At 43.5% G+C, this 72,089-nt stretch overlaps 1 protein-coding gene across 2 annotated transcripts; it reads left to right on the top strand.

The window, feature by feature from the left end:
• Positions 1-28,060: 28,060 nt before the first annotated feature.
• Positions 28,061-68,283, top strand: KCNJ16 (potassium inwardly rectifying channel subfamily J member 16). Of its 2 annotated transcripts, none has more exons than XM_075279259.1 (2): positions 28,061-28,157; positions 65,905-68,283. In XM_075279259.1, exon 2 carries the CDS (start codon positions 65,960-65,962, stop codon positions 67,346-67,348), a length of 1,389 nt encoding a protein of 462 aa, XP_075135360.1. In that variant the 5' UTR covers positions 28,061-28,157; positions 65,905-65,959; the 3' UTR covers positions 67,349-68,283. The 2 variants fall into 2 exon arrangements, with proteins under 2 accessions (XP_075135360.1, XP_075135359.1); XM_075279258.1 differs by lacking the exon at positions 28,061-28,157 and adding an exon at positions 57,813-57,991.
• The last annotated feature ends 3,806 nt before the right edge of the window (positions 68,284-72,089 follow it).

The following is a 72,089-nucleotide window of genomic DNA, read 5'->3' as shown; positions in this document are numbered from 1 at the left end:
CTATCTGCAGGACTGGGGTGATATGCTGGTACTGGTGACAGTAACCTATCTATCTGCAGGGCTGGGGTGGGACTAGCCCTAATGATTTCAGCTCTGTTCTCTCCTTCTGCCTTCCTGCACTTATTGCAGCTCTCACCGGTGATAGCGTGCGTACAAGTCTACAGTTTTTCTTGGAAGCCGGCTCTCCTCGTTCTATGTATTGAAAGAAAAGCAGGTGGCAATACAGTGACTCAGTGTAAGAAATTATCCCAGGAATTTTACTTGTTGAACATGATCCAGCACTTTCATAATAAAGAAAAAAAATACAATAAATGTTACTCACGTGTTATGGGCTTAGATCTGGAGAGATGCTCCGTGGCTCAGTGGTTAGCAGTGTTGCCTTGCAGCACCGGGGACCTGAATTCTCGGGGACTCATGCGGAAAGCACAAGGACCCCATTATAATCTATGAGGTCTGTGTGCTTTCACTGCACACCCTTTGCCAATGTGTTTGGTAGTCTGTTTGGGGGGGTGGTCCCCATTTGGACTCCCTGAACCAATGACCGACACGAGGCCTAACTCCCCTACTCCACAATGCTCCCTTTGAGTCTCCATGAGAAAAGCACATTACAAATATTCGTCATTGTCATTTGAAACTCGTAAGGCTCAACAGTCCATTGCATTTGGTGGAAATTAAAGGGGTTTTCCAGCTTCCAAAAAATATCTGCAAATTCTCCCAGTTCCCTTGTGCACCATTTGCTTGGCTTTATTTTACGTTGCTATTGGTCATTTTCTGGTTCCTCCACTGCTATCCCTTACCATGATCCCACCGGACGCCTCTGGGTCCCACATCCTATTTACTGCTATGGCTGTCCTAATGAAATAAATGACCGCTGACCCTCAGATTCTTAAAGGGGCAGCACACCAACATATTTGCTTCTCAGACTACATCCATTCATCAGAAGCTTTATAAGAACCATTTCATCAAATTACTGGCCTTGAACAATTTGATCCATTAGGTAGGCAAGGGTAAGTTCACACAGAGATTTTTGGTCAGGATTTTGAGGCCGTAGTCGCCTCAAAATTCGGACCAAAAAGACGGCTTCCATTGAAATCAATGGGAGCCGTTCAGGAGTTTTTTCCGGGAGCCGGCTTCCGAAAAAAGAAGCGAGGCGCTCATTCTTCAGGCCGTTTTGCTTCGTGAGTCGGCCTGAAGACACACCCTCCTCCCGACTAGGCCCATTCATTGGGCCTAATCTGGAGCGGAGTGCGCGGCTGAATACTGGGGCAGTGCACTGGCTTTCAGTCTTTTGGACTAGAACCTTCAAGTTCCGGTTCAAAAGCTCCATCTGAACTTTCCCTGAGGGCTTCTTTTGTTCTGTAGTTTTGGTATTTTGCCATTTGACCCCGTCTCCTTGTCTGTTGGCCTGACCTTCCATCTGTCTACTTTTATGATAGTATAGAGATGAGCGAGTACTATTCAAAACGGTAGTCCCCAGGTCACTACCCTTGTCAGGGGTCAAGGCTGGTGGAGTACGTTCACAACAACACAGAGGTGATTGGGTGGTAGAGTTCTACCATAAAGATGAGTGAGTACTATTCGAAACGGTAGCACGCTCCCATAGGAATGAATGGACGCAGTCATTACGCAGCTGGGGCCGGCGTCCTGCCGCTTAACCCCCTGCGCGCTGGCCGCCCCCATTCATTCCTATGGGAGTGTGCTATTCCAAACTATCGTTTCGATTAATACTCGCTCATCTCTATGGTAGAACTCTACCACCCAATCACCTCTGTGTTCTTGTGAACGTACTCCACCAGCCTTGACCCCTGACAAGGGTAGTGACCTGGGGATGCCAATAAAGGCGAATACCAAGGAACGCAAATCTGCAGCAACTTATCGGTTCAACATCATCTGCAATAGGGTGCATGAACATAGCAACCCGTAAGGGATGGAACGTCCAACAGACCAGAATGGGGTCTCCTACTCACAGGCTCTACCAATGCTATCTTTTGACATGTCTTTGTACATAAATTCAGGATGGAATTCACTTGTAATGATTACATTGAATACCACGTTGACAGACGGCCATATTTTTGTGAAGAGCTCCAGCCCAGAAAGAAAATGTCACATCCCACGTACGTCCATCAACGTGTATGAAGAACTTGGCTTAGGTACAACATACACAGTCTATACTAACCTCGTAGACCACCCGAGCGATTTAATGGATTATTCTAGGACCCGTAACGAAAACGCATTATAATCAAAGACGCGTACAAAGAGCTAATAATTAACCATTTCCCTGAAACAACATTTTGACACTGGCAGCGGCGATGGCCAAGGCAGCGAGACACGATATTACGTCAAATGTACGCTCTGTCTCTCTCTCATTTCCTATGTTCTCTCTCTCTACCTAATGCTTTCCTATACGTTCCTACAAGTTATCGCAAAGAAAACATTATCCCGTGTGCTGTATATAAACACCCAAGAGAAATGCGGATAATTGCCAGAAAGTCAAGGAAGAATAACAGGCAAACCGTAAGAACAGTTACATGTTTTCTTAAAAGTTCTAGCTAGAGATGAGTTACATCGACACGTCTGCTTACAAAAATTCGGCAAAGCAGAAGCTGCAAATGGGACCAATGAAATAAAAAAAAATTACTCACCTCTCCTTGTTCCTCCTTCTCCGGTGGTGGCTGGTTATAGATACTCCGGCTGATGTCAGCAGTGTTGATGACATCACTACTATTGTAGCCAATCACAAGGCCTGTGACCAGAAATAGGCCACGGAGAGGTGATACAATCAGAAGTGAAAGTATAATATTTTGGGGTCCCCAGGGGAGGTGATAAAAATCAAAAACATTTATACTCACCTTCTGTTATATGATTGGGATCTCCTTGCGGTGTCCGGACTCCAGCAGCGACATCAGCACACCGAGTGTCAAGTCTGCCCTTTTAGTTCGTCCGAGACAAATAGCAAGTCTTTGATTTTTCGGATTGTTATGAACCAATTGGCCCATCTTTGTTCGGTTTTAGTTAGGGTTGAGCGATCAGGATCAGGAAAGATTGTATCCCGATTGGCGAACGAACAAAATTTCACGATCGCGATCGTCTGGAAAATCATCAGAAATCGGATTTTGAAATCTCAAGATTGGCTCAACCCTAAAAGTGACTTTTCCCATAGAGAAGCATTGACTAGGGTTGAGCGATTGGGATCGGATCCCGATTGGCGATCGAGCAAATTTCACGATTGCAATCGAGATCGGCTGGAAAATGATTGAAAATCGGATTTTAAAAAATCGATCCTGAAATTTCAATATCGGCTGAGCATGCACAGTCGGCTTTGCCCTAGACCTAGAAGTTTGAAGCCAAAGTATTGTAAGCGGCCATTTTCTTTTGGCCGGCGGCCATGCGCCGTCGGCTTTGCCCTAGAATTTTGAAGCCAACCCCCCCGAAAGAAGACGCATGAAGACTCCGTTCCTGAAGAAGATGGAGGCGGCGCTGGAGAGATCTCTCGCAGCATTGGGGCCCGCCCCCAGTGTTGCGAGATAAGTCATTTGCATGCCGGCGAAAAACGGGATTTTAACCGAATGGCGGGGCGGAGAAGACATCTAAAGGTAGGAGAAGGTTTTTAATGGTAGAATCCCTTTAATGATAAGAAATAGAGATGAGCGAACACTAAAATGTCCGAGGTTCGAAATCCGATTCGAACAGCTGCTCACTGTTCGAGTGTTCGAACGGATTTCGAACCCCATTATAGTCTATGGGGGAAATGTTCATTTCAGGGGTACGCAGAATTCGATAAAATTATACTTACCAAGTCCATTAGTGACGGTCGGGCTGGATTCTCCTTCAAGTCTTCTCCCGGCGCAGCGTCCCTGCGTCTTCTTCCGGCTGGAATTCACTCTGCCAGGCATCGGGGCCTAGGCAGAGCCGACTGCGCATGCGTGGTCATGCTCAGACATGCGCAGTTGGCTCTGCCCGGCCCGACGTCTGAGCAGAGCTGACTGCGCATGCGAGAGCATGTCCGTGCATGCGCAGTCGGCTCTGCCTAGGCCGGATGCCTAGGCAGAGTGAATTCCAGCCGGAAGACGCAGCGGGGACTCTGCACGGAGAAGACTTCTAAAGGTAAGAGAAGAACCAGCATTGACTGGAAGAATGTAGAGCATTCTGCCAATCAATGCTGGTTCTGCATCGAACCTTAACCCCTTAGCAACCCTTGACGTAACTGTACGTCATGGGTCGCATGGGGATGTATGGAGCGAGCTCACACGCTGAGCTCGCTCCATACACGGCAGATGCCGGCTGTATAATACAGCCAGGACCTGCCACTAACAGCAGCGGTCGGTGCCCGAGCCGATCGCTGCTGTTAACCCTTTACACACTGCGGTCAAACGTGACCGCAGTGTGTAAACGGCGCCGGCGGCATGGGCGCCGCCATGTTTTGACAATCGCCGCCCTCCTGAACGTCACAAGAGGGCGGTGATCGGTTGCTCTGACAGCCGGAAGCCTATTGAAGGCTTCCAGGCTTGTCTCTGCACTAGATCTATTAGACGATGCCAGAGGCAGCCTCTAATAGAAGTGCTGGGATTTTCCTATTCACTGCAATACTGTAGTATTGCAGTGAATAGTATGAGCGATCAGACTCCCTAGGTTTCAAGGTACCTAAGGGGTCTGATCATAAATGTAACAGAAGAAAAAAAAAAAGTTTTTAAAAGTATTAAAAAAATAAAAAAAATATAAAAGTTCAAATCACCCCCCTTTCCCTAGATCAGCTATAAAAGTAATTAAAGAACATTAAACATAAACATATTAGGTATCCCTGCGCTCCAAAATGCCTGAACTATTAGAATATTAAAACATTTATCCCGTACTGCGAACGGCGTAGCGGCAAAAAAAATAAAAACAGCCAAAAAGCGTTTTTTTCAACACTTTGCCTCCTATAAAAAATTGAATAAAAAGTGATCAAACCATCGGATCTTTCCCTAAATGGTATCAATAGAAACGTCATCTTGTCCCGCATAAAAAGACACCACAACCAGCTCCATACATGGAAATATGAAAAAGTTACAGGTGTTAGAACATGATGACACAATTTTTTTTTTCTATTTTGCAAAGTTTATCATTTTTTTAAAAGTATCAAAAAATTTCAAATACTATATAAATTTGGTATCACCGCGTTTGTACTGACACGTAGAACACAGGTAACATGTCATTTGTACCAAACAGTGAATGCTGTAAAAATTAAACCCATAAGAAAATGGCGCAAATGCATTTTTTCTCCAATTGCGCCTCATTCTGAATTTTTTTCCAGCTTCCCAGTACATTGCACAGCATATTGAATGGTGCCATTACAAAGTACAATTTGTCCCGCAAACAATAAGCTATCATGTGACTCTGTGAACTGAAAAATGAAAAAGTTATGGCTCTTGAAATGTGAGGAGGGAAAAACGAAAATGCGAAACCAAATAATGGCCTGGTCCTTAAGGGGTTAAACTTCGAACAGCGAGTAGTATTCAATCGAACACCTACTCGATCAAACACTACTCGCTCATCTCTAATAAGAAACTTCCTCACTGGGCTACCAAAGACTACAAAAATCCCAATACCTCCTGCACCACCAAGGGCCGTAGGATACATCGCAGTGACTTTAACCCAAACATTAATCTTTCTTTTTTTTTCCAAAATTCTGTTTACCTTCTGCATAATATTCAGATTTTTATAATTTTTGCAGATTTGTTATATTCTGGTAAATACGGGTGCGTTGTCCATTTCAGCTTCTTCTACCCAACACCACACAATTGTAGTGGGAACAGTAAGTAATGTAACCTCATTGTGTCTCATACCGCTATACCATGATTCATCCCACACTACAGTATTAGTGATTTGTACGGAATGCTTCATCTGACAGGCGTTCCTACGTTCCTTTCATAGTTTTATCTGACAGCAAGCTTGGCATGACTGTCACATATTTTCGCTCTGTCTGATAAGCCTCACTGACTCAGTTATGTTCTCTTATATAATCATCATCATTTATGCCCGGTTTTTTTTCTTATAAACAATTCTTGCCAGCTGAGAAAGCGAAGACTTGTGTTTCCGTAATATACAGCAATGATGGAAGTAAGGTAAGCAAAAGAAACTCTACTTGTCCACCCCCAAAAATAGCCGACACCAGGATATAAACGGAAAACGCGACAGCCTGTGCAGCTTCTTTTATGCTTGGTGAAGACTAGGGTTGAGTGATCGGGATCGGAAAAGATCGTATTCCAATTGGCGATCAAATAAATTTCACGATCGCGATCGGAATGCCGATCTCGGGATCGAGGTCGGAGGTTAGCTCAAGATCGGCTGAACCCTATTCATATATATATCATTAATAGGGTTGAGCGATCGGCAAAGATCAAGCAAATTTCACGATTGCGATCGGCTGGAAAATGATCGAAAATCGGATTTTAAAAACGATCCTGAAATTTCAAGATCGGCTCAACCCTAGTGAAGACACCAGACACCCGTGCGAGCCAGTACAAAGCAGCACAACTGTACTATTAAACCCTTGTTGTCTAATATGTAGCTCGGGGGAGGGACTACACAGGTTCACTCCACCCATGAATAAAGAAAATAGCCACCAACTTATTGGGGTTGTTAGTGTCTGACTTTTGGGATGCATTCATTTATATGCTGGTGTAGGCAATTTTTGGGAACAAAAGCAATGTCTTTTCTTACTTCTCCTTCACCACTTCGGTCACTGCTATATATTAAGGCTGTGTAAGTCTTCGCTTTCTCAAGATAAAATGGGCCCCTTCTTGTATTCTGGGTAAAAACAATACGCACCCATTCCATCCAGGATTGAAAGGCATGGCTCAACCTTTATTACAGAGCGGCACAAATGTACCACTGGCCTCTTGTTTGCTAATATTTAGCTCAGGGGAAGGACCTTCATAGTTTCATCCCACCCAAGAGGAACAAGAACATTTTAACTTTTCTTCTATCTGTTTGCTTCTCATAAAAAAAATACCAAGTGAGGTAACAAAGACTTGTGGCACATATATATATATATATATATATATATATATATATATATATATATATATTAATGTAGATTGTGGGCTCACAATGTACATTTTCCCTATCAGTATGTCCTTGGAGTATGGGAAGAAATCCATGCAAGCGCGGAGAGAACACACAAACCCCTTGCAGATGTCTTGTCCTTGGCAAGATTTGAACCCAGGACTCCAGTGCTGCAAGGTTACAGTGCTAGCCACTGAGTCACCGTGTTGCCCCTTTCTGGCACTCTAATATGCTCCACGTTTTCTGGTCCTGCCCAGTGTTATCTTCGTTTTGGGACGGCGGTAAAAGGATCACCTTGCAGTTAACTGACACTCCTCACCACTTGGGCCCAGCATTGTTCCTTCTCAATCATTGTGAGTCTTTGGTGAAGGTTTATAAGCACTCCGTGCTTCGATTCTTGGCCCTCGCTTCCTGTGTTTGCATTCCGCAAAGCGAATCGAAACTCCTCCTCTGTACATTTAGATGTCAAGGGTCAACGAGATCATGCATATGGAAAATCTCACCTCCTTCCCACGTGGCACGACTGAAGTCTACACTAAGACCTGGTTCTACTGGTTCCAGTTCCAACGCTCTGGGGAATACCGGATGCTCCTGGGCTCTGGACCTCCTCCATAGACATGTGAAGTGTACCTCGCTCATGGTTGTTACGGGAGGGTGCAATCTTGCTCCTACTATGTTTGTCGACTTAGGCCTTGTGGCCCCTCGGTTGGTTTGCCTTTCCTCTGTTCCCTACCACACCTTTGCCCCTTTCCTCCCTCCCCGTCCCTTTTTTTTTTGTTGTTGTTGTTTCTTCTCTCTCTCCTTCTTCCTTCTTATGCCCTCCTTCCTTCACTCTCTCTTCCTCTTCCACCCCTTTGCACCCATTTCCCGGTGGTCGAATGCAATCGTTATTTTGCATTGGTTGTTGTATTGTTCGTACTCGTGTCTTACTTTGGTGTTCGCTGTGTTTTTATTGGTCTACTTTGGACCTTGTTGTGTCTTAAAATCTTGCAATAAAAATTTTGAATTGAAAAAAAAAAAATTCTGCTGCTTTCCTCATGGGTGGGGTCATACCGTGCGGGTCCCTTCCTTTAGTTAAACCTTAGCTAACAAGGTTGCAACAGTAAAGTTATGCTGCTCTCTAACAAAGGCAGAGCCATGCCTTCCAGAACTGCGTAACATGGGTGGGGAGTGTCTTCACCCGATGTAAGAAGAGGGGGCCAAGAGTCGAATAGTACTAACAAAGGAGCTGGGCCTCCCAGTACCGGGTCAACTGGGTGTCTAATGTCTTTACCTTGCACAAAAGAAGTGGGTTCATGTACTCAAGAAGAGTGTCCTTGGAATTGCAAGAACATGATAGGTGGTTTCCTCTTCACAGCTTACAAGGGATAAAACTGAAGGTCAGGTACATAAAAAAACCACACAAGGTGAAGTCACGACACTTTCTTTTGATTTTATAGGCAATGTTTATGCCGAGTACAGATATAACAGCACCTCAGAGGAATGTAACTTCTCTACTAACCCTGCAACTTGTAAACTATCTCACTTTTAATCTTTGCAATGTCCCTAGGCAGTGCAAGGACATAGAAGGGGGACGCAGTCACAAAGGTCCTGGGGATTGGCTATTGGGGGAGCTGAGGTAGCAGTTGCATATGGACTCTGGTATCTGTGGGGACCTGAAGGCTCCTCGGTCACAAGATGCCAGTTTTATCATTTGCACATGATTTTGGAGTCCTGTGACAGATTTTGCATTAAGTCCCAGAAGCTTAAGGGTATGTTCACACTGAGTTTTTTGGACCAGATCTGGCTCCAAAAAAGGCTCCCATTGACTTCAATGGGAGCCGCTATTTTTTTTTTTTTTTTTTCCGCTAGCTAAATCCTGCAATTATCACTCTGGCCACTAAGCCTAATCCTAGACAGACACCTGCCAATTCTATAGGTGTTTTCTTTGCAGCAGTCACAGACAGGATTACAATAGAAGATAGCGCCTTACATAAATAACACCATTACATCACACCTGACAATAGATGATGTCACAGCTTAACTCCTCCCCCATGTCTCGATGGTCCCATGGAAGTTCCTCATGGCAGCCCTGACTAGTTACACACTGACATTGATGTGGATATATTACTGCCTATCCAGTAAGCCCCATCAGGGGTCTCTAAGCTCCTGCTTTATGGCCGTCCCATAGACTGAGTTGTAAAGTCATTATGCAGAATTACAGCTGCTCCCAAGTTATTCCTGAGGTCAAAGTCTTTGCAGTTTGATGGAGCGTGCAGAGCGTACCTGCTGGAGGCATGTGTAATAATTACATATACCTCACTGCTGTTTACACGGCGCAGACCTGTACATGGAACACGTCTATGGTTATCAACAGACCATTGTCATGTGCAAATGTTACAAACAGATTCCTCAAAGTCAGAAAATGTCATTTATGGACCTGTGAATTTCTGCCATGGAGCATGAGCTTCCCGTGTGTCTCTCTGATGTCAAAAAATGGCATTTACTGTAGATGTAGCAGTGCTGAATCTGTTAGGATCATGTCATAGGTTTGTCTGGAGACCAGGGGAGTACAGGGTGGGAGTGACAGCCCCTTAAAGGGGTTATCCAGGTTCTTATACTTACGGCCTCTCATTAGAATAGGTCATTAGTACTAAAAGTAGGAGGGTCCGTCAACTGAGACCCCCGCAGAACTACTCTTTAGGAACAATACGGCTCCTGGTGATGGTATACAGAGATGTTGTCTACTGATTGTGGCGCATGCGCACTGCATGTAGTGTGGATGAGGTCAGTACATCGTTCTCACTGCTCATGCACCCAAACTGCATGAATGGTGCAATGCAGCGAAATGCAGTGGAGTGCCCCAGCGCAGTCACCTCATCGGACCCCGCGGATCGTAAACCTTTCAGGTAGGGAATAGGTGACAACTTAGTAGTCCCAAAAAAAGCCTCCCCAAACATACCTATTTAGATCAAGTTTTTCCATCCCCTTCCACACATCAGTTTAATAGATGCAAATGAATGGCCAATCCATTTACTTACTTATCAAATTTATTAACCATTGGTGGCCTGGATTTGGAGTCCCCCCAAAAAATTAAAGTGGAAAAACCCACTACAGGCTGATCCAACTTTGATGTAATGTCCTTAAAACATGTCAGTATGAGGCTGAGTAGTGTGTGTGGCCTCCCCGGGTCTGTATGACCTCCCTACAACACCTGGACATGCTCCTGATGAGGCTGAGTAGTGTGTGTGGCCTCCCCGGGTCTGTATGACCTCCCTACAACACCTGGACATGCTCCTGATGAGGCTGAGTAGTGTGTGAGGCCTCCCCGGGCCTGTATGACCTCCCTACAACACCTGGGCATGCTCCTGATGAGGCTGAGTAGTGTGTGAGGCCTCCCCGGGTCTGTATGACCTCCCTACAACACCTGGGCATGCTCCTGATGAGGCTGAGTAGTGTGTGTGACCTCCACGGGCCTGTATGACCTCCCTACAACACCTGGACATGCTCCTGATGAGGCTGAGTAGTGTGTGTGACCTCCACGGGCCTGTATGACCTCCCTACAACACCTGGGCATGCTCCTGATGAGGCTGAGTAGTGTGTGTGACCTCCACGGGCCTGTATGACCTCCCTACAACACGTGGGCATACTCCTGATGAGGCTGAGTAGTGTGTGCGGCCTCCCCGGGCCTGTATGACCTCCCTACAACACCTGGACATGCTCCTGATGAGGCTGAGTAGTGTGTGTGGCCTCCACGTGTCTGTATGACCTCCCTACAACACGTGGGCATACTCCTGATGAGGCTGAGTAGTGTGTGTGACCTCCACGGGACAGTATGACCTCCCTACAACACCTGGGCATGCTCCTGATGAGGCTGAGTAGTGTGTGTGGCCTCCACGGGCCTGTATGACCTCCCTACAACACCTGGACATGCTCCTGATGAGGCTGAGTAGTGTGTGCGGCCTCCCCGGGCCTGTATGACCTCCCTACAATGTCTGGGCATGCTCCTGATGAGGCTGAGTAGTGTGTGCGGCCTCCACGGGTCTGTATGACCTCCCTACAACACCTGGACATGCTCCTGATGAGGCTGAGTAGTGTGTGACCTCCACGGGCCTGTATGACCTCCCTACAACACCTGGACATGCTCCTGATGAGGCTGAGTAGTGTGTGTGACCTCCACGGGCCTGTATGACCTCCCTACAACACCTGGGCATGCTCCTGATGAGGCTGAGTAGTGTGTGTGACCTCCACGGGCCTGTATGACCTCCCTACAACACGTGGGCATACTCCTGATGAGGCTGAGTAGTGTGTGCGGCCTCCCCGGGCCTGTATGACCTCCCTACAACACCTGGACATGCTCCTGATGAGGCTGAGTAGTGTGTGTGGCCTCCACGTGTCTGTATGACCTCCCTACAACACGTGGGCATACTCCTGATGAGGCTGAGTAGTGTGTGTGACCTCCACGGGACAGTATGACCTCCCTACAACACCTGGGCATGCTCCTGATGAGGCTGAGTAGTGTGTGTGGCCTCCACGGGCCTGTATGACCTCCCTACAACACCTGGACATGCTCCTGATGAGGCTGAGTAGTGTGTGCGGCCTCCCCGGGCCTGTATGACCTCCCTACAATGTCTGGGCATGCTCCTGATGAGGCTGAGTAGTGTGTGCGGCCTCCACGGGTCTGTATGACCTCCCTACAACACCTGGACATGCTCCTGATGAGGCTGAGTAGTGTGTGACCTCCACGGGCCTGTATGACCTCCCTACAACACCTGGACATGCTCCTGATGAGGCTGAGTAGTGTGTGTGACCTCCACGGGCCTGTATGACCTCCCTACAACACCTGGGCATGCTCCTGATGAGGCTGAGTAGTGTGTGTGACCTCCACGTATCTGTATGACCTCCCTACAACACCTGGGCATGCTCCTGATGAGGCTGAGTAGTGTGTGTGACCTCCACGTGTCTGTATGACCTCCCTACAACACCTGGACATGCTCCTGATGGGGCTGAGTAGTGTGTGTGGCCTCCACGTGTCTGTTTGACCTCCCTACAACACCTGGACATGCTCCTGATGAGGCTGAGTAGTGTGTGTGACCTCCACAGGCCTGTATGACCTCCCTACAACACCTGGACATGCTCCTGATGAGGCTGAGTAGTGTGTGCGACCTCCACGTGTCTGTATGACCTCCCTACAACACCTGGACATGCTCCTGATGAGGCTGAGTAGTGTGTGTGACCTCCACGTGTCTGTATGACCTCCCTACAACACCTGAACATGCTCCTGATGAGGCTGAGTAGTGTGTGTGACCTCCACGTGTCTGTATGACCTCCCTTTAACACCTGGACATGCTCCTGATGAGGCTGAGTAGTGTGTGTGACCTCCACGTGTCTGTATGACCTCCCTACAACACCTGGACATGCTCCTGATGAGGCTGAGTAGTGTGTGTGACCTCCCCGGGCCTGTATGACCTCCCTACAACACCTGGGCATGCTCCTGATGAGGCTGAGTAGTGTGTGTGACCTCCACGTGTCTGTATGACCTCCCTACAACACCTGGACATGCTCCTGATGAGGCTGAGTAGTGTGTGTGACCTCCACGTGTCTGTATGACCTCCCTACAACACCTGGACATGCTCCTGATGAGGCTGAGTAGTGTGTGTGACCTCCACGTGTCTGTATGACCTCCCTACAACACCTGGACATGCTTCTGATGAGGCTGAGTAGTGTGTGTGACCTCCACGGGCCTGTATGACCTCCCTACAACACCTGGGCATGCTCCTGATGGGGCTGAGTAGTGTGTGTGACCTCCACGGGCCTGTATGACCTCCCTACAACACCTGGACATGCTCCTGATGAGGCTGAGTAGTGTGTGTGGCCTCCCAGGGCCTGTATGACCTCCCTACAACACCTGGACATGCTCCTGATGGGGCTGAGTAGTGTGTGTGACCTCCCCGGGGCCTGTATGACCTCCCTACAACACCTGGACATGCTCCTGATGAGGCTGAGTAGTGTGTGTGACCTCCACGTGTCTGTATGACCTCCCTACAACACCTGGACATGCTCCTGATGAGGCTGAGTAGTGTGTGCGGCCTCCCCGGGCCTGTATGACCTCCCTACAACACCTGGACATGCTCCTGATGAGGCTGAGTAGTGTGTGTGACCTCCACGTGTCTGTATGACCTCCCTACAACACCTGGACATGCTTCTGATGAGGCTGAGTAGTGTGTGTGACCTCCACGGGCCTGTATGACCTCCCTACAACACCTGGACATGCTCCTGATGAGGCTGAGTAGTGTGTGTGGCCTCCCAGGGCCTGTATGACCTCCCTACAACACCTGGACATGCTCCTGATGGGGCTGAGTAGTGTGTGTGACCTCCCCGGGGCCTGTATGACCTCCCTACAACACCTGGACATGCTCCTCATGAGGCTGAGTAGTGTGTGTGACCTCCACGTGTCTGTATGACCTCCCTACAACACCTGGGCATGCTCCTGATGAGGCTGAGTAGTGTGTGTGACCTCCACGTGTCTGTATGACCTCCCTACAACACCTGGGCATGCTCCTGATGAGGCTGAGTAGTGTGTGTGACCTCCACGTGTCTGTATGACCTCCCTACAACACCTGGACATGCTTCTGATGAGGCTGAGTAGTGTGTGTGACCCCCACGTGTCTGTATGACCTCCCTACAATGCCTGGGCATACTCCTGATGAGGCTGAGTAGTGTGTGTGACCTCCACGTGTCTGTATGACCTCCCTACAATGCCTGGACATACTCCTGATGAGGCTGAGTAGTGTGTGCGGCCTCCCAGGGCCTGTATGACCTCCCTACAACACCTGGGCATGCTCCTGATGAGTCTGAGTAGTGTGTGTGACCTCCACGGGCCTGTATGACCTCCCTACAACACCTGGACATGCTCCTGATGAGGCTGAGTAGTGTGTGTAACCTCCACGGGCCTGTATGACCTCCCTACAACACCTGGGCATGCTCCTGATGAGGTTGTGGATGGTCTCCTGAGGGATCTGCTCCTAGTCCTGGACTAAAGCATCTGCCAACACCTGGACAGTCTGTGGATGGAGCGAGACATGATGTCCCAGATGTGATTAATCAGATTCAGGTCTGGGGAATGGGCGGGCCAGTCCATAGCTTCAATGCCTTCATCTTGCAAGAACTGCTGACACACTCCAGCCACATGAGGTTTGATATTGTCCTGCATTAGAAGGAACCCAGGGCCAACAGCACCAGCCTATGGTCTCACAAGGGTCTGAGGATCTGATCTCAGTACCTAATGACAGTCAGGCTACCTCTGGCGAGCATATGGAGGGCTGTGAGGCCCTCCAAAGAAGTGCCACCCCACACCATTACTGAGCCACTGCCAAACTGGTCATACTGAAGGATGTTACAGGCAGCAGATTGCTCTCCACGGTGTCTCCAGACTGTCATGTGCTCAGTGTGAACCTGCTTTCATCTGTGAAGAGTACAGGGCGCCAGTGGCCAATCCTGTGTTCTGTGGCAAATACTAAGCGTCCTGCACGGTGTTGGGCTGTGAGCACAACCCCCATCTGTGGACGTCGGGCCCTCATACCATCCTCATGGAGTCGGTTTCTAACTGTTTGTGCAGACACATACACATTTGTGGCCTGCTGGAGGTCATTTTGCAGGGCTCTGGCAGTGCTCCTCCTGTTCCTCCTTGCACAAAGGTGGAGGTAGCGGTCCTGCTGCTGAGTTATTACCCTCCTATGGCCCCCTCCAGTCTCCTGGTGTACTGGCCTGTCTCCTGGTAGCGCCTGCAGCCTCTGGACACTGCACTGAGAGACACAGCAAACCTCCTTGCCACAGCTCGCATTGATGTGTCCTGGATGAGCTGCAGTAGCTGAGCCACTTGTGTGGGGTGTAGAGTCCGTCTCCTGCTACCACGTGTGTGAAAGCACAACATTCAAAAGTGACCAAAACATCAGCCAGAAAGCATTGGTACTGAGATGTGGTCTGTGGTCCCCGCCTGCAGACCCCTCCTTTATTGAGTGTGTCTCCATAATTGCCAATGATTTTCATCTGTTGTCTATTCCATTTGCACAACAGCAGGTGAACTGGTGTAAAGTCTGATAAATTTGCCCCTCAGTTATGTATGTGATCCTACACAAGATTGTGCAAAAACCTCCAGGACAATATGAGCTCTGCTCCATCGTTCTATGTATTAGTGCTAGCTTACAAGTAGCTCTGTGACCTTGTGAAGGGAACAGCATATCATTGCTGGAATATTCTGGCTTCACCTAGTATGTAATGGTTGCTACAACACACACATTGTGATTTTAACCTGTTTAGGGCACTTGTAACTCACAGGCTAAGCAAACGATACGCCCTGAAGGAGAGGAAAACATGTTGATAGCACGCAGAGCGAGCCTGGGGACATCTGTAGTATAACTTACACGAGACATAGGGTTAACCCTGAAACATTCTCCCAATTTGAGTCAGTGATAAGAAAAAGGACCTGCTAAAGACAGGTCAGTGATCCCTGCACCACCAGGACTGTGTCACCGTCCACACCGATAACATATCCCATGAGGTCACACAATTTCATGTGGCTTGCAAAGAAGCAGCGTCACAGGAACAGCCAGGAATGGGGGCATTTGAAGGCTCCTTTAAGGGGGTTGTCCACTTTACACAGTAGGGTCCCCTAAAAATAGATTAATCACAACGTGTCCCCCAGCTGGCACCCTCAACCCTGTATTGGTGGTGTCTAGGGTTGAGCAATCAGGATCGGGAAAGATCGGATTCCGATCGGTGATCGAGCAAATTTCACGATCGCGATCGTGGATCGGCTGGAAAATGATCGCATTTTAAAAACGATCCTGAAATCTCAAGATCAGCTCAACCCTAAAAGTGACTTTTCCCATAGAGAAGCATTGACTGGGGTTGAGCGATCGGATCCCGATTGGCGATCGAGCAAATTTCACAATCCCGATCGGCTGGAAAATGATCGAAAATCGGATTTTAAAAACGATCCTGAAATGTCAAGATCGGCTCAGCCCCAGTGGTGTCCATATAGGAGCAGCACCCTGACCAATATGACCTGTGGATAGGTCATCAGTATCGATAACCTTCATATCCTGGACATCCCCTTTAAGCCTCAATTTCTTCCCTTCCTTCAGGCTCAGTGCACACTCTTTACAGAATCCACCTTGTCTTATTGTAGCCAATCAATATGACATTAACACTTATGCAACGAGCCCATCGCGCGCAGCACAAGTGTGCCAATCCATTACATCCTAAATCCGCTGCTCCTGTCACTATCTGAAGTCATTCTAATAATGAGGGTGTTATATAAAAGGCCGAGGAATATGGAAGTGGGCTAAGGGGTCAGATATAAGTGTTGTCTCCGCGTCTGCCGTCTCCCTTTATTCATGGTCCATTATCATAATAAGGAGATGTTTTTTTCTCCCCATCTTGAAAGCTCAACATCGATTTCTGATCCAACCCAACGCGTTCTCCTGCTCCAGTTCCATGCAAATGTATTAGGGAGTAAAACTATTCACATCGAAAAGTCTTATTATCAGGATGTATACTTGTGCTGCTGACATATAGACAGTGCAATGCAAAAGTTTTAGGCAGGAGGTGGAAATAAATTTGGCAAAATGAGAATATTTTCCGATATAGAAGGGTTAATAGTTTATTTTGGTTAATGAATAATATGAAGTGAAAGACAAAAGACAGACTGGAGGATGATGAGATCAGGGCTATATCTGTGGGGGCTGGATCGTCACTTCCAGGACTCCTCCTCCAAAGTGCAAAGGTCACACCAAATATTGATGGGATTTACATTTCAATGTAATGACTCCCTTTGACTTCAGTGGGAGTCACTCGCTTCTTTTTTCCACTAGCTAGTAGTGGAAAAAAGAAGCAAGCTGCCCTATCTTGCCGCGGATTCTGCGGCGCGAGACTCCGGCTCAAAAAACTGCAACAAAATAACCTGTGTTTCTGCAATGTGCGGCCTCAGCCTTATGGTGCAGCATTTTGTCCCCACCTGCCTAAAACATTTGCACTGCAAGTCACAGAATAGTGTGTTAACTGGACAGAACTGTAGCAAACTGTCAGCTACTGGGGGTAAAGAAAGACGTACTCACAGACTTTAAGCTGAGATCTTGAAAATTGCGAAAAACTGGAAAAATAAAGAATATTCAAAAGAGACAGAGCTTAGCATAATATCAGGATTACCGACACTTTCCATCAGGACTCGTCAGTACGTACAGGTAATACTCACCTGGTATCTTCCTAAGATCTTGAGAAAGAAAGAAAGAAAGAAAGAAAGAAAGAAAGAAAGAAAGAAAGAAAGAAAGAAAGAAAGAAAGAAAGAAAGAAAGAAAGAAAGAAAGAAAGAAAGAGAGGGAAGGAGGGAAGAAGGAAGGAGAGAAGAAAGAAAGGAAGGGAAGGAGGTAGGAAAGGAAGGAAGGAAGGAAGGAAGAGAGAGAGAGAGAGAAAGGAAGGAAGGAAGAAGGGAAGAAAGGAAGGAAGAAGGGAAGGAAGGAAGGAAGGAAGAAGGGAAGGAAGGAAGGAAGGAAGGAAGGAAGGAAGAAAGGAAGGAAGGAAGAAGGGAAGGAAGGAAGAAGGGAAGGAAGGAAGAAGGGAAGGAAGGAAGGAAGGAGGGAAGGAAGGAAGAGAAGGAGGGAAGGAAGGAAGAGAAGGAAGGAAGCAAAGAAGGGAAGGAAGGAAGGGGAAGGAAGGAAGGAAGGAAGGAAGGAAGGAAGGAAGGAAGGAAGGAAGGAAGGAAGGAAGGAAAAAATGTAAGAAATTATGTTTTTGTAAATTATTTACAAAATTATTTTGCTTTATTTAATACAAGACACAGTAACATTAAAATCTTGTTTCTGGACAAGGCCAGTCTGTTCCCGGAAGGAAGGAAGAAAAAGAAAGGAAGGAAGGAAGGAAGGGAAGGAAGGAAGGAAGGAAGGAAGGAAGGAAGGAAGAAAGAAAGAAAGGAAGGAAGGAAGCAGGGAAGGAAGGAAGGAAGGAAGGAAGGAAGAAAAGGAAGAAAGGAAGGAAGGAAAGGAAGGGAGGGAAGGAAGGAAAGGAAGGAAGGAAGGAAGGAAGGAAGGAAGGAAGAGAAGGAAGAAAGATAAAGGAAAGAAGAAAGAAAGGAAGGAAGGAAGAAAAAGAAAGGAAGGGAAGGAAGGAAGGAAGGAAGGAAGGAAGGAAGGGAAGGAAGGAAGGAAGGAAGGAAAGAAGGGAAGGAAGAGAAGGAAAGAAGTGTAAGGAAGGAAGAAAGAAAGAAAGAAAGAAAGAAAGAAAGAAAGAAAGAAAGAAAGAAAGAAAGAAGGAAAGAAAGACAGGAAAAAATGTAAGAAATGATGTTTTTGTAAATTATTTAGGCCTTTGCTTTATTTAATACAAGACACAGGTAATACTCACCTGGTATCTTCCTAAGATCTTGAGAAAGAAAGAAAGAAAGAAAGAAAGAAAGAAAGAAAGAAAGAAAGAAAGAAAGAAAGAAAGAAAGAAAGAAAGAAAGAAAGAAAGAGAGAGGGAAGAAGGAAGGAGAGAAGAAAGAAAGGAAGGGAAGGAGGTAGGAAAGGAAGGAAGGAAGGAAGAGAGAGAGAGAGAGAAAGGAAGGAAGGAAGAAGGGAAGAAAGGAAGGAAGAAGGGAAGGAAGGAAGGAAGAAGGGAAGGAAGGAAGGAAGGAAGGAAGGAAGGAAGAAGGGAAGGAAGGAAGAAGGGAAGGAAGGAAGAAGGGAAGGAAGGAAGGAAGGAGGGAAGGAAGGAAGAGAAGGAGGGAAGGAAGGAAGAGAAGGAAGGAAGCAAAGAAGGGAAGGAAGGAAGGGGAAGGAAGGAAGGAAGGAAGGAAGGAAGGAAGGAAGGAAGGAAGGAAGGAAGGAAGGAAGGAAAAAATGTAAGAAATTATGTTTTTGTAAATTATTTACAAAATTATTTTGCTTTATTTAATACAAGACACAGTAACATTAAAATCTTGTTTCTGGACAAGGCCAGTCTGTTCCCGGAAGGAAGGAAGAAAAAGAAAGGAAGGAAGGAAGGAAGGGAAGGAAGGAAGGAAGGAAGAAAGAAAGAAAGAAAGAAAGAAAGAAAGGAAGGAAGGAAGCAGGGAAGGAAGGAAGGAAGGAAGAAAAGGAAGAAAGGAAGGAAGGAAAGGAAGGGAGGGAAGGAAGGAAAGAAAGGAAGGAAGGAAGGAAGGAAGGAAGGAAGGAAGGAAGGAAGGAAAAGAAGGAAGAAAGATAAAGGAAAGAAGAAAGAAAGGAAGGAAGGAAGAAAAAGAAAGGAAGGGAAGGAAGGAAGGAAGGGAAGGAAGGAAGGAAGGAAGGAAGGAAGGGAAGGAAGGAAGGAAGGAAAGAAGGGAAGGAAGAGAAGGAAAGAAGTGTAAGGAAGGAAGAAAGAAAGAAAGAAAGAAAGAAAGAAAGAAAGAAAGAAAGAAAGAAAGAAGGAAAGAAAGACAGGAAAAAATGTAAGAAATGATGTTTTTGTAAATTATTTAGGCCTTTGTTTTATTTAATACAAGACACAGTAACATTACAATCTTATTTCTGGACAAGGCCAGTCTGTTCCCGGGTTCCTTCCGCCTTTACCACCCATCCCGCTTTCCATCTCGGTGCAGCTACCATCCTGTCTTTATAGCTTTTCGAGAAGAGTGTCAAGTGAAGGTCAGTGGGCACCAAGGTTGGAAATTTTCTCGGCTCTACTTTCGAGCTGCCTTAATTCAGTATATTCCTTGGTCCTGGCACAAGGATATCATTTTTCATTTTGCTTCTAACAGGAAGACTTGGTCTACCACAATAAAATCAAGCCTCTTATTTGCTGAATTCCCTCATCGCATTCCAGCTTTTAGAAAGCAGACAGGTTCACCAACCCAAGGAGGAAAACTTGAGCGCAAGGTTACCGGGATAGACAAAACAAGGAGATGCTGAGACCAACTGGAGGTCTGACAATTACCTGATAGGAGAGAAGAGGGGAAGCGAGAGCGCCCTAAATGAATGGAAAATTCTCATGCTGGCCTCACTAATGTTAATTTCATTTATAAGGGCTCACTTTCCCAAGGTAGGAAAATTAATAGCTGCCAAGACTAATAAAGCTGGTAGGGATTTTTTTTTTCTTCCTGCAGAGACAAGATGGATGGAAACCGTAAGCGCGGTTGTACAAAGGGGTATCAGGTTAGCCGAAGAACATGCTCTTAACCCTTCAGTAGCTGGGCAGGTCCTCAATAAAATGGGTGAAAGATCCCTTGAATAAACATTTTTGACTTGTTTAAAAGATTAGTGTGAGGGCTCAGTATAAAGCTAAGAAATATATGTCCTAAGTCACTTGGTTATGTGTAAGAGAAGAAAGAACAACCAGGTTTGTATTGTTCGTCTTGTGATAGATTGGAACCCCTATAAACTCCTGATAGCAGGTCCATTCACTACAAGAACTGGCTACTGAAATCAAAGGAAAGAAGCTTGTGTATGGAGCACCTGACACGTAATAAGTGCACCGTACCACACAATGGGAGGAAATAAGGGAAAAAGCTGAAGCTTTATTAAATTATAAGTGTAATAAGCAGATGGGACAGACCTAAATGTGGTTCTGCATTACAAAGGATACATATGTTATATGACAACCATCTGTCACAGTCAGCAAGCTTATATTTTATGTACGTAAGTTACTCGTAAAATCCAGTTACAAGATAAGAAGTTACTACAACAAATTATTTCACACTCAACTCCTATCACGTAACTATTCTATTTATAAGTACAACGCAATATAACTACTATAATACTACTCCTATGTACAAGAATATAACTACTATAATACTACTCCTATATACAAGAATATAACTACTATAATACTACTCCTATGTACAAGAATATAACTACTATAATACTACTCCTATGTACAAGAATATAACTACTATAATACTACCTCCTATGTACAAGAATATAACTACTATAATACTACTCCTATATACAAGAATATAACTACTATAATACTACTCCTATGTACAAGAATATAACTACTATAATACTACCTCCTATGTACAAGAATATAACTACTCTAATACTACCTCCTATGTACAGGAATATAACTACTATAATACTGCTCCTATGTATAAGAATATAACTACTATAATACTACTATGTACAAGAATATAACTACTATAATACTACTCCTATGTACAAGAATATAACTACTATAATACTACTCCTATGTACAGGAATATAACTACTATAATACTACCTCCTATGTACAAGAATATAACTACTATAATACTGCTCCTATGTACAAGAATATAACTACTATAATACTACCTCCTATGTACAAGAATACAACTACTATAACACTGCTCCTATATACAAGTATATAACTACTATAATACTGCCCCTATATGAGTATATAACCATTATACTGCCTCCGCACAGCACAGTATACATATATTTATCTCTAGTGAATGATCTTTCTGTTTCTCATACAATAAATCATTCATCTCTCGGGTATATTTCTATATTTCCCATGCTGTAAGATGCCGTCGTGCTTTGCTCAGCAGAACTTGTCTCCCACTGATATTACGGGTAGATTCGGGGGCACCCGTTTCCTTAGAGAACACTGGAGAATGTGACACAAGAGATCTGTGCGTCATTAACCCATTGTGACTGAGAAGCCTCCTGAGAAGTAATACGTAGGCCCGTGCGTAATATACACAATATACACTTAATGGCAAAAATAATCAGCAGTAAGCAGACGGCCTTTCCTTTCGTGCTCATTTTTTGTAAGGTTGTTATAAGTTCTGTTCTACCTCTTATCTGTTTTCAGGAAAGCTGGGTGAAGACCAGTATGGCCACTTATGTCCCATGATGACTGAGTTTTGGTAGAAATACTACATTTGTAATATGGAGGGGACTGAACTTTTTCCATTTTCGGCCTCAGAATGTCTTTGCCCCTATCTCTGACCTGGTTCCTGTTCTTCAGCCCCCGCTGTTCTTACGTCCGTCTTCAGTCGCTGCATTATTCTAATTTTACGTCTGTGTGAAGTGCCCTACAAACATCTTATGTAAAATCTCATTGAAGCCGGCCTCTCCGGGACTTACATAACGGGCGCCCTACTTTTTTAGTCATTTTTATTGATTTGGAGTGTTCTGTCGTTCTATTTGTTAATACGTCCCAGGTGGCCCCAAACATGGCATTAATGAATTACTCATCCAGCAAGGTTCATCCTGAGCTTCCTGGTTCATGAATACATGGTTAGATTAGATGAATGTGCTCGTTATGTGATCCGCATGCTCCGGCGTTTCAGCAGCTCTCAAGCTGGCCTGCCGCTGAACTATTTTCTTGCACTGTGCCTGTGATTGTTCTGGCATCTCAGTACCTCGTTGGAGCATTATATAATGAGCGTGTTCTTGGCGTTGATGATCCGCCTTCTTCGGCGTTTCGGCGGCTTTCAAGCTGGCCTGCCGCTGAACTCATTCCTCTCACTGTGCCCGTGATTGTTCTGGCATCTCAGCAGCTCGCTGGGACGCCATATGAGTGTGTTGTTGGAGTCGATGATCCCCCTCAGCTCCACTTGAGAAGAACTCTGTAACTTCTGGCTCCTTCATAGCTCTAATTGTTTGCGACAAATTAGATTTTCTTTTCCCAGCATGTTTAAATTTAGCAGACTGCCAATTTGGATTAAAGGGGTTTGCCTATATCTTTTGTCAGGACTGGAGCAGATCAGATAATATGCAGATGTGTATACACACAGTGTGTGTTTACACAGAGAGATAACAGCCCTGGCTGCAGGAGCAGTGTAATATAGTATGTGAACATAAATTCATAATAGTCATGAAGCCATGTCATTTACCCGGATAAAAAGTAGCCTATATTTTAATTGAGGTTACAATCTATCTATGTGCCACATTTCATTCAAATCCGTTCAGCCGTTTTTGTGTGATTGACACATTATTATTATTGTATTATTATTAGTAGGAGGAGGATCACAGACAGCTCATCACTATCCATTACCCTTGCGTCTTGAATAACCCCTTTAACTGTTGACAAAGCCTACCCATTAATAGAAAACCATTCCAGGTGACAACCTCATGAAGCTGAGTGGGAGACTGCCACGAGGGTGCCAAGCAAAAGAGGGTGACGAAGAATTGAAAGTAAAGCATATATTCTGGTTTATGTAGCACTCCTTTGTTTCCTACTTAAAGGGATTCTATCATTAGAATTCTTTTTTGAACCAAGATCCTGTCGGAATACCCTTAAGAAAGGCTATTCTTCTTCTAAGTTTATTATTCTGATTCCTGCGTCCATTCCAGTGTTATTTCAGTTTTTTAGCTGTATGCAAATGAGTCTTCAGAAAGCAGAGGGGGCGTTACCCTTTGCTCAAAAAGTACAGGGGACACCACCTGAAGACCCTCCAGCAACGCCTCTGTCTTCATCTCCCACCGCGTCTCCAGCCGACAGAGCCAACTGCGCATGTCAGTTCGGCCATTTTCCTGTGGCTGAACAGACACTTGCATAAGAGGCCACAGGAAAATGGCCAAACGGACATGTTCAGTCGGATCTTTCGGCTGAAGACATAGCCGGTGACGCGGTGAAGAGGCGCTCGGGAGAAGAAGACAGTAGTATCGTGGAAGAGTCTTTGGGCAGCACAGGGGGCGCCTCCTGTGCTTTCTGAAAACTCATTTGCATATGGTGAAAAAACTAAATAACACCGGAACGGATGGACTGTTCAGAATAACAAAGGTAGGAGAAGACTAGCCTTTCTTAAGGGTATTCCTATGTGGCCTTCAAAAAGGAATTCTAATGATATAATCCCTTTAAGTCCCCAAGTGTTCCTTTATAATTTTTATGTCTTCAATATGTTGAAACATCAGAACTACTACATTCTATACATAATGTGTAACTCAGTGCATACAGCACAACGCACAGAACTGCTATACAAATAAAGGGGGGCTGCCATGTTGTGTGGGACTGGTGTATATACTGGGAGTAGCGTTGAGCCGATCTTGAGGTTTCAGGATCAGTTTTAAAATCCGATTTCCAATCATTTTCCAGCCAATCCCGATCGTGAAATTTGCTCGATCGCCATTCGGAATCTGATCTTTCCCAAACCCGATTGCTCAATCCTAGTCAATGCTTCTCTATGGGAAAAGTCATCTATAGGGTTGAGCCGATCTTGAGATTTCAGGATCGATTTTAAGATCCGATTTCTGATCATTTTCCAGCTGATCCCTATTGTGAAATTTGCTCGATCGCCAATCGCAATCCGATCTTTCCCAATCCCGATCCCTCAATCCTAGTCAATGCTTCTCTATGGGAAAAGTCACTTATACGGTGGAGTTGATCTTGAGATTTCAAAATCTGATTTCCGATCATTTTCTAGCAGATCCCGATATTTGCTCGATCACTGATCAGAATCCGATTTTTCCCGATCCCGATCGCTCAATCCTAGTCAATGCTTCTCTATGGGAAAAGTCATCTGTAGGGTTGAGCCGATCTTGAGATTTCAAAATCCCATTTCCCATCATCTTCCAGCCAATCGTGATCGTGAAATTTGCTCGATCGCCGATCGGGATCCGATCTTTCCCGATCCTGATCTCTCAACCCTAATTGGGAGGTTGCCCTTACTATATAGGGCCTGTAAATGTTATACTGTGCGGGGACGGGGAAATCTTGCTATGGGGCTACATCATTCCTAGTTACACCCATGGTTCAATAAATCTGTTGCCAGGGACTTTCTTTCCCTACAGCAAACAGACACTGCAAAACACAATGTGAACATCGTCCGAATGCCACAAACAGAAAAAACACATCCCCAAGCGTTCAGGCGGATCCCAGTCTCGGGATTATCAGGGTCAGATCATTCTTGTAGAGTAAATATTTAACCCAAATTCCTGATGGTTAACTATAGGAAGGAGGAAACGCCATAGCTGAGGTTTAGTATCTGTAAGCGAGTGCCGGGCTACCAGGGCTGCGCCAGAACCCACAAGAACACCAGGTACGGGACACACTTCATCAATTATAGTTTTTTTTTTTTTTGAGTTTTCGTTCCCAAAATAGCTAATCCTAAGTAACGTTCATAGCCAAAGGTGCAACCCAGTCATATAGGACTATGTGTGTAGGCAGCTGCTTAGTTCTGCCATCGACACCCAGAAAAAGTCGTGCGGCCTAAAAGGGGTTGCATTGCTTTGGTGGGTCAGGTTTTACTTGGTTATAGAAGTGTCTCACCCAGTTTATCTAATATATCACTACCGAATCCCTGCAAACCAAGCGTCAGGGCCCTAAGACCATCCTGTCCGGTGACCTTACATTGTATAGGATTCTTATATAACATGCAGCATTACTACTAGTAAGCACCCGCTCCTGGATGCACTTGTGGTGCCCTGCAGTACATGTTTTTCTTGGGCCCGCACAAGGACCTGATGACTTGGGAGATTTCTCCGGAATGTGCAGTAAACACGTCAAGCACATATCCATCAATCATCTCTCTCTGTCCTGTAGATTTCCTATGGATTGCAGTCAGTAGTTCCTGCACAGGTGCATTGTCTGTTACAAGTGACTGTCATGGGGCTGATGCCTTAGTATACGGTGTATTGTGGCCACCACAAACGGGAGTGTTACGATGATGGAGGACGGTTTGTGGGTGTAGTAGTGCTTGGTCTCCCCTAGGCCAGACTTAGTGGTCCACCTTGTACAGATCCATAGGATGCATTAAAAATCCCTGCAGATTGGCTGCCGCTACGGCCTAGCATTACAGTAGTTTTACTTCAACACTATATGGTGGTATTTACTGTACTTTAATACTGTATGAAGGTATTTGCTTAAACACAGGATGAATGCATTTACTTCAATAGTGTGTTGGGGTTTTACTTGAACACTGTATGTTCATTACCCCATGAACACTGTATGACGGTAATCCTTGAGCACTTTCATGGCGGCATTATTGTATGGCAATATTACTTAAACACTGTATGGCGGTATTTACCTAAAAAATATATGGTGATTTTTTTTCTTAAACACTTTGCACACTGTGTGGCGGTATCACTTGAGCATTACATGATGGTATACTTGAACACTATATGGCGATATTAGTTAAACACTATAAGGTGGAATTACCTGAGCATGGTATAGTGTCATTATTTGAACACTGTATGGTGGTATTACTTGAACATTGTATGATGGTATCACTTTAGCAATGTATGGAAGTGTTACTGGAACATTGGATGGTGGCATGAATTGAAGATTATATGGTGGTATTACTTATGGTGCTATGATATAAGCATTGTATAGTGGTATTACCGTTACACTCTATGGCAGCATTACCTAAACATTGTATGACTGTATTACTTGGTGGTCTTATGGTTGTATTGCTTGAGAACTATGTGGTGGTATTACTCTTACCCTGTATGGCAGCATAATTTCAATACTGTATGGCTGTTTTACTTGGTCTTACTATGGTGGTATTACTTGAGCACTGTATGGTGGTATTGCTTTAGTACTATATGACGGTATTCTTGAACAATTACTTCAGCAATGTACGATGGTATTCTTGCACACTGTATGGTTGTAATACTTGAACACTGTTTGTTGGTATGAAACACTATATGGCGGTATAACAATCACTGTATATTGATATTAGTTGAAATCTGATATTCGTGCATGGTCCTATTAGTTGAACACTGTATGGTAGTATTACCTAAGCAGTGTATGGTGGTATTACTTGGAACACTGTACAGAACAGTTACATGTACCGTGTAGGTCAGTGCACCATATGGCGGTATGCCAACAGAGGCCACTGGACAGGATCGAGGCAATCTTCAGTTTAAAGGGGTGACTGTGGCACATTTCGCTTCGAGAGGGTTTGTCACTATCACATGTTGTGCTGTGTCCTTCAGACCTGTACAAAGGACACACGTGTAAAGCTAAGGAAGGAAGTATAGCTGAAGTATCACGGACAAGTCTTATTCTCAGAAAATGTGACTGTCCTGATGTCCAAAATCTATAAGGGCTATAAACCTTCTCGGTCACTGCACTGCAGACATTAGAGGCTTTCATAGCATTGGGAAAGTCATTGGGATAGAGGTTGAACAACTCGTCTCAAACATTCAGGTTGGATCGGATTATCTAGACTCCTGGAGGCAGCAATGACGCTTCCTTAGGTTACTCAACTACTGCCCCCTCCACCTCCTATTCAGGCACTCATTAGAGCCTCACGTGGACCATCAGGAATTTGGTAACTTCCCTTGACTGAACAGCATGGGAATTCACTGATTTTGGTGGAACCTGTATGGGGAGATGGCAGGAATAGCAAGATAAGAACTCGAATGTCTCATGTCAACCTCCAGTTGGAGCCTTGGCTGTCACAGCGGCCAGAGGGGGCTCCTTATCTCTGTATAAGTACTTACACTATGTGCAATGGTTTCTATTGATCGTAGCATCACTAAGACCACACCATCCGCATACAAGAGGGGCTTGTATTCTATATAAAACTAAAACACAGACGTTCCCCCATGATTAATCCCGTATCCTATGGATATTGGATGCATAATTTACTTGGAATAACCCATTGCATTAGGCACTGACTGGTAGAGTTTTCCTTAATGCCCCATAAGGACAGTTTGAGTTACCATACCCCGCTCAGCCTTTATGATAAGTGCACCAAACTATTTCCAAGCGTCTACAACCAGATTCCTAGTCTCGCCCATCAGATCGTCCCCTGAATGATCCCATTTCCATTTCCCAAATCCTGAATTTCTTGCATTACTTTCACTCTCTCGCCATCTTTTTCTTTTGTTTACTTCTTAAGTAGTGAACAAAGTCCCATTGACTTGGACAAACAAGTTTTACAATGCGGGGCGGGCTCAGGTGAGCACAAATATTGGCTTTTGTTTCCTTAATTCTTGGTAACTGCATTCCAGTTCACAAACACGTTGGTTGACTTTCTTGAGTGTAAAGTTGGTTGTGTAGTTTCACTTCTGTTCCCGGGACTCACTGCAGCAGCTGTATCAGACACAAGAGGATGAGAACATTCTGGATACCGGCACAATCTTATGATAATGTTGGCTCAGTGGTCTACAATCTGGGGTAGGAACAGAAGGAACCCGAACTACAGCCTACAGTAAGAAAATCTGCCCATGTGGTCATGAAATCTAGGACTTGGCCATCTGGACTAGCAGGTGGGTAACTACATGCAAGGTATCAGACACTGGTATCAAGATCATAGCAAAGGATTTTTAGGCTGTACCTATGATAGGGCTTGTATCTAGGTTTGTATCTATGATAGGGCTTGCATAGGTTTTTTGCACCAGGATGTTACTTTTCATTGACAGCAAAAAGTATCAGGCATGTTTATTATATAACTAGCCTCTGCCCGCGTCTTCGTCTGCAGGTTGTTGGCATTGATGATCTGCCTATATTCAGCAAATTGCTGCCGTCGATGGTTTGCCTGCTCCGGCATTTTGGTAGCTCTTAAGCTGTCCTGCTTGTTTCTTTTTCCTCACACTGTGCCCGTGATTGTTCCAGCATCTCAGCAGCTCACTGGGACGCCACATAATGAGAGTGTTGTTGGCGTTGATGATCCGCCTGCTCCAGCATTTTGGCAGCTGTCAAGCTGGCCTGCCACTGAACTCATTCCTCGCACCGTGCCCGTGATTGTTCCTTATTATCAGCAGCTCCCTGGGAAGCCATATAATGAGCGTTGGCGTCAATGCTCTTCCTGAGCTCCTCTTGAGGAGAACTCTGTGACTTCTGACCTCCTTCATAGCTCTTGTTGTTTTACAATTATGCAACAAATTAGATTTTCTTTTTCCGGCATGTTTAAAAGTAGCGAATTGCCAATTTGGATTCTAGGTGTTTTCCCATCCAGTGTGTCAGCACTGCCTGGAGCAGATCAGATAATATGCAGATGCTTGTACACAATGGACTGAGGGTTAGCTGAGTGTTTACATAGAGAGATAACAGACCTGGCTTTATCAGAACCTGAGATAAGCTGATGCAGGAGCAGTATAATATAGTATGTGAACATAAATTCATAACATTCGTGAAGCCATGTCATTTAATGGGATAAAATGTAGCCTATGTTTTAATCGAGGTTACAAACTATGTGCCAAATTTCATTCAAATCCGTTCTATTAGTAGGATAGGAATTAGTAGGATAGGATAGGATGACTTTGCTCCTCAACCTCAATACTAACCTGCACCAGGGACCACCAAACATCAGGTGGCATTTAAAGAACTGTCCTCCTGTGTTGGCGACGGGCAAAGGACCACATATAGCTATGGCACTGCTGCCAATAAACATTTAGTTCCCCAGTACTAGAGTGACCATCTTATCTCTGAGCAGAAGGAGATAAAAGCATCGCTCCTTATACCTTCGTTCATGCAGATCCAATGGAGTATGCCACTAACCTGACAAAAACAACATGAGCTCTGCCTGGGATCAGACGTCCAGCAGAGCCCTCCTACACCTCTATGGCTGACCTCTATACACAACTGTGCTGTGTGCGTGTGTTTTTACAAGGCTTTACAATAAGCTGGCCATAAACATAAAGATTATTGTTAAGGCTGTGTGCACAGGGTAGAGCTATGAGAGTACACGTCCATACAGGGGCGCCACATGCTTCAATGGCTGCTGTATTACAACATGGAGACTGTATAAATTGTAAGGCCTCATGCACACGACCGAGTATGAAGGCTGAGGTTCTTTCAAGAGACGGTCAGATGGCGATCCCAATTACAATGAATAGAGGGGCCCGCACCGTCCAGCCCGCTGCAGAGGTGCAAAACCTTATTGACTTCATTTGCCATATAAACACTGTCAGCAGCTGCACCACAACGCCCAGGGCTCCTAATAATTGTGGCGTATTGCAGGAGGTCCCGTGTGCCAGAATGGAAACCTACGCCGGTCATAAGTTTCGGCTACAGCCCACGCCGCTTATCCCCTGCCCCAGCCCACCTTCATTTCCATCCACTCCGTAGACATTTTTGGCTAAAAAAAAAAGTGCCTTTAATAAATTCCCACTGATATTTCCCACAATACAGCTTTTGCTAGGGTGTTGTATTGTGGGATATATCTATATCTTTATTTGCAGCCCCTTCCACACACACAAAAAATTCTGTTCCAGAGCTGCGATACGTATAACCTAATCTGACGCTGCGAATATGATCCTTCATCTTTTTGCCAACTGATGAAATCACTTTATTCAGATGTTGCAGCCAGTTGACTGAAACACAGGAAAAGTTCAGGCAGATAATTTTTCGCCCGGCGCACAAGCTCTTTTTCATGTATGTGGCTCTTGATATTTCCATTCCGTTGGATTGGCTCCAGGCCGGATGGTGTGGGCGCACTCTGATAATGTTTAGGTTATAAAACAGTATCGCTACTGTACATGAAAGGGTGCACGGATGGTCTGGACTTGCTTCGCTTTAGCTCGATACGTTAACTTCTCCAACACTGACAAGTCCGCCGCACAACAAAGACCTCGTCCTCGAAACGCAGATAAGATTTTGTGCAACCTCATTTTTTTTAATGGCTTGTGACAACGTTGGAATAGAGACAGATCCCTGCGCTCGGCAGCAGATAGAAGGATCTTTGGAAGCGAACTATTAGCCAAAATACAGAGAGCTGTTACTGGTTGCAGGTTAGGGTGCCCGGTCTCTGCTTTGCAGGTTTCCGTCTTCTGCTCCGAAAAACTGGACAGGAGACGGAAAGCGGCAGCCATTCATTTGAATGGGTTTGCAAAGTGTCCGTCCGTGAGTGTCTTCTGCTCTCAGCGGCGAAACCGTTTATTTTAACTGGACACAAAGTTGGACATGCAGGAGTGGGGATCAGGGTCCTCTGGTTTACTCTAATCGCGGCGTTACTGCGTTGTAAAACAGTGGCGACCCGGCAGTTATGGGTGCCATATTTAAAGTGCCGACTAGGGTTGAGCAAAAGATCAGATTCCGATCGGTGATCAAGTAAATTTCACGATCACGATTGGAATTCCGATCCTGATCTTTTCCGGCGGGATCGAGGTTGGAGGTTATCTGAATCCTATTCATGTATATATCATTAATAGGGTTGAGTGATCTGGATCGGGAAAGATCGGATCCCGATCGTCGATCGAGGAAATTTCACGATCGGGGTCGGCTGGAAAATGATCAGAAATCGGATTCTAAAAATGATCCTGAAATTTCAAGATCGGCTCAACCCTAGTACCGACTTACGTCATAGCAAGAGGTTACTATTCTGTGTAATGTACTAAAATTACCAAATTATTCGTTACCTAGTTATACCAAACTCTGCTGCATCTCACCAGTCCAGCTCTGCTACATCTATCATTGCTATGCTCTAAGTGAACTCGAGCGTTACTGTCCTGTGACTCTGTCTTAGCTTTACAAGGATCATGAGTAACTTTATGACAAGTTTACTGTTTCATGTGACACACACAACTTGGTGGAATATTAGACTTAGAATTTAGAGGCGGGGAGTGTGGGGGCTGTCACTGAGCTGGTGCAAAAACCACCTAACAATTTTGGGTGTTTTTTGCCACAATGAAGGTTCAACATGCTGCAGAACGTTCCTGTCGGAACTTTTGCACCATGTTTGCACTGTGTGTCCCCGGCCTAAGGCTGTTTGTATTGGAGACTCTGTCGAAAAGAAAAGACCCCTAATGGATCCCGTTACCAGATTAACAGATAGGCCGCCACTAGAATGAACTTAGTGTCAATGGTCTTTCCTTAGATTATCTTCATCAACTCGTACCTGTTGCCTCCTCTCAATGAAATGTTCATTTTGACATGGGTGTCTCATCCACTGGCAGAACAGTGGATGAGACGTCTTAAAATCAGCCCCAAATTCTGTCTGGAATCTGATTCACATTGTGTCTGAGACTAATCAACAAGGAAACCCATGGTGGAAAGCAGAAGCTCTACTCTGCAGAGTCCACAGGACCGGCATGAGGAGAGGAATCCGTGGCGGAAGACCACCCCCAATTCTGCTATGTGAACTTAGACCTGTGGCTTTTTTGTTGAGTTTAAGTGCTGGCTCACAAAGGGGAATTTGGGGGTGATTTTAAGGTGCATGCGTCCTCCGCCATCTTGCTGCGGATTCTGCGACCAAAGCTCACCAATTGGCACCATTGTGTCTGAGGCTGAATAGCATGCAAAGCCATGATGGAAAGTCGTGGATCTTCAATTCTACAGGTTGCACAGGGCCTGAATTTGGAAAGGAAAGAGAGGAGGAAGACCGCCTCAAATCCCTATCCAGATTCCTCCATGTAAACCTACCTTAAGGTCATATTCACATGACTGTGCGTTTTTGCATTCAATAGGGAGGGGAAGTGCAGATGAAGCAGAGTTATACGAGGTTCACACTAGCGTTCGGGTTTCTGTACTTCGGGTCTGCTTGGGGATTCCAAAGATGGAACCTTGTCTGCTTAAAAAGTGGCTCTGCGCGGAAACTCATATACCCCATAGACTATAATGGGGTCCGCCAGGTATAATCCTCCTTGTAGGACTTTCCTTCGCGATCTGGGACTGAGAGGCCCGTGCACTAGTTTGACCCAAACTTGTGCAATATGTTAAATTGCTGCAGAATTTCCCTTGTTTTCTGTGTCTTCTGTGATCAGATATCCCGCTACAGAAGTTTAACCAATGACACAAGTTCAGGGTAACTCTGCTACGTCTTATCTTAATATTTTCTATTCCTCTCCAATTCACTCCTGGCTTTGGCTGAAAAAAAAAAACCACATCAAAATCTTCACCATAACTTAATGCGCGTCTTGAGCCGTAAAGTTTATTATATGGAATTAATAAGCATTTGTGGAACTTTAACCTTTGCTCCGACCTAGACCGTGCTAAATTTTGCCCGCACAAAGGTCATCAGATACGACCTAGGTAGATACAGTATGTGCAGATGTTCCCGCTGCTGCCCTCGGAGGGGAATCCTACGTGCAGTCACAAGTCGCCGTATCGCTACCCAAATCCTTGCAGCCTGACGGAGACGAGTGCTGACCAGCTGGATCTGGATGAAGTCGCTTTGGTGTTTGTGGTTTTACTGAGGTATTTGCTTATCGGCTTCTTTATCTCTCAGTCATAGAAACAATTTGTCTTAAATGGTAAAAACATTGTCCGTGGTTGAAAAAAACTGATCCTGTAAGTAGTTGTGTCGTGTCTCTGTGGTCAGTAAATATACAGATTGCAACACTCGGCTTGGGAACGCGCTGGATATAAATCATCTCTGACGTGTCTAGTAGCTTATTCACATACATTGTAATATATATATATATATATATATATATATATATATACTGTATATCATCAAGGTAAAATTCCTTGAAGTCCTGATTTTGCAATTAATGCAAATTGTATATATGTTAGGAAAAATTACACTGCATGAAAAACAAGAAACAATCATCCTCCAGCATCTTGATACAGGTTCTCGTGGTTTTTTGTTTTTTTTTGTGAATCCTATATAGGGATTACAATGTACTTTTTTTTTTCCTATCAGTATGTCTTTGTAGAATCCACGCAAACACGGAGAGAACATAGAAACTCCTTGCAGATGTTGTTCCTGGCAGGACTCGAACCCAGGACTCCAGAGGTGCAATGCTAACCACTGAGCCAGTGTGGTGCACCAATACATGTGCTTGTGTGAGCACTCTATCTATGTAGATGAGAATCAGGGGTGATCCTTCCCCTTTCGCCGCCCGAGGCGAAGTGCAGAAAGCCGCCCCCCCGCCGGGGCGTGGCTTAGTGAAGGGGCGGGGCTAAGCGGAGGGGCGGGGCTTAGTGCCGTTCGCCGGCAGAGAGCAGGCCCGGAGACTGCCTGCGCTCTGCCTGAGCGTGCGGGGAGGCTGCTGGAGCAGCGCTGCTCCAATGGCCTCCCCAAACCACCGCTCCGTGCTAAGCCAGTCCAGGACAGAATGTCCTGGACTGGCTTAGGTTAGCAAAAATGCCGCCCTCCCTGAGGCCCTGGCATAGTGCCGCCTGAAGCGCTCGCTTCAGGTCGCCTCATGGGAGGTGCGGCACTGATGAGAATATATATATATATATTAGCAGTACCGCGACTTCGTCCGCGGCGTCCGTCCATGCGTGCACGACACACCTGCTGCGCGGCCCAGGCTTTCCCTTTCACATTGCCCTGCAGCCTCCGCGACACCGGGTCCCTTTTCTTCCCTGCCCTCATCGCTCCTTCCCCCTTTGTTTCCCCCTCCCGTGAACCAACCCAACCACACAGCCCCCCGCCATGACCTTGGCTTCCAGCATCCCAACACCCCTCCTCTGCCGTGACCTTGGCTTCCAGCGTTCCACAACCTCCACTTGTGCGCCTAGTGTGTCAGCGTGAATAGGGTGTGTACCTGTCGGTTTGCTGAAGTGCGCTCCAGTCACCCCTCCTGTTCCCAAACCCTGGGGCCCTGGCGAACTTACGGATAGACGCCGCGTGCCGACCTCCACTGATGCCAGCATGTTCTGCACGTCACATCTGCGGTGACATTGTCAGTGTGTCGGTCGCCGGCCAGCGCGGGCTGCTATAGCTCGGCACCCAGACTCAGCCGCTGAAATCAGAGTCCAGCGTGAAGGCGCTGCGGCCGGCTTCAGTCTCTTCATGTCCACCCCCTCCAGTGCTTGCACCAATCAGGGGCTAGCGCGAAGGCCTGCGATGACGTCATGCACCTATTTTTCTTTCCGAACCCCATTCTAGGTTTGTGTGAAATCTCACAGCAATCTGTTCACCCGTGTGAGAGTGATTGAGGAACAAACATCCAAACACACAAACTTTCACATTTATAATATTAGTAAGGATATATATATATATATATATATATATATATATTAGGGCTGGCCGATTAGTCAGGTATTTTACCATGATAAAAATAGTGATTATTTACACCATGTCCAGTTACAAACCTCTCCCTTTTTCTCTTCAGACCCCAGAGTATAATAATAATAAGTTTAATAAGTCACAGGGGAGGTGAGCAAACATAAGATAAAACAGTCTTACTCACCTCCCCTGGGCTCCGATGCTGCTTCTGGTCTTCTTCAGGCCTGACGTCAGGGGTGTAACATGTCTAGCTCACCACCCCTGAGCCTCTGCAATTATACTGGGGCCTGACGACACCCCAGACTATAATAGCAGATCCGCTTCATGTTTGGTCCAAAAGAAACTGCAGGCAAAATCTTATAAATATGACTACAAAAACTGATGTGCACAAAATCACATTGGTTCTCCAGACTGACGGTCAGTTACGGTTAAGCCTAACATATATATTTGCATTCCAGTACAACACTGTATTTCACCAGCCATTACAGTTTCTGCCCTGTAGGGGTCACTGTGTAAGCTTTCCTGTGTACAGACGACATAGGACATTCAGCAATCTCTGTAGCAGTCTAGTGATATTACATTACCTGCACAGGGATTTCTCCAGGGCGCAGGTCTGACATCTCCACCTCCACTGTTATTAGGTGTTAATGGCGGGGACGCGATAAGCGGCCATTATAGAGAAAGTTTATTCCGATGAGTCCATGTGATACATGTTGTCAGCAATTTGCTCTAATAACATAAGCACAGAGGTCAGAAACACATCTGTAGCATCAAATCATCGTCCGTATTGTAATGTGCCGCTGTATGACCCATCATTGTCTACAGCACATACGTAAACGTGTAGACAATTAAAAGTTAAACATTTTTGCAAACATAAATATTTACAAATTTTACAGAATTTTAAAAGTTTTTATCTATCTTAGGGCCCCTTTCACACGGAGGATACGCTGGCTGATTCTGAACGTGTAAACGTTCCGAATCAGCAGCGTTTAAAACAGGTCCCATTGCTTTCTATGAGAACCGGCATACGTGCGCTCCCCATAAAATGAATGGGAAAAAGCAGCCCATTCATTTCTATGGGGAGCGCACGTATGCCGGCTCTCATAGAAAGCAATGGGACCTGTTTTAAACGCTGCTGATTCGGAACGTTTACACGTTCAGAATCAGCCAGCGTATCCTCCGTGTGAAGGGGCCATTAGGTAGGGTTCACATTACCGTTGTTGTTCGCTAAGAAAGTCACCTATCAAAACGGACACAAACTGATGGCTACTGTCTGTTATATGTCCGTTACCCATACACCTCAATGTTAAAAAAATAATGGGCAATATCCTTATTGTGGTCAGGTTATCATCTCCTACATGTAGTGTCCTCCTGATAACCAGCCATGATGTCCTTATTGCGGTCAGGTTATCTTCTCATACATGTAGTGTCCTCCTGATAACCAGCCATGATGTCCTTATTGTGGTTGGGTTATCATCTCCTACATGTAGTGTCCTCCTGATAACCAGCCATGATGTCCTTATTGTGGTCAGGTTATCATCTCCTACATGTAGTGTCCTCCTGATAACCAGCCATGATGTCCTTATTGTGGTCAGGTTATCTTCTCATACATGTAGTGTCCCCCTGATAACCAGCCATGATGTCCTTATTGTGGTCAGGTTATCTTCTCATACCTGTAATGTCCTCCTGATAACCAGCCATGATGTCCTTATTGTGGTCAGGTTATCATCTCCTACATGTAGTGTCCTCCTGATAACCAGCCATGATGTCCTTATTGTGGTCAGGTTATCTTCTCATACATGTAGTGTCCTCCTGATAACCAGCCATGATGTCCTTATTGTGGTCAGGTTATCTTCTCATACATGTAGTGTCCCCCTGATAACCAGCCATGATGTCCTTATTGTGGTCGGGTTATCTTCTCATACATGTAGTGTCCTCCTGATAACCAGCCATGATGTCCTTATTGTGGTCGGGTTATCTTCTCATACATGTAGTGTCCTCCTGATAACCAGCCATGATGTCCTTATTGTGGTCAGGTTATCTTCTCATACATGTAGTGTTCTCCTGATAACCAGCCATGATGTCCTTATTGTGGTCAGGTTATCTTCTCATACATCTTGTGTCCCCTCCTGATAACCAGCCATGATGTCCTTATTGTGGTCAGGTTATCTTCTCATACATGTAGTGTTCTCCTGATAACCAGCCATGATGTCCTTATTGTGGTCGGGTTATCTTCTCATACATGTAGTGTCCTCCTGATAACCAGCCATGATGTCCTTATTGTGGTCTTTTTTATTTGCTGCGGTCGGTTTAGCAATGTGATGTCATTGTCTTGGTATTTCCTAATATAATGTATGATTTCCCCCGACTTTCCATTAGTTATTTTCGGGCCTTATTTTCCGTCCTGAGCAGGAGGAGCCTGCGCTGGGGCGTCCATGTAAACAGTGCGGTCTTGTTTGTGTGGTTATGTCATTACAGGGAAGCCTCAGAACTATCATGATTAAAGGCGGACGAGCAACCGGGAAGAGGCAAATTGACGAAACGCATGCACTTTTGCGTAAAACGTCTGTCACTATCGCTGCGCTGTTAGAGGGATCCTGGAGGTCATATTTAGCCTCAGGATTTCCTGTTTGCTGTTACATTAATATACACTCTCCATAAATATTTGTGATACGGCCGCACCGGGAAGAATTTTAGCAATGCGTTTGCTGCTAGGAATACACGGGGATTGCGTGTTACCTTCAGACTCGCAGCAGATGCCGATGACGTCACATTTCAGGGTTTATTTTCTCCAATGTCCCAAAGTTCACACTTGTTCTACAATACTGTGGACAACCAATTTCCTTCGCACCTCCACAATCCAGGGGTCACCACTATTGTTTGCACCACCAGGTTTACCCCTATGATGTTCACACTTAGTGGAAATACTGCAGAATATTTGTTCAGATTTGTGGTTCAGTATTAAAGGGATTTCAAGACCTTAAAGGGGTTTTGTGGCCAAAAATAATTAGGACTTATCCTAATCAGATCATTCGGGGTCTGAGACCCAACATCCCTACTGATCCGCTGTTGTGGACAGTTGATACTTAGAGAATGGAGCAGAATGAAGACAGCGCCGTTATCTGTGTAGTGGTCAGACCTGGTAATGCAGATAGTTAGGATTCACTGAAAGGGAACCTGTCAGGGCGATTTGGGACAATAACCCACCCACATGTATTACATGTGAATATTGTAGATTTGTATGGGGTGCATGTATTACATGTGAATATTGTAGATTTGTATGGGGTGCATGTATTACATGTGAATATTGTAGATTTGTATGGGGTGCATGTATTACATGTGAATATTGTAGATTTGTATGGGGTGAATGTATTACATGTGAATATTGTAGATTTGTATGAGGTGCATGTATTACATGTGAATATTGTAGATTTGAATCAGGCGCATGTATTACATGTGAATATTGTAGATTTGTATGGGGTGCATGTATTACATGTGAATATTGTAGATTTGTATGGGGTGAATGTATTACATGTGAATATTGTAGATTTGTATGGGGTGAATGTATTACATGTGAATATTGTAGATTTTATCAGGTGCATGTATTACATGTGAATATTGTAGATTTGTATGGGGTGAATGTATTACATGTGAATATTGTAGATTTGTATGGGGTGAATGTATTACATGTGAATATTGTAGATTTGTATCAGGCGCATGTATTATATGTGCATATTGTAGATTTGTATCAGGCGCATGTATTATATGTGCATATTGTAGATTTGTATCAGGCGCATGTATTATATGTGCATATTGTAGATTTGTATGGGGTGCATGTATTACATGTGAATATTATAGATTTGTGTTAGGTGTATGTATTACATGTGAATATTGTAGATTTGTATGGGGTGCATGTATTACATGTGAATATTATAGATTTGTATGGGGTGCATGTATTACATGTGAATATTGTAGATTTGTATGGGGTTCATGTATTACATGTGAATATTGTAGATTTGTATGGGGTGAATGTATTACATGTGAATATTGTAGATTTGTATCAGGTGCATGTATTACATGTGCATACCTCCCAACTTTTGAAGAACCGAAAGAGGGACAAAATGTGCGTCGCGCATAGCGCGCCGCGGCAAATTTAGCCCCGCCCACTTTTGTGTTGACTCCACCCACTCGTTAATTTTTCATGTGCCCGCACACAGTATAATCCCATACCTCCCAATCGTCCCGATTTCCGCGGGACAGTCCCGATTTGGGTGACATGTCCCGCGGTCCCGGTTGAAGGGAGGTATGTCCCGATTTCAAATCAGATCTGCGTCCAGAGGACGCAGATCTGAGTTGAACACACATGCAGCTGAAGGAAGGAGCTGACACAGATCAGCTCCTCGCTTCCCCGCTGCCCGCCTCTCTCCCTGACACACGCGGCTGAAGCTGCTCGCGTGCTTGCTTCGCCGCTGCATCTCTCTCTCGCTGACACACGCGGCTGAAGCGAGGAGCTGACCTGTGTCAGCTCCTCGCTTCGCTGCTGCCGTCGGCTCCTGGCTTGTAGACGCGATGTACACGCCAGGAGCCGGCGGCAGCAGCGAAGCGAGGAGCTGACACAGGTCAGCTCCTCGCTTCAGCCGCATGTGTCAGCGAGAGAGAGAGACGCAGCGGCGAAGCGAGCACGCGAGCAGCTTCAGCCACATGTGTCAGGGAGAGAGGCGGGCAGCGGCGAAGCGAGGAGCTGACCTGTGTCAGCTCCTTCCTTCAGCCGCATGTGTCAGCGAGAGAAGCGGCGAGGGAGCGGCGAGGGAGCGGAGGAGAAGGTAAGTTTAATGTGGAGGTGGAACGTGAATCTGGGGGCAGATGAAGGAGAGGACGGCATGACACTGGGGCAGAGATGGGGGACATGAATCTGGGGGCAGAGATGGAGAGGACATGAATCTGAGGGCAGAGATGGGGGACATGAATCTGGGGGCAGAGATGGGGGACATGAATCTGGGGGCAGAGATGGGGAACATGAATCTGGGGGCAGAGATGGAGAGGACATGAATTTGGGGGCAGAGATGGAGGGACATGAATCTGGGGGCAGAGATGGAGGGACATGAATCTGGGGGCAGAGATGTGGGACATGAATCTGGGGGCAGAGATGTGGGACATGAATCTGGGGGCAGAGATGTGGGGACATGAATCTGGGGGCAGAGATGGAGAGGACATGAATCTGGGGGCAGAGATGGAGGGACATGAATCTGGGGGCAGAGATGGAGGGACAGGAATCTGGGGGCAGAGACGTGGGACATGAATCTGGGGGCAGAGATGGAGGGGACATGAAACTGGGGGCAGAGATGGGGGGACATGAATCTAGGGGCAGAGATGGAGGGACATGAATCTGGGGGCAGAGATGGAGGGACATGAATCTGGGGGCAGAGATGGAGGGGACATGAATCTGGGGGCAGAGATGGAGGGACATGAATCTGGGGGCAGAGATGTGGGACATGAATCTGGGGGCAGAGATGGAGGGGACATGAATCTGGGGGCAGAGATGGAAGAGGGACATGAAACTGGGGGCAGATGAAGGGTATATATGAAACTGGGGGAGAGATAGAGGGGGGACATATAATTTACGGGTGACTGTAGGAGGATTATACTGTGTGCGGGCACATGAAAAATTAACGAGTGGGCGGAGTCAACACAAAAGTGGGTGGGGCTAAATTTGCCGCGGCGCGCTAGGCGCGCCGCACATTTTGTCCCTCTTTCGGTTCTTCAAAAGTTGGAAGGTATGATAATCCTCCTACAGTCACCCGTAAATTATATGTCCCCCCTCTATCTCTCCCCCAGTTTCATATACACCCTTCATCTGCCCCCAGTTTCATTTCCCTCTTCCATCTCTGCCCCCAGATTCATGGCCTCTCCATCTCTGCCCCCAGATTCATGTCCCCCCATCTCTGCCCCCAGATTCATGTCCTCTCCATCTCTGCCCCCAGTGTCATGCCGTCCTCTCCTTCATCTGCCCCCAGATTCACGTTCCACCTCCACATTAAACTTACCTTCTCCTCCGCTCCCTCGCCGCTCTCTGCCCGCCTCTCTCCCTGACACATGCGGCTGAAGCTGCTCGCGTGCTCGCTTCGCCGCTGCGTCTCTCTCTCGCTGACACATGCGGCTGAAGCGAGGAGCTGACCTGTGTCAGCTCCTCGCTTCGCTGCTGCCGCCGGCTCCTGGCTTGTACATCGCGTCTACAAGCCAGGAGCCGGCGGCAGCAGCGAAGCGAGGAGCTGACACAGGTCAGCTCCTCGCTTCAGCCGCATGTGTCAGCGAGAGAGAGACGCAGCGGCGAAGCGAGCACGCGAGCAGCTTCAGCCGCATGTGTCAGGGAGAGAGGCGGGCAGCGGCGAAGCGAGGAGCTGACCTGTGTCAGCTCCTTGCTTCAGCCGCATATGTGTTCAACTCAGATCTGCGTCCTCTGGACGCAGACCTGAGTTGAAATCGGGACATACCTCCCTCCAACCGGGACCGCGGGACATGTCACCCAAATCGTGACTGTCCCGCGGAAATCGGGACGGTTGGGAGGTATGCATGTGAATATTGTAGATTTGTATGGGGTGAATGTATTACATGTGAATATTGTAGATTTGAATCAGGCGCATGTATTACATGTGAATATTGTAGATTTGTATCGGGTGCATGTATTACATGTGAATATTGTAGATTTGTATCAGGCGCATGTATTATATGTGCATATTGTAGATTTGTATGGGGTGAATGTATTACATGTGAATATTGTAGATTTGTATCAGGTGCATGTATTACATGTGAATATTGCAGATTTCTATCGGGTGCATGCATTACATGTGAATATTGTAGATTTGTATCAGGCACATGTATTATATGTGAATAGTGTAGATTTGTATGGGGTTCATGTATTACATGTGAATATTGTAGATTTGTATGAGGTGCATGTATTACATGTGAATATTGTAGATTTGTATGGGGTGCATGTATTACATGTGAATATTGCAGATTTGTATCGGGTGCATGTATTACATGTGAATATTGTAGATTTGTATCAGGCGCATGTATTACATGTGAATATTATAGATTTGTGTTAGGTGCATGTATTACATGTGAATATTGTAGATTTGTATCAGGTGCATGTATTACATGTGAATATTGTAGATTTGTATCAGGTGCATGTATTACATGTGAATATTATAGATTTGTATCAGACACATGTATTACATGTGAATATTGTAGATTTGTATGGGGTGCATGTATTACATGTGAATATTGTAGATTTGTATCAGGCGCATGTATTACATGTGAATATTGTAGATTTGTATGGGGTGCATGTATTACATGTGAATATTGTAGATTTGTATGCGGTGAATGTATTACATGTGAATATTGTAGATTTGTATCAGGTGCATGTATTACATGTGAATATTGTAGATTTGTATTGGGTGCATGTATTAGATGTGAATATTGTAGATTTGTATTAGGAATATGTATTACATGTGAATATTGGAGATTTGTATGGGGTGCATGTATTACATGTGAATATTGTAGATTTGTATGGGGTGAATGTATTACATGTGAATATTGTAGATTTTATCAGGTGCATGTATTACATGTGAATATTGTAGATTTGTATTGGGTGAATGTATTACATGTGAATATTGTAGATTTGTATAGGGTGAATGTATTACATGTGAATATTGTAGATTTGTATCAGGTGCATGTATTACATGTGAATATTATAGATTTGTATCAGGTTCATGTATTACATGTGAATATTGTAGATTTGTATGGGGTGAATGTATTACATGTGAATATTGTAGATTTGTATCAGGCGCATGTATTACATGTGAATATTGTAGATTTGTATGGGGTTCATGTATTACATGTGAATATTGGAGATTTGTATGGGGTGCATGTATTACATGTGAATATTATAGATTTGTATCAGGAATATGTATTACATGTGAATATTGTAGATTTGTATCAGGTGCATGTATTACATGTGAATATTGTAGATTTGTATCAGCTGCATGTATTACATGTGAAAATTGGAGATTTATATCAGGTGCATGCATTACATGTGAATAGTGTAGATTTGTATCAGGTGCATGTATTACATTTGAATATTGTAGATTTGTATCGGGTGCATGTATTACATGTGAATAGTGTAGCTTTGTATCAGGTGCATGTATTACATGTGAATATTGTAGATTTGTATCAGGTGCATGTATTACATGTGAATAGTGTAGCTTTGTATCAGGTGCATGTATTACATGTGAATATTGCAGATTTGTATTGGGTGCATGTATTACATGTGAATATTGTAGATTTGTATCAGGTGCATGTATTATATGTGAATATTGTAGATTTGTATCAGGCACATGTATTATATGTGAATAGTGTAGATTTGTATGGGGTTCATGTATTACATGTGTATATTGAAGATTTGTATCAGGCGCATGTATTACATGTGAATATTGTAGATTTGAATCAGGCGCATGTATTATTTGTGCATATTGTAGATTTGTATGGGGTGCATGTATTACATGTGAATATTGTAGATTTTTATGGGGTGAATGTATTACATGTGAATATTGTAGATTTGTATCAGGTGCATGTATTACATGTGAATATTGTAGATTTGTATGGGGTGAATGTATTACATGTGAATATTGTAGATTTGTATCAGGTGCATGTATTACATGTGAATATTGTAGATTTGTATCAGGTGCATGTATTACATGTGAATAGTGTAGATTTGTATCAGGTGCATGTATTACATCTGAATATTGTAGATTTGTATCAGGTGCATGTATTACATGTGAATATTGTAGATTTGTATCAGGTGCATGTATTACATCTGAATATTGTAGATTTGTATCAGGTGCATGTATTACATGTGAATATTGTAGATTTGTATCAGGTGCATGTATTACATGTGAATATTGCAGATTTGTATTGGGTGCATGCATTACATGTGAATATTGTAGATTTGTATCAGGCACATGTATTATATGTGAATAGTGTAGATTTGTATGGGGTTCATGTATTACATGTGTATATTGAAGATTTGTATCAGGCGCATGTATTACATGTGAATATTGTAGATTTGAATCAGGCGCATGTATTATTTGTGCATATTGTAGATTTGTATCAGGTGCATGTATTACATGTGAATATTGTAGATTTGTATCCGGTGCATGTATTACATGTGAATATTGCAGATTTGTATCGAGTGCATGTATTATATGTGAATATTGTAGATTTGTATGGGGTGCATGTATTACATGTGAATATTGTAGATTTGTATCAGGTGCATGTATTACATGTGAATATTGTAGATTTGTATGGGGTGCATGTATTACATGTGAATATTGTAGATTTGTATCAGGTGCATGTATTACATGTGAATATTGTAGATTTGTATCAGGTGCATGTATTACATGTGAATATTGTAGATTTGTATGGGGTGCATGTATTACATGTGAATATTATAGATTTGTATCAGGAATATGTATTACATGTGAATATTGTAGATTTGTATCAGGTGCATGTATTACATGTGAATATTGTAGATTTGTATGGCGTGAATGTATTACATGTGAATATTGTAGATTTGTATCAGGTGCATGTATTACATGTAAGTATTGTAGATTTGTATGGGGTGCATGTATTACATGTGAATATTATAGATTTGTATCAGGAATATGTATTACATGTGAATATTGTAGATTTGTATCAGGTGCATGTATTACATGTGAATATTGTAGATTTGTATCAGGTGCATGTATTACATGTGAATATTGTAGATTTGTATCAGGTGCATGTATTACATGTGAATATTGTAGATTTGTATCAGGTGCATGTATTACATGTGAATATTGTAGATTTGTATCAGGTGCATGTATTACATGTGAATATTGTAGATTTGTATGGGGTGCATGTATTACATGTGAATAGTGTAGATTTGTATCAGGTGCATGTATTACATGTGAATATTGTAGATTTGTATCAGGTGCATGTATTACATGTGAATATTGTAGATTTGTATCAGGTGCATGTATTACATGTGAATATTGTAGATTTGTATCAGGTGCATGTATTACATGTGAATATTGTAGATTTGTATCAGGTGCATGTATTACATGTGAATATTGTAGATTTGTATCAGGTGCATGTATTACATGTGAATATTGTAGATTTGTATCAGGTGCATGTATTACATGTGAATATTGTAGATTTGTATCGGGTGCATGTATTACATGTGAATATTGTAGATTTGTATCAGGTGCATGTATTAAATGTGAATATTGTAGATTTGTATGGGGTGCATGTATTACATGTGAATATTGTAGATTTGTATCAGGTGCATGTATTACATGTGAATATTGTAGATTTGTATCGGGTGCATGTATTACATGTGAATATTGTAGATTTGTATCAGGTGCATGTATTACATGTGAATAGTGTAGCTTTGTATCAGGTGCATGTATTACATGTGAATATTGCAGATTTGTATTGGGTGCATGCATTACATGTGAATATTGTAGATTTTTATGGGGTGAATGTATTACATGTGAATATTGTAGATTTGTATCAGGTGCATGTATTACATGTGAATATTGTAGATTTGTATGGGGTGAATGTATTACATGTGAATATTGTAGATTTGTATCAGGTGCATGTATTACATGTGAATATTGTAGATTTGTATCAGGTGCATGTATTACATGTGAATAGTGTAGATTTGTATCAGGTGCATGTATTACATGTGAATATTGTAGATTTGTATCAGGTGCATGTATTACATGTGAATATTGTAGATTTGTATGGGGTGAATGTATTACATGTGAATATTGTAGATTTGTATCAGGTGCATGTATTACATGTGAATAGTGTAGATTTGTATCAGGTGCATGTATTACATGTGAATATTGTAGATTTGTATCAGGTGCATGTATTACATGTGAATAGTGTAGCTTTGTATCAGGTGCATGTATTACATGTGAATATTGCAGATTTGTATTGGGTGCATGCATTACATGTGAATTTTGTAGATTTTTATGGGGTGAATGTATTACATGTGAATATTGTAGATTTGTATCAGGTGCATGTATTACATGTGAATATTGTAGATTTGTATGGGGTGAATGTATTACATGTGAATATTGTAGATTTGTATCAGGTGCATGTATTACATGTGAATATTGTAGATTTGTATGGGGTGAATGTATTACATGTGAATATTGTAGATTTGTATCAGGTGCATGTATTACATGTGAATATTGTAGATTTGTATCAGGTGCATGTATTACATGTGAATATTGTAGATTTGTATCAGGTGCATGTATTACATGTGAATATTGTAGATTTGTATGGGGTGAATGTATTACATGTGAATATTGTAGATTTGTATCAGGTGCATGTATTACATGTGAATATTGTAGATTTGTATCAGGTGCATGTATTACATGTGAATATTGTAGATTTGTATCGGGTGCATGTATTACATGTGAATATTGTAGATTTGTATCAGGTGCATGTATTACATCTGAATATTGTAGATTTGTATCAGGTGCATGTATTACATGTGAATATTGTAGATTTGTATCAGGTGCATGTATTACATCTGAATATTGTAGATTTGTATCAGGTGCATGTATTACATCTGAATATTGTAGATTTGTATCAGGTGCATGTATTACATGTGAATATTGCAGATTTGTATTGGGTGCATGCATTACATGTGAATATTGTAGATTTGTATCAGGCACATGTATTATATGTGAATAGTGTAGATTTGTATGGGGTTCATGTATTACATGTGTATATTGAAGATTTGTATCAGGCGCATGTATTACATGTGAATATTGTAGATTTGAATCAGGCGCATGTATTATTTGTGCATATTGTAGATTTGTATGGGGTGCATGTATTACATGTGAATATTGTAGATTTTTATGGGGTGAATGTATTACATGTGAATATTGTAGATTTGTATCAGGTGCATGTATTACATGTGAATATTGTAGATTTGTATGGCGTGAATGTATTACATGTGAATATTGTAGATTTGTATCAGGTGCATGTATTACATGTAAGTATTGTAGATTTGTATGGGGTGCATGTATTACATGTGAATATTATAGATTTGTATCAGGAATATGTATTACATGTGAATATTGTAGATTTGTATCAGGTGCATGTATTACATGTGAATATTGTAGATTTGTATCAGGTGCATGTATTACATGTGAATATTGTAGATTTGTATCAGGTGCATGTATTACATGTGAATATTGTAGATTTGTATCAGGTGCATGTATTACATGTGAATATTGTAGATTTGTATCAGGTGCATGTATTACATGTGAATATTGTAGATTTGTATGGGGTGCATGTATTACATGTGAATAGTGTAGATTTGTATGGGGTGCATGTATTACATGTGAATATTGTAGATTTGTATCAGGTGCATGTATTACATGTGAATATTGTAGATTTGTATCAGGTGCATGTATTACAAGTGAATATTGTAGATTTGTATCAGGTGCATGTATTACATGTGAATATTGTAGATTTGTATGGGGTGCATGTATTACATGTGAATATTGTAGATTTGTATCAGGTGCATGTATTAAATGTGAATATTGTAGATTTGTATGGGGTGCATGTATTACATGTGAATATTGTAGATATGTATCAGGTGCATGTATTACATGTGAATATTGTAGAATTGTATCGGGTGCATGCATTACATGTGAATATTGTAGATATGTATCAGGTGCATGTATTACATGTGAATATTGTAGATTTGTATGGGGTGCATGTATTACATGTGAATATTGTAGATATGTATCAGGTGCATGTATTACATGTGAATATTGTAGAATTGTATCGGGTGCATGTATTACATGTGAATATTGTTGCAGATTTGTATCTTTTCATTGTCGTGGTTCAGACATCTATATATCTGCGGAGGCTGATCCGCTGCTCCTATACCCCGTCAGATTACTTCTGTTATACCATATAGATGGTAAATTCATTTGCCCGTTTTATTCCCCTCCCAATATCTCATCTCCGTTGATCAGATCTGACCCGTTGTCACTTATCAGCCATTGTGACCTCATTATACATTTATGGGGTTTACATATGTAATCCCAAATTTCATTAGGTCTATCTGCTAATAATTCCGGGCCGGCAGCTTATAAGTGGGCTCAAGACTGATCTTGTGTCATGAATACAAAAGGCAAAGATGTATAAATGCACATTGACCATGAGGAGAGAACATGGCGAAACTTGTTCAAACTGGATATGGAATCCGGGGAGCGACCGGACAGTCATATTACTATGCACAGACGTGATGTACAAGTGACACGTTACTCACTACATTACCCCGCAGCCATTATACATAATATCAGAGCCATATGGTAACACGCTATCACCACGCTACATTAAAACATGTGTTTGCATTAGTATTCATGATAACTGACAACCGGTTCTGACCACTTTTACTGTACATCTGAAAGGCGAACTCCATACCCATCCTAAAAATCCAAAGGGGATTGGAGTTAAGCCCATAGTACGTTTGCAGATGTGCAGAAAGCTGTGATATGGGGAGCTGATTTTTGGGGTCCTCATATTGTATGTAGACCATGACCGCAACAGACAAAGATAGGCAAATGTCATGACCATGGGTCTACTCAGATCTCCACTGATCAGGAGAATGGGGGGGATTCCAAGGAGTCCATTCTATGGACTATGGAGCTCCGGGACAGAGCGCAACTCCCTATTGAAATCAATGCAAGGTGGAACCTCAGCAAGTCCAGATTTCTAGCCTAAGAGATCCTAAATCTAGAGGGATTGATACATTCCCCTCCTGGTAGCTCATACAGATTATGTCTAATGCAATATTCGTGAGCAGCACAACTTTGACATTTAGAAGAATGACTTGCTGCCATGTTCGTGCCACCGCCATGTTACAAAGAATGCCCTTTGCATGCCCAAGGAGTCGAGGTGGTTCCCAAATACCGTGAGTCACTGCCCCAGCTTTTGTCCTTGGCAGGAAGCAAAGACGTGATTGATACTGGCAAGGAAAAGCAATGGGAGTAGCAACGAATTCAACGTGTCCTATTTGGACGGGACGGGTTCTCAGGGCTGGTCGTTCTCCTAAACTCTCTCCGATGAAGACTATTGACTTGCAAAATCAATTGAAATATAAAACTAGTGAATAATCAGCAAGTGACCCTTGTGGCCGGTGGAGGGTGTGACCCTCATATATATAGGAGATGTATGGAAGGAGTCTTCATAAATTTCCCCCACTAAATTTATTGTCACAGAACCGCAACTAGGGATTGTCAAATGTTGAAGGCTTTGTCCAACCATAGCAAGTTATCTCCTATTCACAAGACTGGGGGTAACTTGCAACCCAATTTTGAATATCGAACAGCGTGCGCCTCTCCGTTATTTCAGTAAGGACCGCCGGAGATAACATTGCAAGCACTCAGCTATCTCTGGGAGCCTCATTCAAATGAATGTGGCGTCTCTGTCTGACCAGCAGCACCATTCAAAACTGGGGTGCAAAACAGCGTTGGGATAACCACTCAACAGAATGTTACACCCTAACCTTTAGACTTCCCCTCTAAGAACCTGTTTAATGGCAGAGAACATAATATCATTTTTCTATGTTTTTTTTGGAGCTGCTCTGCACTGAGAGACTTCTGGGATGGCGTTCATAGCTTGCTGGTCTTCCAGACTCCCCTTCCCTGCTCACCAGCCCTCTTCCTGCTCCACCTCTCGGACTTCTCTTTCCGTGCCTACCGCAGGTCATCTCTGTGGAACACAATTAATGCCGCCAGGGCTTGTATCCCGGCGCTCTGAAAATCGTCTCACCCGCCGTCTCTTCGCCATTGGATTCGTAAAGTCAAGGACATCCAGAACATGGAGGATCTCACGGCGTCCCTTGGAGACACTCGAGGGGCCTTTATGGATGCTTGGACACCGTGGATTCTCTTCCAGGGTTTACAATCATATAGAGATCTGATGGGCTGAGGCCGCATTGTTGGCCAGGTTCCCCCACCTCGGGGGGCCGGAGCTGCTTGCTCCCTCCTTTCACCCCCCTTTTTTTCTTCCTTTTCCTCCCCTTCTCTCTCCTTCGTGACCTTTCCTTCTCCCCTCTTCTTTTTGCTTGTGTCAGGGTTGCCCTCGGGCTTCTATTTACCTTGCTGTACTTGACCTGCCCCTGTATTGTTGATGTTTGTTCCGACCTGTTCCGTTTACGGACCCCTCTGTGTTCGTCGGGTCCTGCCACGTTTCTGGTCTGTGTTATTTTATTGTGTTTATATTTGTTATAAAAAAATTATTTAAAAAAATTCTACTTTTGGCTTTTGCACCTCCGCCTGTATATCCATCATGTAACCTGCTTCAGGTCGTTCTTCCCTGGAGGGGTTAACCCTGACCAGCGCTTGTTTACAGAAGGATGCCTAAGCCTGTCCATAGTCATGGCAGGTCATGTCCAAACAAATCCATTTCCTTTTCATCTTTATTTTTCCGCTTTCCCTCTGAGGGCTCCTTGGCTGACGTTTCTCACTCTCTTTCCTCAGGATGCTCGGTGACATCTTCAGTCTGATTCCCCTGTTATTATAAAACCTCCATGAGTTGTCCATCTGCTTTCTGTTTTCTCCAGAGCTTCCTGCACCGAGCTCTCTGTAGACATCACAAACTTCCGATATTTGTCGGAAACCCGAGGTTATGAACTTTTATTTCTGTAACGACAATCCCTTGTAGTCATCTTCTCAGCAACGAACCGAGACCCCCCAAGGAGGTGAAGTTGGGGCAGTCGTCTATAAATACCCAAACTCTATGCATATGTTACTTACTCTCACGATGATCGGGAATTAAAGGGGTTACAAGGACGTACGTATTAACGATCTATTCTTAGGATAGGTAATCAATATATGAGTAGTGGGGAGACTGACACCCAGGACCCCCCATCAACCAGCAGGGGGAAGAGGCTGCCGTGTTTTGGTAAGCATTGAGCAAAATGGAGAAACATGTGCAGTCGGGTCTGCCTGAGCCCAAAGTGGCAGAGAAGACTGCGCATGCGCAGGAGTCGGATGCCTATGCAAGGCCGAAGATACAGGGGACATGAAGAGAATGAACAAAGGGGCGGCAAGAGGTGATGAGGCAGGTGTGCTTGGAGCGCCGGGGAACGCTCCCGAAGCTTAATTTGCATATCACAAGAACCAGATTTTTATAGAAACAGCGGGGAGTAGAAGAGAATGGAAGATAGGAGTGGAATAGCTTTTTATCATTTTCTAATGATAGACTCCCTCTAAGTATTGGCCTATGTAACAGTTACATTCTTTTCCTTATTATTGTCTTCTGCATGTGACTAATACTGTGTCGTGTTCATTCCTCATTATAGATGAGTGAACTGGTTCGAAACGAACTGGATTCGACTCAAATTTAGCAAAAATTTCAGGTTCAAGCCCGAAGCTTTGGATGTTCGTCACCCTCAAGCCAGAAGTAAAATTATCATACTCTGGGTTCTCTTCAAAAACATAATAATCACTGATATTTCCCTTCCCTCATCTATGCTGGAGATCTTCACGACATCTGGCGCTCCCTCGGGGTGCTCTTCCGGTCTCCTGAGGCCTGTGATTGGGCCTCAGCAGTCACATTGGGTATGCTCACATCATGATGCTTAAAGGGATCCTCTCATTGGATACCTTTTTTTTGGACTAATACGTAGGAATAGCCTTAAGAAAGGCTATTCTTCTCCTACCTTTAGATGTCTTCTCTGCGCCGCCATTCGGTAGAAATCCGGATTTTCTTCTGTATGCATATGAGTTCTCTTGGGGATGCCCTCAGTGCTGTTTGAGCGCTGGGGATCGCCTCGGTGCTGCGAGAGAACTCTCCAGTGACGCCTCCATCTTCTTCTGGAACGCCCTCTCCCTGTGTCTTCTTCCATCCTGGCTTTCAATCTTATAGGCCTCGGGCAGAGCTGGCTGCACAAGAAAATGGCCGCTTACACAGTAAGCCGGTATAAGCAGCCGTTTTCTTGTGGCCACTTACACAGTAAGCTGGTGTAAGCGGCCATTTTTCTTGTGGCCAGGGCATGTGCAGTCGGCTCTGCCCAAGGCCCGAGGCCTAGAAGATTGAAACCAGTGATGGAAGAAGACACAAGGAGAGGGCGTTCCAGAAGAAGATGAAGGCGTCGCTGGAGAGTTCTCTTGCAGCATTGGGGACGCCCCCAGTGCTGTTTGAGCGCTGAGGACCGCCCCCAGTGCTGCGAGAGAACTCATTTGCATACCGAAGAAAGCCTGGATTTCGACCGAACAGCGGCACGGAGAAGACATCTAAAGGTAGGAGAAGGATAGTCTTTCTTAAGTCTATTCCTACGTGTTAGTCAGAAAAAAAGGGAATCCAATGATAGGATCCCTTTAAATGCAATCTACGGCTTCATCCTTATATTCACACAGTCTGATTCTATAACAATGAAGTAAAGTTATGTTCAGACATCTGTCCGGTCGGTGCAGAAATCTGCAGAGGTTACACCCGCCATTGTATAAAGCCTCTGCCGTACGCCACTATTCACATGCATTACTGTGTACAGTTCGTCACGAATGGATAATAAATCAGAATTGCTAAAGGTTAAATTAAAATGAGGAGAGTATTAAATAACCAGGGAGATAAATAGTCTTACGTAAGACGGAGACAAGCGGGAAAACCTGTTGTGCCTTCTTTTTAATACATCCTTATTAACACTTCATTTGCCAGGAATGTGTAATACAGTGCATGGAGAGAACGGAGTACGATGGCTAATGGTGGTCCCTAAGAGTAGTAAAGAGGCGTTTGGGCCCCGTCAGGCTCCGGGCCTGGTAGTGATGGATACCTCTGCACCCCCTATAGCTACACCGTGGGCCATCTTAGTACCGATCAGTCTCTATGTTCTATTCACCTGCTAGCTTTTATTCGCTATCCCCACGGCCTCCAGCGTTGTCCTCCTTGAATGGAAAAAATGACAACATCAGAAAATATAAAGTAAAAGAGCAAAAACAAAACCACTGAAATCATCTCTGAGAAAAACACACAGATCTGTGGAAACATCTGGAAATTTAAGACAAGGAATGAAAACATTCCTTGATTCGGGACAAAAAACACAACCTGACAATAAGCCTACGGGCTGCTCGGAGGTGTTTGTCCAAAGTTCAGAGTTCGGTGCGTCTCATTTCATGCCGTCCAACATGCTCGGGTAATTAGAGGGATTGTGATGGATTATGGCTACTGGAAGCAGGACAAGCTAAAACTGGCCGGCGACTCTATGGAATGGAGAACTCCAAGGCTGTCAGCGACTACCAACCTTGTACTCTTAAAGGGATCTGGATTGTAAATGTGATCTCTGACTTTGTGATGTCCAACCATTGCTCTTAGGCAGGAAGAACTGGGTCATATGGGTTTATCACTGATGTATTACTCACGTGGATAGGCATTACATTACTTATCCTTCATTATACTCCAGAGCTGCGCTCACTATTCTCTGCTGGTACAGTCACTGTGTACATACATTACATTACTTATCCTGTATTATACCCCAGAGCTGCGCTCACTATTCTGCTGGTGCAGTCACTGTGTACATACATTACATTACTTATCCTGTATTATACCCCAGAGCTGCTCTCACTATTCTGCTGGTACAGTCACTGTGTACATACATTACATTACTTATCCTGTATTATACTCCAGAGCTGCGCTCACTATTCTGCTGGTACAGTCACTGTGTACATACATTACATTACTTATCCTGTATTATACCCCAGAGCTGCGCTCACTATTCTGCTGGTACAGTCACTGTGTACATACATTACATTACTTATCCTGTATTATACTCCAGAGCTGCGCTCACTATTCTGCTGGTACAGTCACTGTGTACATACATTACATTACTTATCCTGTATTATACTCCAGAGCTGCGCTCACTATTCTGCTGGTACAGTCACTGTGTACATACATTACATTACTTATCCTGAGTTATATAGCCTGTATTATAGGCTAGAGCAACATTCACAATTCCTGGCAGTCGACCCTAACAACTCCATTAAGCTCCTATATAATAAAAGTTGCAACTCATTATACATAACGCCACATTTCTCAACTCTTTAAGTTGTACATTCGTGAACTGTAAAATGATCTAGAAGGTGGACAACTTGTTTCTATGTGTTTCCTATTAAGAGATATAGAGTACTGCTCCCACTCTGGAGGACTTGTAGGGTTTGAGAATCTATAAGATGTGACTAGACATCATGTAATACCACAATTCACCTATAGTGGCTGCTGCAGGAGGAATAGGCAGCCACCTCCAGTTTGGTTTCAGTTGCAGGCTCATTTTGAGGATAGTCCATTAAAGATGGCCACATACACTCACCGGCCACTTTATTAGGTACACCTGTCCAACTGCTCGTTAACACTTAATTTCTAATCAGCCAATCACATGGCGGCAACTCAGTGCATTTCGGCATGTAGACATGGTCAAGACAATCTCCTGCAGTTCAAACCGAGCATCAGTATGGGGAAGAAAGGTGATTTGAGTGCCTTTGAACGTGGCATGGTTGTTGGTGCCAGAAGGGCTGGTCTGAGTATTTCAGAAACTGCTGATCTACTGGGATTTTCACGCACAACCATCTCTACGGTTTACAGAGAATGGTCCGAAAAAGAAAAAACATCCAGTGAGCGGCAGTTCTGTGGGCGGAAATGCGTTGTTGATGCCAGAGGTCAGAGGAGAATGGCCAGACTGGTTCGAGCTGATAGAAAGGCAACAGTGACTCAAATAGCCACCCGTTACAACCAAGGTAGCCAGAAGAGCATCTCTGAACGCCGCACAGCACGTCCAACTTTGAGGCTACAGATGGGCTACAGCAGCAGAAGACCACACCGGGTGCCACTCCTTTCAGCTAAGAACAGGAAACTGAGGCTACAATTTGCACAAGCTCATCGAAATTGGACAATTGAAGATTGGAAAAACGTTGCCTGGTCTGATGAGTCTCGATTTCTGCTGCGACATTCGGATGGTAGGGTCAGAATTTGGCGTCAACAACATGAAAGCATGGATCCATCCTGCCTTGTATCGGTAACGGTTCAGGCTGGTGGTGGTGGTGTCATGGTGTGGGGAATATTTTCTTGGCACTCTTTGGGCCCCTTGGTACCAATTGAGCATCGTTGCAACGCCAAAGCCTACCTGAGTATTGTTGCTGACCATGTCCATCCCTTTATGACCACAATGTACCCAACATCTGATGGCTACTTTCAGCAGGATAATGCAATGCCATGTCATAAAGCTGGAATCATCTCAGACTGGTTTCTTGAACATGACAATGAGTTCACTGTACTCCAATGGCCTCCACAGTCACCAGATCTCAATCCAATAGAGGAGCATCTTTGGGATGTGGTGGAACGGGAGATTCGCATCATGGATGTGCAGCCGACAAATCTGCGACTGCAACTGTGTGATGCCATCATGTCAATATGGACCAAAATCTCTGAGGAATGCTTCCAGCACCTTGTTGTATCTATGCCACGAAGAATTGAGGCAGTTCTGAAGGCAAAAGGGGGTCCAACCCGTTACTAGCATGGTGTACCTAATAAAGTGGCCGGTGAGTGTATATTACATACATAGAGCAATTTTTATATCTAAGATGGAAATTTCGACTTACGGTCAATGATTTTGTAATAGTAAAGGGGCTCTTTAAATGCAAAAAAAAATGAATGGTTATGCAGATGTGATATGAGATGTGATTTGTTTTCCATTATCTGAGGCGTAATTGAGTAAGTGGACTGCTGCTGAACACATCACTGATGTAGGTGGACCGGATCTGGGTGAAACTTAGGTCACATACCCAAAAAGTTCAATGGCTTCCTAGAGAGATGTCATCTAAAGGTCTTGAGCCCTGTAAAGTTCATACTGGTGACCTGCATTCATGGCGTGACTTACCTACTACCCTCTGGTGTGTTACAGGAACCTCTGCACCCAATACTATCCCACTACTCTTATAGGGTCAATGTCAATTTCTGGAATGATGCTAAAACTCTTAGGCCACCCACAAAAATAGAAGTAGTACTGCCCAAAAAGTTGAGCGCCAATTCATCCATTAATATTAGTTTTCTCCCCAAACCAAAGGCCTACCCCAATGTATGTAGCCTATACTGACTTATAGGAGTTAAATGGGTATTCCCACCTGATGCCATGCCATAAATATCTGACAAATTCCCGAGATTTACACCTATCTCCATAATGGAGATCCTCACCCCGACTGACTAATCCAGGTGGAGAATGAAGAACTGGCCACACATGTGCAGGGCTCTCTCCATACTTTACTATGGTGGCTAGCTAAGAAGTGAATTAAGAGAGGGACGCAGATGCACCAGCACTAGGGTCGAGCTATTAGGATCTGGAAAGATCGGATCCCGAACGGTGATCGAGCAAATTTCACGATTGCGATTGGCTGGAAAATGATCGAAAATCAGATTTTGAAATCTTGAGATCGGCTCAACCCTACTGTACATATAATATACATTAGGGTTGAGCGATCGGGACCGGGAAAGATCGGATCCCGATCGGCGATCCAGCAAATTTCACGATCGCGATCGGCTGGAAAATTTTAAAATTGATTCTGAAATCTCAAGATCGGCTCAATCCTGACCAGCAACTCTGCATTCGTTTCTGGTAGACAGTAGCCATCTTATCTGGTGGAATAGGGGTAAAGGGACCCCCATTCTGGAGACAGATGTGTCACGACTTGCTTTAGCTCGAAAAACTGCAGCAAAACCTCTATCCAAAAAGCAACAAAGATTCTGTGCGTGTCTTCAGTGTAAGAAAACCCCTTTGAAGATGATAAAGTCCAATGCACCTAAGGGAATCCTTGTCAGTATATCCTGGCCAGATATCTGGGCCTAAGCCCCGTCAGTGGACCCTGACATATTGCATGATAGTGACCTATGAAGCTAGGTAGGAGCCTCTCATTCCTCCTGACTAGGCTTGAGCGATCGGGATCGGATTCCGATCGGTGATCGAGTAAATTTCACGATTGCAATCGGAATTCCGATCCCGATCGCTTTCGACGAGATCGAGGTCAGAGGTTATCTCAAGATCGGCTCAACCCTATTTATGTATATATCATTAATATGGTTGAGCGATCGGATCGGGAATGATTGGATCCCGATCGGCGATCAAGCAAATTTCACGATCGGGATTGGCTGGAAAATGATTGGAAATCGGATTTTAAAATCGATCCTGAAATCTCAGGATCGGCTCAACCCTGCTCTTGACACTACTGTCTTATATATAGGTTACTGGACAATGAAGTCGCGGGAAGGCAGGGACTCCTAGCATCACAGATTATTATGGTGCAAGGAGTCCGTGTCTCCTGATGGGGTTCAGACCGGGAAGTACAGCTAATGAACTGAACAAATTTTCTGGCCTAGATTCTTCCATGTGCATTGGGCCCTTAGAACCTGTTGGGCGAGGTGAGGAGTGGAATGTGGATTCCATGTTCAGCCTTGATAATGTAACCTCCACTACAGCAATCACAAGATGCTTCACCCAGCTTTCCAGGAATCGTGAATGCCAGACCTAGCTATACAGCCATGCATGAGCAGGAAAGAACTATATCCCTCCTAGAATAAATTGTTAGGATTTCCAGCCATGAGATAGTTTATGCTACAATGGTTTGATTGATTCGGGTTGACTGATCCTCCTGGTCCTGGTAGTTCCATGTCCCCCCTTTTCCAGAGGAGAGGACAAAACTCAAAGCAAAGGCTCTTTCAATTGCAGAAACCTACAAGACTATTTCTGATAAAGAGGAACTTAGAACAAGTTTGGAAACCTCAGTTCCTGTGTGATGGAAACTAAATGTTGAAACCAATGTTGACACATTTGACACTGTTGTTCAGCACTCCCGGTAGTGGCACCGCCCAGGCTTGGCAGTGACACAGTCGTGTTTATGAAATGATAACACATGGGAAAGTTTCCTAAGAGTTACCACACCTGTGCCTGGGACAGCGATGCCTAACATCTCAGGACAACCTGACAGCAATGACACTGACAGCTCCAGAGAATTAAACATTTCCAGATCATCTGCAGGGCTGAGGACACAGATGGAAAACCGCGCGTCTCCGCACCATCCAGAGTAAAGTCAGGTAGGACGGGGAGAGAGTGGAGCTAGAGCTCTCTGTTGTCAGGACTTATGTAATGCTGTTATCGCTTGCCTTTCGAGTGAAGTTGCGTACTTGTGTGACTTTGTTATTGTGTATTTGCATTGAGGCCGCTTTCTAAGATTACTGGTAAATACAGTATATATCACCTCGAGTCGTCCCGGTCAGCCAAGTTATTAGAAATGATATTCAGCTTGTTCCTAGTAATGGGTGCTAACGATAATGACTCTCTTACATGGGTTGTCACCTAGTTTGTACACTGTCCTGAGTGGCATACGTTACTAGATGTGCAGTGCTCTTGGGTGCCAGTGCAAAACCATTTAGACTGGGGCCACATGGTGACTTTGGTTACGATTTTTGTCTCTAACATAAGTGAATGGAATCATACGATGGCCTAGTGCTCTGATGGAGAACCTATGGCACGGGTGCCAGAGGTGGCACTCATAGCCCTCTCTTTGGGCACCCATCTGTGGAACAGATTATACTGTGTGGGGGCCACTGTGGAGCAAATTGTACTGTGTGGGGGCCACTGTGGAGCTGATTGTACTGTGTGGGGACCACTGAGGAGTAGATTGTACTGTGTGGGGGCCACTATGGAGTTGATTGTACTGTGTGGGGACCACTGTGCAGCAGATTGGACTGTGTGGGGACCACTGTACAGCAGATTATACTGTGTGGGGGCCACTGAGAAGCTGATAGTACTGTGTGGGGGCCACTGTGCAGCTGATTGTACTGTGTGGTGGCCACTGTGGAGCATATTGTACTGTGTGGGGAACACTGTGCAGCAGATAATACTGTGTGGGGGCCACCATGGAGCAGATTGTACTTTGTGGGGGCCACTGTGGAGCTGATTGTATTGTGTGAGGGCCACTGTGGAGCAGATTATACTGTGTGGTGGCCACTGTGGAGCAGATTGTACTGTGTGGGGAACACTGTGCAGCAGATAATACTGTGTGAGGGCCACTGTGGAGCAGATTGTACTGTGTGGGGGCCACTTTGAAGCAGATTATACTGTGTGGGGGCCACTGTGGAGCAGATTGTAGTGTGTGGGTCACTGTGAAGCAGATTGGACTGTGTGGAGGTCACAGTGGAGCAGAAAGCCCCATTCGTATGACGATATTTTGCATGTCTGGAATTGTGTGCAATTGTGGATCCGCACATTATTAAGGTTAAATTGCCATATTGGCATTTTGTGATAAATTAGTGGGTTTATGGGTTGCAGTTTGGGCACTCGGGCTCTAAAAGGTTCGCGATCACCGGCCTAGTGAATATTGCAACTGCAACTTGTAGTGGCAAAAAAGCAGTTTTTTTTTTTTTTTACTTCTGTTAACTTATAGTATCAGAGGAGTTGCAAGGTGATAAAAAAATTTTGGGTTGAAAGATCTGAGTCAAATACAATCCCGAGGCAGCGGGCCTGCTGCCTAGGAGTTATAGTAAGGCCTGAGACTGCAATGGATATATCAGTTGTCTGGCATGAGCTATAATGGAAATCAATGCCAGTTCCTAACTGGTGTAAATCTCCTTTATGGTGCACAGGCTGAAGCCACTCCATAAATCAGCCATGATCTGACGGATATCGCACGCCAGTCTTAGTAAATCTGCCCCTTTCCTCAAACTCCAGCTGTCCACCATTAGGACTAGCTTTCTTCTTCTGTCCACACGGATCCAACGCTGACCCACCTCAATGTGGCTATTTGAGGCCTGGCACTATGTAAACCACCTCCTGTGCATTACTGTAATCGCGTCGCGCTACCATGTAATACATAAACAAATGCCTGGAGAGTGTGAACAGTCCGGGACGGGCCGTGCTTCGCCGAGATATGCCGTGGACTTTACACTTTGGCAATGCTCTTTGTTTACCATCGATAATATCCTGTGACTTTGTTTTGTTTCCTACTTTGCAGGGCATTTCCCTGGAAATATAAGATATTATGGCCAAGATGTGTCATGATGATGACCCCCGTATCAGTTACTGTAAAGCAGTGCTGTAAAGTGACGTCACCCACTGTCTGCAGTAATGTAACGCTTAAAGGGGTTCATAGGTGTCATGAAAATAAATGCTGGTTATAGAAACCACTGGGAATGACTATACAAATAGCTATGCGGTATGGCAGGACCTTTTCTTTTTTAACCTCTTCAATACCAACTTCTTCTACCCTAATCCCCGCCTCACATGATGTCACTACAAGGCGCAGACAGATACACCGCGTGACACTTTATCATCAGATCTCAAAAACCTGTTTCTCCAGGAAGGCAAAGGTGAAGATTTCCATGTGAAAATTTAAGAATTCCAGCTGCACCCAGATCACCATGTATAGTACATACTGCTAATACAAGCACATATGCAATCACTGTACCTATGTACAGGCATGCAACTGGGCCTTAGTGGTCACATGGGGCATGCCGTCAGTGCACCCCAATTACACTGGGGTTCTAAAACGGGACCCCAGGTGACCAGTCGATTGCTCCGGGGGCCTCTTTCAGAAGGCGGTTGTCTCTGATGCCTTGAATGCTGTCCTTATGTGTTGCAGCAGATGGGATCAGAGGACGTCTGGTGAACAGGACTATGACGTGCTAAGCCGGTGGAATCTCAGTGAACATCGAAAGAGGAATAGAAGACACAAATAATCGGCTGAACTATAGACTTCTGGTGCTTATTATAGTGTCAACCTTCAGCGGGTCTACAGTGTTTTTTATAGAGTCTGGATTCACTTAGAGGAATTAAATGTCATTGTGTTTGTTTCTCTAAGATATTTGAGTGCAAATTGCTGCCTCATTGCATGACTTCTAAGTTTGTGTAAGTGTCTGCCGCTCCGTGCTATTTACGTCTGAGATCTTAATGTTTAAATAGAAATTCTTTTATTGTGATATTTTACATCTCCAGCCCATTAATGAGGATTGGAATTCCCGATCACACAAGACTTGGGACCTTCCCACCTCACAGGGCTGAAGTCAGGCACTTACTGCAGAACTGTATACACGCACATACAGTATAATGGAAAATCTCCCATCACTCCAGTATTCTTGTACATAGGAGTAGTATTATAGTAGTTATATTCTTGTACATAGGAGTAGTATTATAGTAGTTATATTCTTGTACATAGGAGTAGTATTATAGTAGTTATATTCTTGTACATAGGAGTAGTATTATAGTAGTTATATTCTTGTACATAGGAGGTAGTATTATAGTAGTTATATTCTTGTACATAGGAGTAGTATTATAGTAGTTATATTCTTGTACATAGGAGTAGTATTATAGTAGTTATATTCTTGTACATAGGAGGTAGTATTATAGTAGTTATATTCTTGTACATAGGAGTAGTATTATAGTAGTTATATTCTTGTACATAGGAGTAGTATTATAGTAGTTATATTCTTGTACATAGGAGCAGTATTATAGTAGTTATATTCTTGTACATAGGAGTAGTATTATAGTAGTTATATTCTTGTACATAGGAGCAGTATTATAGTAGTTATATTCTTGTACATAGGAGTAGTATTATAGTAGTTATATTCTTGTACATAGGAGGTAGTATTATAGTAGTTATATTCTTGTACATAGGAGTAGTATTATAGTAGTTATATTCTTGTACATAGGAGGTAGTAATATAGTAGTTATATTCTTGTACATAGGAGTAGTATTATAGTAGTTATATTCTTGTACATAGGAGGTAATATTATAGTAGTTATATTCTTGTACATAGGAGGTAGTAATATAGTAGTTATATTCTTGTACATAGGAGTAGTATTATAGTAGTTATATTCTTGTACATAGGAGGTAATATTATAGTAGTTATATTCTTGTACATAAGAGGTAGTAATATAGTAGTTATATTCTTGTACATAGGAGCAGTATTATAGTAGATATATTCTTGTACATAGGAGCAGTATTATAGTAGTTATATTCTTGTACATAGGAGGTAGTATTATAGTAGTTATATGCTTGTACATAGGAGGTAGTATGATAGTAGTTATATTCTTCTACATAGGAGTAGTATTATAGTAATTATATTCTTGTACATAGGAGTAGTATTATAGTAGTTATATTCTTGTACATAGGAGTAGTATTATAGTAGTTATATTCTTGTACATAGGAGTAGTATTATAGTAGTTATATTCTTGTACATAGGAGTAGTATTATAGTAGTTATATTCTTGTACATAGGAGTAGTATTATAGTAGTTATATTCTTGTACATAGGAGTAGTATTATAGTAGTTATATTCTTGTACATAGGAGTAGTATTATAGTAGTTATATTCTTGTACATAGGAGGTAGTATTATAGTAGTTATATGCTTGTACATAGGAGGTAGTATGATAGTAGTTATATTCTTCTACATAGGAGTAGTATTATAGTAATTATATTCTTGTACATAGGAGTAGTATTATAGTAATTATATTCTTGTACATAGGAGTAGTATTATAGTAGTTATATTCTTGTACATAGGAGTAGTATTATAGTAGTTATATTCTTGTACAAAGGAGCAGTATTATAGTAGTTATATTCTTGTACATAGGAGTAGTATTATAGTAGTTATATTCTTGTACATAGGAGTAGTATTATAGTAGTTATATTCTTGTACATAGGAGTAGTATTATAGTAGTTATATTCTTGTACATAGGAGCAGTATTATAGTAGTTATATTCTTGTACATAGGAGGTAGTATTATAGTAGTTATATTCTTGTATATAGGAGTAGTATTATAGTAGTTATATTCTTGTATATAGGAGTAGTATTATAGTAGTTATATTCTTGTACATAGGAGGTAGTATTATAGTAGTTATATTCTTGTACATAGGAGGTAGTATTATAGTAGTTATATTCTTGTACATAGGAGCAGTATTATAGTAGTTATATTCTTGTACATAGGAGTAGTATTATAGTAGTTATATTCTTGTACATAGGAGTAGTATTATAGTAATTATATTCTTGTACATAGGAGCAGTATTATAGTAGTTATATTCTTGTACATAGGAGGTAGTATTATAGTAGTTATATTCTTGTATATAGGAGTAGTATTATAGTAGTTATATTCTTGTATATAGGAGTAGTATTATAGTAGTTATATTCTTGTACATAGGAGGTAGTATTATAGTAGTTATATTCTTGTACATAGGAGCAGTATTATAGTAGTTATATTCTTGTACATAGGAGTAGTATTATAGTAGTTATATTCTTGTACATAGGAGTAGTATTATAGTAGTTATATTCTTGTACATAGGAGTAGTATTATAGTAGTTATATTCTTGTACATAAGAGGCAGTATGATAGTAGTTATATTCTTCTACATAGGAGTAGTATTATAGTAATTATATTCTTGTACATAGGAGCAGTATTATAGTAGTTATATTCTTGTACATAGGAGGTAGTATTATAGTAGTTATATGCTTGTACATAGGAGGTAGTATGATAGTAGTTATATTCTTCTACATAGGAGTAGTATTATAGTAATTATATTCTTGTACATAGGAGTAGTATTATAGTAATTATATTCTTGTACATAGGAGTAGTATTATAGTAGTTATATTCTTGTACATAGGAGCAGTATTATAGTAGTTATATTCTTGTACATAGGAGTAGTATTATAGTAGTTATATTCTTGTACATAGGAGTAGTATTATAGTAGTTATATTCTTGTACATAGGAGGCAGTATTATAGAAGTTATATTGTTGTACATAGGTCGTAGTATTATATATATTGTTGTACACATGACAGTATTGTAGTAAAGCTATATTTATTTCAGTAGTTATAGTTCATTCAGAACCAAATTCTCCTTAAATCTGTGTTCACTAAAACATGACTCCTCCGTCAAAGTTGTACTTATGCCTTAAGGTATGCTAAGGACACAGGGGTGAGTACTGTGTCTGGAATTGTATGAAAGGCCAACTATCAAGATAAAACAGCTGCCGTTCAAAAAAATTAAAGTTATAATGAAAAAAAAAAAAATTATCCAGATCTCTTTCTGTCTTCTCGGGTTGTGAGAGCGATCTGTTCTGAAGAATAATTTGCTGCTATATTTGGCGCCGTCCCCGGCTGCGCCGTGCAGCTGCACTTTTTGTGTGATTGTGACAATTAGGAGATGTTCCCGGTATCATCTGCTGTTTTGTTAGTCTTGTTGAGACATGAAAACTTCATCATGCAAGAACCAAAAGAACATTTTTTTTTTTTTATTTCAGGAAAGTGGTGTTTTAGCATTTTTTATAAAGCGACACAATGGATGTAAAAATATTCTCTCTGTAATCCACAGCAGAGTCAACCAGTAGCTTCTGATTTAAGCGGATTTATTCCCCGATGTTTGCGGTTTCTTTTTTAAAATAACTATTGTTTGAAGCAGTGAACGTGAAAACAATTAAAACCATGGAGCGTGCGTTCCATCTGAAATCCCATTGCCCGTTCCTTATTTTCCACACGTTAGTTGGTTGTAAACTTCTGGATTCATTAATACGGGCTTAAGAATAGAAGCAAAAAAGAAAAACAACATGGCAAAAATTTCACTTTCAAGGCCTGATTTATAGTACTTAAAGGAATACCGTATTCCATTTTCTGGGTTAACTGGTTTCTAGGGTTGAGACGATCGTGAGGTTTCAGGATCGTTTTTAAAATCCAATTTCCGATCATTTTTCATTCGAACCCGATCCCAATCCCAATTCCAATCCTAATGCAAGTCAATGGGATTTTTTTAATGATTGAAAATTGGATTTTAAAAACGATCCTATTCAATTTTTGGACTCCACACTGTGTGGTGATTAAAAAATCCGCCGGCTACTTAGTCCCCTCTGCACAGAATCGCTGCCGCTCACCGTAGCTCTGGGCCAACGTCCTTTGTCCTCTTCTCTCTCATTCAGACGCCGGCAGAGTGCCGCGCATACCCACCTCCCTAGGCTAGTGTTACTGATGCTGGGAGAAGGCGGGGCTTGTTGTAGCTTAGGCGAGTGTGGGCAGGTACAGGGCGGGGAGAGACGTGAGTGATGCACTCATGTCTCCCCTTCCTGTACCCGCCCACATTCTTATAAGCCCCGCCTACTCCTGGCATCAGTATTACTAGACTAGGGAGGCGGGGGCGCACACGGCACTCTAACGGTGTCTGAATGAGAGAGAAGAGAACAGAGAATGACGGCCCGGAGCTCCGGTGAGTGGCAGCGGTTCTGTGCAGGTAAGTTACCTGCACAGTTGAGCGATCAGATTGGAATTCCGTTCCTGATCTTTTTTAGGCTGGATCGGAACCTGATCGCGATCATGAAATTTACCAGATCCCAATCGCTCAACCCTACTGGTGTCATGTCTCCATATGTTTCAGCTAAGGATGAGCAAACGGATTTGGACTGAAATGGATTCAACTCAAAGTTTCCAAAAGTTTTGGGCTTAACTTGAACCCAAAACTTTGAAGTTTGTCATTCAAAAAACACTATTAGGGTAAGTTCACATGGGTTTTTTTACTCAGGATTTTGAGGCTGTATCCGGCTCCCCGAAAAAAAGATTTTTTTCGTCTCGCGACAACCGCCTGAAGACACACAATCATCCAGACTAGGCCCATTCATTTGGGCCTAATCCAGAGCGGAGTGCGCAACTGGATGCCGATGCACCGGCATCCAGTTGCAGCTAACCATATTTTAAAACCCCATGTGAACTTACCATTATACTCTGTGGTGTCCTCAAACCTCAGAGTATAATAAATGGAGATCCCGGGGAGGTGGGCAATGGTAAAAAACACATTCTTACCTTGGTTCAACTCTTCCGGGCACCCTGGCGGAATTTGGCGGCCCACAGCATCTTCTTTTGGGCCTCTGGGTAAAGTCATGTGCCCCGAAGTCACTTGGTAAAGATACAGTGTGTCATAAAAAAAAGCTGAAAAATTACATGGAACTTATTAATTCTTACAAAACAATTTCTTTTTCAGGGGTTCAGTGAAGGACGAATATAACACCAAGTGAAGATTCACCTGGAACGTCAAGATGACTCAAGCAGCAGATACCTGGAAACTGGTCAACGTAAAAGAGAACACCTGGTACCAACACAGTCTGGTCTACCGGAAATCCTTCCAACACCGCTTCATGCAAAAAGATGGCAGCTGTAACGTCTACTTCAAGAGCATTCTGAGCGAGTGGGAGAGTTACGTTGTGGACATCTTCACCACGTTGGTTGACATGAAGTGGCGCCACATGCTTATTATATTTACCTTATCCTATATCTTATCTTGGCTCTTCTTTGGGTTTATCTTCTGGATCATTGCTTTCCAACATGGAGATCTCAACAACATGGACATAGCTCCTTGCGTTGACAATGTTCGCACCTTTGCCGGAGCATTTTTATTCTCCCTGGAGACGCAGACAACCATTGGTTATGGTAACCGCTGTGTCACAGAGGAGTGCTCTTTTGCAATTATAATGGTCACTCTTCAATCAGTATTTAGCTGTATTATTGACACATTTATAATAGGCGCTGCTATGGCCAAAATGGCTACTGCCCGGAAGAGGGCGCAGACCGTACGTTTCAGTTACTTTGCTCTTGTCGGCGTACGGGATGGAAAACTATGCCTTATGTGGAGAATCGGTGACTTCCGTCCAAATCATGTGGTGGAGGGAAACGTGAGAGCCCAACTACTACGCTACAATGAAGATCATGAGAAAGGGATTGTAATGGAATACAAAGATCTCAAATTGGTCAATGACCAAATCATCTTGGTTACGCCGGTCACTGTTGTCCATGTTATCGACCAAGATAGTCCTTTATACGCTCTTGATCGGAAAGGATTGGCTTCGGACAGGTTCGAAATCTTGGTGACATTTGTATACACTGGAGACTCCACCGGGACATCCCATCAGTCTCGAACATCCTACTTGCCCCGTGAAATCCTCTGGGGCTTCAGATTCAACAACATCTTGGAGGCAAAGAAAAAATATTACAAAGTCGATTGTGAACAGTTTGAGGAAATGACAGAATACTACGCTCCGTTCTGCAGTGCAAAGCAGCTGGACATCAATAACATGCCGGCGAGTCCTTCCTCGAGCTCCAGGCCCAATGGCTTATCTAACAAGACGCCTCAGAGAACCATTACTAATGTCTTGTCCACTGGTGAATCTGCCAATTCCATGAGCAACATCTTGCACAACGTTCCATCTTCCGCCTCATTGCCCAACGACTTACTCAATATTGCATACCCAAGTTCGATGCCCAACGGCTTATCCAGCATGTCCCGAAGCATTACCACCGTGTCGTCGCTGGATACCACAGACAGCAACTGCGAAGACCACGCGGACCCTGACCGAAACGTACAAGACGCAGAAGGCATTTCCTACCAAAAAGTATTCAAGACTTTGAGCAAAATGTCATTAGAATTGTAAATGGAGCAGATTATTCATTGTCATTACATTGTAGTAATGCTTAGCCGGCTTACCCGGGGCCAGGGACTGAATGTTACGCCTTCCCCAGGACGTATAACGCATAGCATCTTCTTTCTAGGTGACACTGTGTTAGCTATGGTAGCAATCAAGACTGTAATATATAAGAAAAATCTTCCTTTATCCTCTTTTTATTACAAGATGTAATGCCAATGCAAATAAGGTTGAGTGCATATGACTTAAGCATTAGAAGGGAGCAGTAAGAGATATGTTCAGAGGTACCGCAGAAGAAGAGGCGATGCTGAATATCTGGAAAGTGGCACCATGTCTCAAGGGTAATTCATGACAATATCGTGTTTTTTTACCCATATCAGTCCTATATAAACCCTGCATTAAGCCTGAATTCAGTGCAACGGGTACCAAAAAATACACCAAAATATGTTGCAAAATAAGTCATCCAGAGGTGTAACGTTAGTCATAAATGTCTAAACTTGCAGCAAATCTATCATCCTGGATTAGGCCTGTGATAAATTTGGAGCATCACTAGATTGCCCGGCCTAAGTTTCGAAGGAATTCACAAGGCCGACCAATAAACACGGGCCATGTCCCAGCCATATTTCCTCAGTTGACCGACCATGGTCATAACTGCCTAACTATAGGTCAATGCAGAAGATATGGAGCTTTGTATCCAAAAAACTGGGCACTGACCAAAATGAAGTGGTGTTACAAGTGGCCACTTTAAAGGGAGTAAGTGGTCACAGAGAGTAAGTGATAAGCATATGACCACCGAGACACTCACTTCAGACAAAGCCGTTAAAGTTTTTTTCAGGATGTCGATAGGGAACGTTAGGACTACTTGTGTATTTCCACCTGAAGAACTTTATAAAGAGATTTCCAGATGAATACAATATGAACCCCCTATACAGAGTGTGATACTGCTTTATGCACTGGGTTTATCACTGTGCACATCAATAAAGATTACAAGCACATTGGATTTCCTCTTTCAGATGTTTATTTGATGGCGTACAGATTTATTGTCATATATCACCTGCATAAGGGGAGTCTTCCTTTCAGCACCTCGCACTATCCCAGGCATCCATCACATCCCCATGCAGTTGATCCCTGGATCGCTGAGCACTGCTTTCTCATAAGCCGCCGACCTCTTCAATGCACCTTGTGAAATCCTTGCAGAGAGATCTGGAAAGATCCTAAACTGGAGCCATGTTACTGTCTTCTGCCAACACATTTGGAGGCTGCAAAAACCCAAAACACATAGTATTTACTAGTAGGCATCCTACCCACGTCACAGTTCCTCCTCTAACATTAAAGTAATGGCATAATGCTAGTTTATGATTGGTGGTGGTCCAACCTCTGGGTGGGCAGCAGTACCCAACACAGCAGCAGATGGCCAGGGCACCAATATACAGAGGATACAACACTGCAGTTCTGTGCACTCACTCCTTTATTTTGAGGATCATAGGGATCCAGAGCTTGGACCCCCATCGATCATAATGTAATAACAGGTACCCAACATCCCCAGCAAAGGATAAGACATTCAAAGCCAACCAATGAATAAAATATTCATGTTACACAATCACAGGGCAAAATCTTGTAACTTATATGTAAGTTTACTGTGTGAATTCACCCTAAATGAAAGCAAAGGAAGATCATGGGTTAGGACATAAATCCTGCACAGGTGAATGAACATCGCAACCCTGAGCAGAGTCATGTGATGGATATTTCTGGACAGTTCCGGTTCCCAAGTCAGAGGCATGAGGTCAGTAATCGAGGTTATAGTTTAGTCTAGAAGAGACCGACTCTCCAGGAACGTGAGGTCACACAAGGTAAGGCCGTCATCTAACAGAACATTTCCAAGATCCGATCTGGTGCATGTAAAGAGGTTTAGATGCAAATGCTTAAGATGACTCCAAATAAAATGTCCTAGTGTGGTCTTCAAAGATTTTGTAGTACTGTCAATGAACTGATCCTGAGTTACATCCTGTATTATACTCCAGAGCTGCGCTCACTATTCTGCTGGTGCAGTCACTGTGTACATACATTACATTACTTATCCTGTATTATACTCCAGAGCTGCGCTCACTATTCTGCTGCTACAGTCACTGTGTACATACATTACATTACTTATCCTGTATTATACTCCAGAGCTGCGCTCACTATTCTGCTGCTACAGTCACTGTGTACATACATTACATTACTTATCCTGTATTATACCCCAGAGCTGCACTCACTATTCTGCTGGTACAGTCACTGTGTACATACATTACATTACTTATCCTGTATTATACTCCAGAGCTGCGCTCACTATTCTGCTGGTGCAGTCACTGTGTACATACATTACATTACTTATCCTGTATTATACTCCAGAGCTGCACTCACTATTCTGCTGGTGCAGTCACCGTGTACATACATTACATTACTTATCCCGTATTATACCCCAGAGCTGCGCACACTATTCTGCTGGTACAGTCACTGTGTACATACATTACATTACTTATCCCGTATTATACCCCAGAGCTGCGCTCACTATTCTGCTGGTACAGTCACTGTGTACATACATTACATTACTTATCCTGTATTATGCTCCAGAGCTGCGCTCACTATTCTGTTGGTGCAGTCACTGTGTACATACATTACATTACTTCTCCTGTATTATACTCCAGAGCTGCGCTCACTATTCTGCTGGTGCAGTCACTGTGTACATACATTACATTACTTATCCTGTATTATACTCCAGAGCTGCGCTGACTATTTTGCTGGTACAGTCACTGTGTACATACATTACATTACTTATCCTGTATTATACTCCAGAGCTGCGCTCACTATTCTGCTGCTACAGTCACTGTGTACATACATTACATTACTTATCCTGTATTATACTCCAGAGCTGCGCTCACTATTCTGCTGCTACAGTCACTGTGTACATACATTACATTACTTATCCTGTATTATACCCCAGAGCTGCACTCACTATTCTGCTGGTACAGTCACTGTGTACATACATTACATTACTTATCCTGTATTATACTCCAGAGCTGCGCTCACTATTCTGCTGGTGCAGTCACTGTGTACATACATTACATTACTTATCCTGTATTATACTCCAGAGCTGCACTCACTATTCTGCTGGTGCAGTCACCGTGTACATACATTACATTACTTATCCCGTATTATACCCCAGAGCTGCGCACACTATTCTGCTGGTACAGTCACTGTGTACATACATTACATTACTTATCCCGTATTATACCCCAGAGCTGCGCTCACTATTCTGCTGGTACAGTCACTGTGTACATACATTACATTACTTATCCTGTATTATGCTCCAGAGCTGCGCTCACTATTCTGCTGGTGCAGTCACTGTGTACATACATTACATTACTTATCCTGTATTATACTCCAGAGCTGCGCTCACTATTCTGCTGGTGCAGTCACTGTGTACATACATTACATTACTTATCCTGTATTATACTCCAGAGCTGCGCTCACTATTCTGCTGGTACAGTCACTGTGTACATACATTACTTATCCTGTATTATACTCCAGAGCTGCGCTCACTATTCTGCTGGTACAGTCACTGTGTACATACATTACATTACTTATCCTGTATTATACTCCAGAGCTGCACTCACTATTCTGCTGGTACAGTCACTGTGTACATACATTACATTACTTATCCCGTATTATACCCCAGAGCTGCGCTCACTATTCTGCTGGTACAGTCACTGTGTACATACATTACATTACTTATCCCGTATTATACTCCAGAGCTGCACTCACTATTCTGCTGGTGCAGTCACTGTGTACATACATTACATTACTTATCCTGTATTATACTCCAGAGCTGCACTCACTATTCTGCTGGTACAGTCACTGTGTACATACATTACATTACTTATCCTGTATTACACTCCAGAGCTGCGCTCACTATTCTGCTGGTACAGTCACTGTGTACATACATTACATTACTTATCCTGTATTATACTCCAGAGCTGCGCTCACTATTCTGCTGGTGCAGTCACTGTGTACATACATTACATTACTTATCCTGTATTATACTCCAGAGCTGCGCTCACTATTCTGCTGGTGCAGTCACTGTGTACATACATTACATTACTTATCCTGTATTATACTCCAGAGCTGCGCTCACTATTCTGCTGGTGCAGTCACTGTGTACATACATTACATTACTTATCCTGTATTATACCCCAGAGCTGCGCTCACTATTCTGCTGGTACAGTCACTGTGTACATACATTACATTACTTATCCTGTATTATACTCCAGAGCTGCACTCACTATTCTGCTGGTACAGTCACTGTGTACATACATTACATTACTTATCCTGTATTATACTCCAGAGCTGCGCTCACTATTCTGCTGGTACAGTCACTGTGTACATACATTACATTACTTATCCTGTATTATACTCCAGAGCTGCGTTCACTATTCTGCTGGTGCAGTCACTGTGTACATACATTACATTACTTATCCTGTATTATACTCCAGAGCTGCGCTCACTATTCTGCTGGTACAGTCACTGTGTACATACATTATATTACTTATCCTGTATTATACTCCAGAGCTGCGCCCACTATTCTGCTGGTGCAGTCACTGTGTACATACATTACATTACTTATCCTGTATTATACTCCAGAGCTGCACTCACTATTCTGCTGGTGCAGTCACTGTGTATATACATTACATTACTTATCCTGCATTATACT

This window comes from Leptodactylus fuscus, chromosome 6 (assembly GCF_031893055.1).
Source record: "Leptodactylus fuscus isolate aLepFus1 chromosome 6, aLepFus1.hap2, whole genome shotgun sequence".
Lineage (NCBI taxonomy): Eukaryota > Metazoa > Chordata > Amphibia > Anura > Leptodactylidae > Leptodactylus > Leptodactylus fuscus.
The sequence above is the reverse complement of the archived record's forward strand: the minus strand, read 5'-3'. Positions and strand labels throughout refer to the sequence as shown.

Coding starts and splice junctions, on each gene's coding strand:
- KCNJ16 (XM_075279259.1), top strand. CDS start 65,960: ATGACTCAAGCAGCAGATACCTGGAAACTGGTCAACGTAAAAGAGAAC.